Raw genomic sequence first — 72,089 nt, forward strand, 5'->3', positions numbered from 1 at the left:
GGATCTGTTCAGAAGTGAATAATCTGGACCCTTTTCAGTCAAGGTTCAGATCCAGAGATGGGATTAAATTGCATTGGTTGCTGTTGTTGATAATCTATCAGTTGGTTAAAAAAGACCTGGATATGCATAGTGGTCTTTTGCTGGTCTGTTTTAACCAGCCGATGGCTTTTGATACCATTATCAGAACTGTCTGCAATGACTGGAGAGTAATGGCATTGTTGTTCAGTGGATCTTCCCTTTTTTCAGCAAAACACTTCAATTCATATCGGCAAAGGGTGAGACATTGGTCCTGAAGCCCCTGAATGATTGATGCTACAAGGTTCAGTCTTATCTCCAATCCTGTATAATATGTGGTATCATGAGTGCATTTACTATACTCAACTTTACATTGATAGCCCATGCTATAGAGAAATGATGTCTACCTCTTATTCCAAGGAACTTGAAGACTGGTTGTGGATGGGAGAGAAAAGATTGGGATTAAACCAGGCAAATTGGAATTATGGTTTATTCATCTAGATTTTCTGTTGACACCAATGTTTCTTTGGACAGATTTCAATTATCTATGAAGGAGCACCTTTGCAAATCTGCATAAATGGATCATACTCAAGCATCAAGTGGAAACTATTGTTAGAGGGACCTTTCACCAGTTTCCTTCCTATACCCATTGTGACTGTAACCATTACCATCTGGTTAGACTACTGCGATGAATTCCACATCTCCACATGAAGCTCCCTTTAAATACTATTTAGAAACTATTTAGAAGACAGCAGCCCATGTGACATTCAATGTGAAATAAATTACTTTGCTTGCAATGAAAGAGATTAAAGAAAAATAAGAAAGTCTAAATTAGAGGCTAAAATAGTACACAGAGTGAAAGAACAAGAAAAGTATGCTAGTATGAGTTATAGATTATTTGAAAAATTTATACACAAGTTGTAAATATATTGATGAAATAAAACACAATACAATTTTATTAGTTTTGGAGACAATTCTGTGATGTGAAGCTGGCCTGACTGAGTCCATCTTGGAGGCTTCAGTGTTGCCAGATGTATTTGAAAAAGTTAATGAATCAATAATTAAAGAAGGGTGAGAAAAGCATCAATTTGGATTTTATTTTTCTCTGATTATGTAATGGCTTGGGTGTATGGTCATGATCACATACATATTTTTTCATTTTATCACCATATGTAAATTATGAAGATGGTTTAAATTATGCAATAATTTAGTTTGCTGAGACTGACAAAGTATGCAGTAAAATATTGTACTTTTAGAAGACAATACTGAAGTTCATTTCTCATGCATGGAGTGAGACATCAAGCAGATGGGGGGTGGGGAAAGCAAGTGGAATTTGGAGATTCATCATTGGATTAACTGAAACTCTGGTCATTCTTCTCAAGACAATTTAAGGGTTAAGACAATGGATCCAACTTTTGCGCCAGTTCCTTAACTCCAAACTCACACTGCTTTTCCATTTATTTACTTTTTAAGCACTAGCAACTAAAAAGATAGCAATGCATCTGGTGAAATGAAGAAGGGTGTTTTCCTTTTCTTGCTTCATTTTACTGCATATCCTACATAAGAATACACTGTTCAAAACCCGAGGAATCATAGAATGAAATTTTTCTGAAGATAGAAGGAGACAAGGAGGCTGAGCAGCCACTCTTCAGTTCTCTAAAGCATTTCAACTAAAGAGAGGGCTTTTAAGGAAAATGGCTGCTTAGCCTTCTCTTTGGTTGAAAAGAGAACATCATAGAAATGATGGTTGATATTTTCTGTTTCCATGAAACATGAAACTGTAAGGAATTACTATAATTTAATCAATTGTGGCAACAGTGGTATTTAAACATTAACAATAAATTTGAATATCTATCTTGGATGGCAAAGTATTTTAGTATATCAATTAATTGTTGATTTAAAAGGTAAATTTAGTATTGGTTCAATTATAGTTTCTACTCATTATCTCAGTAACAATGTAAAGTTTAGTTTATGTTTGAAATAATAGAAAGAAACAAAAATAGCAGAAACAGAAGCTTTGAATACCTATGTTAGGAATTATACGTATATCTAATCTTTATATCTTGCTCCTAGATAACTGCAGACCTGAAGTTTTTGCCTCCTATGGTTTCCCCATGTTACACATCTTTTGGGATGTGATTCATGGAATTAGTGATTATTTTATGGATAATCTGGTACCTGCCCATTTCATTAAGTCTGACCATATGGGTAAGTTCCAGGTCCTTTCTCTTAAATGTTGCCACCGTGTAGGACCTAGACAGCATGCTTTCTTGGTAGCTGCCTCCTTTCTTTGGAAGATCCCACCCCACCCCTAGAGATCCAGTAGGTTACTAGCCTCCTGGCCTTCTGAAACTGTAAACATCTGGTTATTCCCTTAAGCTTTGGAATAGTAGGACAGTGGACCTAGGCAAGCTCTACAGTTATTTGGAGCAGGGATGGATTCTACTTACCTTTACTACCGGTTCGTAATGGGGCCGCACATGCACACTTGCTTCATTTGCGCACGCGCACACTCTTATGTGCAAGCATTTTGACGATGTCAGGATCAGTGGGTGGAGCCTCCCGCCGGTTTTACTACTGGTTCTATAGAACTAGTGCAAACCGGGGGCAACCCACCACTGATTTGGAGGTGTAGGATGTAAACTAGTTTTCAGCAAAAATATTGTAAATCAGAGTCACATGACCATGGGACACTGCAAACGGTCATAAATGTGGACTGGTTGTGAAGTGCCTAAAATACAGTCATGTGACTGTGGGGGGGGGGCTGCCATCAGAATTTTTGAACCGGGTCATGAGTACCTCTTGGGGGATATGCTAAACAACTGATTGTAAATTGAAGATTACCTGTAATAACTACAAGATAAATGGCAGCTAATTCTTAGTAAAGGTAAAGGTTTCCCCGCTAGGGGTCAGTGCTCATCTTTGTTTCTTAGCTGAAGGAACCAGCATTGCCTGAAGACACTTCTGTGGTCATGTGGCCAGCATGATTATTCACTGAGATACATGGAATGATGTTACTTTCCCACCAAAGAGTACCTATTTATCTTATCACATTTACATGCTTTCAAACTGCTAGATAGACAGGAACTGGGGCAAGTAACAGGAGTTTGCCCATTGCATGGTGCTCAAGTCTCAAATCTATCAGCTTTCTAGCCAAGATGGTCATCATCTTAATCACTGGGTCATCACATTCCTAATTCTTAGTGATCATACATAAATTATTTTCCAATTTTTGGAATTTTGTAAAAATTTTATTTTCTGAAAATATAGAAATATCCAATTAGATAATGTGAGTTTTTTTTTAATGGAATATATCTTCTAGAAATCTCTTTTGCCAAATCAACAGTTTCAGCTGAATGAAATATTTTAACTCCTGTTTTTGGGGAAAGCTTTTAGGAACCCTGTATAAAAGGGGCAACATTATTTTCAAATTATGAAGCCTTAAGGATAATAATTTTAAAAGCAGGTGAAGGAACCCCTTGAGTTGCGTAAGATGTCATTCAACTTCTTTGCTATAGGCTGATGCCAAGATTTTGATAGCTTTTTTTGATATGAAGATTATACAAGGTATTAACTTTAATTGTTCTCCCAGCCCACCCTTAATTAATAAGTGATTTATGATCATTTAATGAGAAAGCCCATGTGGTATAGTGATTGACATCCTGCACTATGAGGAAGGAGATCCACATTCTAGCCCTCCCATAACCATCTGGTTGACCTTGTACCAGTACTCCCTCTCAACTGCAATCTGCAAAAAAAAAAAAAAAAAAAAAAAAAAACCAGTTGCGAAACAAAAGCATTGTTGAATCATCCAGTAATAGCTTTGTTCAGCACAGTACATGAATAAGCAGACCCTGAAACCATGCAGGATTTCATGTGGAATTTTATATATATATATATTTGTAGATTTTCACAAGTAGAGGTATGCAAGTTTTCTTCCTCGCACAAGCATGAAGCCGAAGACACCAGCCTGAAGATGACAAGTGGGACCTCGTCAACATGTGGGAGGGGGCATTCTGCTCCCTTTTGCCTTTCAGCTCCAATCCAGGAGTCCTCAACAGTCGCATTCACGACAAACCATTTTATACCAAATTTATATTTTGCTGATAAAGAAATAAAGGGAGACTAGTATAGATCTATTTCAAGCTATTTAGCTCTGTCAGCTAGCCATACCCTCACTCAAATTCGAACTTGGGCTTCCTGCATGTTAGGCAGTTGAATTAACCTCTGAGCCACTAGCTGATGAGAGCTAAATAGCCAGACACAGACTTCAATAGATAATTAGAACTGCAGAAAAAAACTATTGCTACCAACCTGCCTTCCATTGAGGACCTGTATACTGCACAAGTCAAAAAGAGGGCTGTGAAAATACCTACAGACCCCTCACATACTGGACATAAATTGTTTCAAGTTCTATCCTCAAAATGACACTATAGGGCACTGCACACCAGAACAACTAGAGACAAGGACAGTTTTTCCCCAAATGCCATCATTCTGCTAAACAACTAATTCCCACAACACTGTCAAATTATTTACTAAGACTGTATTACTATTATTCTTCTCATCCTTCCTAGTGCCTGTCTCTTCCCACTTATGACTATAACCATGTTGCTTGTATCTTTACAATTTATATTGTTTTATTTGTTTCCTAGTACGATTTTATTGCTTATTAGTAATTTATGACTATCACTAAGAGTTGTATCTTATGATTCTTGATGAATGTACTGTATTTTTCAGAGTATAAGATGCACCTTTTTCCCCCCTAAAAGGGGGTAAAAATTTAGGTGTGTCTTATACACTGAATGTAGCCCCGCCCATCCACTGATCCCCACCCTTTGGCCTCTGCCTCCCAGCAGTTTACCTCCTTGTAGCAAGCAGCAAGAAGAAACAGCTCATTTCAGCTTCAGCACAGCCTAATTAGCACAAGTTGATTGGATCTGCCTCCCGACTCTCAGCTGTTTTGCTCTCAGCTGTTTTGCGCAGGTCTCTGCTGCTTGCTGGAAGGAGGTAAATTGCTGGGAGCAGATTTTTTTTCTTGTGCTAATCAAGCTATGCTGAAAATGAAAATGAAAATGAAAGTAAAGCAGGCTATTTGCTGTTTGCTGCAACAAGACAAACTTGCTGGGAGGCAGAGGCAGATTTCTTTTTCTTATTTTCCTCACCAAAAAAGGTAGGTGCATCTTATAGTCCGGAATGTCTTATACTCTGAAAAATATGGTATTTTATTTTTCTTTATGTACACTGAGAGCATATGCACCAAAGACAAATTCCTTATGTGTCCAATCACATTTGGCCAATAAAGAATTCTATTTTATATAAAGAAATTATGTTGTGAAATTATATAAAAATATTGGTGATGTACTCAGGTTTATCAACAGTTTCAGGAGATGTAGTAAACTTCTATAGAAGTTTATACAAGCTTCATCTAATGAAAAAAATATAATCCTGTTTTATTAACAGAGAGATAATTATTTTTGAGAAGCAATTCATTTTTAAAAGCTAATAAATAACAATCAACTACAACATATTGAATTAAAAATTCTCTGAAGAACAGAATATCTGTTAATGGGAAATTATTCACATGCTGTGTAGTTATAATAAATGTATGAAATCACATTTTTCTTTTAGTTCAAAAAGCATGTAAGGAAAATGTCTGATCACTAGAGGCCACTGTCACACTTATTGGTTAACTACTTGGCTGTCGTGAAGGTACTTGGGCAAGAAATTAAGGGCCACGAGGATTAAAGATAAATTCATCCATTCTAAAGTATCACATTTTTCAACTCTTGAGTTTTCAAAATTCTAATCCCAGTTTGATCAACTTAATTTTGTAAGAATCTTCAATTTATTCACAAAATCTTTATATGCTTCATGTTTTTTAAAACTTCAGTTGATAATGTTTTATTCTCCACTATCCTGCAAAATTAGCTGCATTCTTTTAAGAGTTGAACATATTTGGCTTCTTTATCTAAAGCTTGATTTTTCTAATTCTGCCAAGTTTTTTATGAGCTCTGGCTACTTTTCTTGGACAAAATATTATTATTTTTTTTACATTTCTGTCCTATTCAAAAAGAAGTTGGAGAATTAACAACCATAAATTGCATTAAATATTGGCTTATTAAAGAGAAGCTCCCTGAAGATGGGCTTCAGCACAAGTATGAGAACTTAAAAGACAAAACCTCTGGTCCAGGTGTCTGACCCAGTTGGATCCTACAATCTTCTACAATCTTCTGTGATCTTGCAATTATCCTGGGACACTCATATGTGCCTTATTTGTAAATATCTCAGTTCCAGAGTCACAAATATGGGTCAGAAGAGAGAAATTTGATGCATCTTTCTTAGGGGCATTATTACTGTGTTATTAATTTTAAGAATAAATTTGTTTGTAGCTCTGTCTGTTTCTCTTTCTCTCTGTATGCGTGTTCATCTGCATGTATGTTTGTATGCAGACCATAAGAACACAAAGTATTCCCATTATCTGTTTTAATATCTCCCTAACTTAAACATTATCTTGAAGACTTATTTCCTCCAAAGTTGTTTTGGTAATAGAATCATAGACTCCCCCAATATCACATAGCTGTTTTAAATAGCTCAGAGATAAATTGGATGATTGCATTACCAAACTCTTTTGAACTTTTCATAAACAACCCCCATGACACTAAAGGTGATGGAATGTCCAAGCATCCATTTTTCTAATTACCAGTACATAAAGCAGTAATTTTATTTGGGAAAAAGTCATGAGGAAAATTGTGAAAATACCAATATTTTATTCCATTCACAACGTCCTTCCTTCAGAATCCAATACAAATCCTTGTGGTTTTATATGTTTTCAGTTGTTACTAGCTGTCCCATTGCCTTCAGTCCTATCTATAAAATAATGCCTGACTGCAGTTTTGTGTTTTGTGATTATTTTTTTTTATGTCTTCCAGAAGACTTTAATCAGGAAGGATGAAAATTTTAACTGAGTTAATGCATGGAAGGTGTAAAAATATTACTATTTAAAAATAGTAGAGAGAAGCAACTTAGAACTAAGGAGAAATTTCCTGACAAAACAATTAATCAATGGAACAGCTTGGCTCCACAAGTTGTGAATGCTCCAACGCTGGAAGTTTTTAAGAAGATGTTGGATAACCATTTGTCTGAAGTAGTGTAGCCTAAGCAGGGGGTTGGACTAGAAGACCTCCAAGGTCCCTTCCAACTCTATTCTGTTCTGTTCTGTTCTATTCTATTCTAAATATTATTATTATTTTATCTTTGGACAATGCTGGCTTCCTTGTCAAGAAATGAAGATAGGCACTGTGCTCTAAAGTCAGACACAACTGGACAGGGAAACTTTTATCTTTCATTATGATTGAAATGTCAATAGATATTTGGTTAAAGTCAAAGAATATTTCTTGTCATACTATCTGTATTGTACAAGTAGCTGTTTCGTGAACAGAATTCATAAAACAGGAATTAAACTATAATTTATTCATTACATTTCCCTTTATCCATTCTTCTTCTATCTGTCTTTCATAACAACAGATGCGTGTATACTACCCTCTCAAAGATAATTCTTCAGGCATTTGGTGAAGAAACTACAGTGAACATTCATGACACAGTAAATCTTTAGGGTACTATAAGATTTTTCATTATTTTTGCTGTATCAGAGAAATTGTTATTTTTTAATAGCCGTCAATTCGGTCTTATAAAGAGGTTTCTCTATATAATTTAATGTTAGATTAAAATCTAACACTTTGTACAAGTAAAATTAAGACTTGTTATTTTTACACTTCCCTCATAATAGTGAATTTTGTCTTTCAAAAAATATATTTATTAATTTATGAACACTTATATTGTATATGCTATGTGAATGGCGTGGTGGCCTAATGGTGAAGATGTTCGCTTCATAAAGTTGAGAATTCAGAGTTGGGTAGTAGCAGATGTTTCTCTTCTATGGAACAAAGAAAAAAATATCTGCTGCGAACTCCACATGGCATCAGGAAGGGCACCCATCCAAATCTACCCCAAATTAACGGATTACAGAGTCATAAAAAGGGAAGAGCTTTTTACGTTGTATATTCTATATAAGAGCGCTGTGGTGGCCTAGAAGTGGAGCTCTCTCCTCACAATCAAGAAGCTGTGAGTTTGATCCTAGTGACAGATATTTTTCTCTCTGGGCGCAAAGAGAAAATATCTGCTGTGAGCTCCACATAGTGTTAAGAAGGGCATCCGGCCAGTAAACACTCAGCTCCATCCAGTCTCCCTGACTCTACTCTAATGCAAGGAATTACACGGTTATTAAAAGGAGAAAAAAATCTATAGTTTTCATATATCAGTGTATGTGATAATCCAGGTTTTAACTTTAACTATTTCATTTTATGAAAATCTGCATCTAGGCTATATGATAACTAACCAGATTCAACTACTTTGAATAGCACTAGAAAATGATTGTTAATCTGTGCCTTTGCAATAGGTTCATTTCCGCTGCTTTAGATGGCAGAGCCTATATAACACACACCAGGATCTTGGAGTTTGCCAGTACTGTTTAATATAAAACATACATACATTGAAAATACTGTATTTTGAACAATTAAGAGGTATCCAAACTTTTCTTTAATGTGTCATGTTGAAAGAAATACAGTTAAATTTGGAGATAGGTTTCCCAGAAATGTACAGCCATCTTTGATATTCTTGCTACTACATAAAACCAGTTACAGTGATGTAAAAATAAACTTTGCTTTCAGAGGTGTTTTAAAATAATATTTTAGATAGAAGAAGATCTTCTACTTCTGGCCACTTGATAATCCCCTGTAAATCTAGGTATTGTTGAGCAAATAATCTGAATATTTCTTTACACTACATTCAAAAACAGTGTTAAAATTCAAATTAGTTAAAGTGGATGAATGTCCACTGTTGCATTTAAGAGCAATTTATTAATGTAGTAGGCCAACATTGCTTAATTTATACATGCTTGCAGACTTACTGGTCACAATCCACATAGTAATTTCTCAAAGGCTCCCAAATTAATGAGAATTCTATTTGAATATTTTTATCAGATATTTTTATGAACAGGAGCAGTCATTGTGTGAATAAGGGGAAATAAATTGCACTATGAAAACATTAGCTTTGTCACCTAGAAGGTATGGATGATAATGGAGAATTGGAGAATGAAGCAGGAACTTGTGGACATGGCCCCAAGTCCTTTCCCTGATGCTAAATGATATCGGTAAGATTACCTTATGTTTATTGCAAATTCAATTACATAGCAAAAGTTCTTGGTGATTTCCATTACAAGATGTGTGAGGCCCAACCATCTCCATTCCATGGGGACATAAAAGTATCAGTAGCCATTGGTGATATATTCAAGAAAAAGCCAGGATCATAAATGTATTTTGAGCCTGTAGATTATTTTCCTAATTGTACATAAATTATCTGGGAAGATTTTAACATAAAATCATAGAAAAGAAAAGAGGTATATATTAAAATAGCATTTTAACCAAAAATATTAACAAAAGCAACATTTCTATATTGCTTATCTGAATATCTAATATTTTGATACCTGCACTTATGATTTAAATTTTAAACAGATGGGAGTTTATGAAGACTTGATTGATTTTTTTTTTAAAGTATGCCTCATTACTTTGTCCTCCAAATATTTTTTTGTGTGGCTGTAGAGTAAAAATGTGATATATACTATTTCTAATTATGAAATACTTGACCAATATTTAGCCCCAAATCTCATGCACAGTGGAATGTTGAAAAAAATCTGTTGTGCTCACCTAAGGGAGAGATACTGCTAACTATATCATGTGTTGTTGATGAAGCAAAAATTTAAAAAACAAAGTAAATTCACTTATTTTTCTCTAGAAACTATCTCATGGGCCTTTTACAAATATAATAATCTCCACTCTGCAGTTAAGTCTCCAATATCAGGCTTTAATAGTTACCAGCAATTTTAAAAAGCAACAGGTATTTAAGTGGAAACACTTTTGTGCATTTATTTGTAGTTTCCAAGTTGTATTACAGATCGTTCATAGATGCATCGGAAAGCAGATGGCTGAATTTCCCAGAATTGCACAGGGTTACTAAACAGGCTTACTCCTGAATAAGCAGCTTTTTTGCTATTGTATCCAAGAGGACAGAAATCATTAGGGCCAATGGCAGCAATTTTGTTGTTGTGAAGGTAGACAACCTGAAAAACAAAACAAAACATAGAAATAAAACAGTTTTGTTGTAGTCAGTTGTAAAAAGGCAAAATTAATATATAAGAATATCTAAATGTTTGAGCCAAAATACTTTTCAACCTTATCTATTCTCATTGGAAACAAAGGACCCATAAACACATGTAATCAGTTTATTTCTATGAGATAACAAGGAAATTTCAGTGCCTTATCTTGTTGTTTGTCATTTTCATATATTTGTACATTCCAAATACTTACATTCCACAAACTACAGGTATATAAATTTCTGATGCTAGACTTTAGCAGCTACAAGATGTTAAAGCAGGAGTTCTAATCACAGATATTTGATATCCTTCTGCAGAACTCAGGAATCTGAAAATCTTCAAGTATTCGTTCATAATGTTTTTTGTGATTCTCCTGACAACTACAAGATTGAACTAACTGTGCTATTTTTATAACATAAAATAAAATATCATCAACATTAAATGCTGCAATAAATATTTCTTCTACTGGAGATTAGATGTCATGCCCTAAATAATCTCTTCCAAATTTATGATTCTATATGCTTTAACCATTATGATTTAATATGGTGGGAAAATGATGACCTTCTCATGGGTATGATGTATATTTTTCTGTACCACCTCCAATTACAAGAGAGCAAAAAACAAATATAATTTATGTTGCATTATAAAATTATATCTGTAGCAATGTAAAATTTATAGGGTTTCCCTAAATTCAAAAGAAGTTACTAAATTAGGAAATATTTATAGTCAGAGAGGCTGCAAAGTCTAAGCATCATGTTTTGTATTCAGGAAATTAATATTTTACATTATCTTTATAAATACATTATGTTAATATTATTGCATGTTTATTATAAACTCCGAGGTTAAGGTTCCTGTGTAAACTCTCATCTTTCAGTTTTGTTGTTGTATTTACCATCTTCAGACCATTGTTTTCTATCAACACATGCATGATTATGTTATTAAAATGCCAATTACTCAGGCTATCATTCTGAAGCCAAAATACAGCATTTTTCTGCACATATCTTCTTCAGGCCAAGATACCTCTCCAATATAGTGTATTTTATCTGTGAGTTTAACAATATTTCTAATTCTTCTCCTTAGGATATACTTTACCTGTATGTATTTGTGTTCTCCTAGTCCAGCAGGTACTTTGGCCAAATCATTGTTGTCTAAATGGAGTTCTCTCAAATGTGGCACATTGGTTAAAGATCCATTTTCCACACTAGCAATGCGATTGTAACTGAGGCCAAGCCTATAAGGAGAAAAACATTGTGCCAACTATGCTGAAGTAAAAGTTTTGTTCTGTATTTAACACCTTGATTTCTTGTGATTTCATTTGTATTCTATGCATTTTTAACTATGCTGCAAGCTGGCAGGTGCAATTCCACAGAAACCAGATGCCCTGTATAGAGTTTAAAGATTTATGAAGGCCCCAGCAAAAGGAAGATATTTTAAAAAACTAATGTTTTACCGCAGGGTAGAATATATGTGGGCTGCATGTGATCCCTTCAGATCCTCAGCTGTGTTTGACCCCAGAGTAGGCATAGACATAATATTTTGACTGTTGTTGGATGGAAATGTTGATAGATAAAGCAAGCTTTTTAAACCTTACAGAAACTTCCATAGCATCACTTAAGACTCCATATTTTGAGGCCGTTCTGTTTTTACATATTCAAGCATATAGTTGTTCTAATCATCTGAAATTTTACCCCTTAAATCTTTTCTAAGTCACACTAGTTTTTAAAGTATTCAGTTATTGAATTTTAACCTACCTTGATAAAGATATTAAAATAATGAAGGATAACTGTTCAAGATTAGAAAAACTAGTTAATGTGAAAAACTAGTTAATATAACTAGTTAAAACTAGTATTTTAAAATGTCTGTTTTCTATAGTAGCTTTAATATTGATATTCTATATTTCTAATTTTCTTTGCAAACATGTTAGGCATGATAAAAACTAAAAGATCTCATTGTTATAAAGTGAGATCTGCATTAATATATTTATATATCTATAAAAAAAAATCATACTTAGCCAAATTGGGAAGTTCACTTAAACTATCTGCATCAATTTTGCTGATTTTGTTGCCATCAAGATGAAGTTCTGTCAGAGATACAGGAAGACCTAAAATTTTTTTAAAAATGTGGTTATGTATATATATATCTACATACATGTTGCATACAACTGCACAATTCCTAGAACATTATTTTTTGAATTTATGTATTATGTGACACTGATGAAAAACATTTTTGCAGTTTAACAGCATTTTTTTTAGTTGGCACCGAGTCACTCTGTATCTCTTACATACAAATTACTCTTAAACTCATTTGCCAGTTCTTATGATAAAACAGTCATGCAACAAGAAAGACCTACTGAAATTCAATGACCTTTTCCATTTAAAACATCTTGAAAAATTATAGTGAGTAGTATGATTGATTTTTTGATTAACTCTTCACCATATCTTTACTCCAATTAACATGCACTCTTGTTCATATGTGAAAGGATTCTTCCATGCTTTCTATTGTTTAAGAAGAGTGAATTTTGGAAAGTATTGCATCAATCTTAGAATGTTTAATTTGCTAGAATGCTTAATTAGTTTGCTGTGTCAGGTCTTATATACCAAGTGAGGAATCAACATATAGAGCTACAGAAGTACAAATCATCTTGATAAACACTGAACACTGAATACTATCAATATAGATTGCAAGATTGATGTGCTGAAGGTGTTTTTTTGCTTCTGTCTAGCTCATAATTATTTGTATTGTTCCAACTCTACCACAGATATTCAGATTAGTTCCTTACATCTGAATCAGTGGTAGGTGCTACTGGTTTGCCCCGGATCGGACGAACTGGTAGTGGCAGCAGTGGGAGGCTCCGCCCACCCACCTGGATGTCTCTGCGCATGCGCAGAAGCTTTTGCACATGTGCAGAAGCATTGCATGTGTGTAGAGTGCCCACGCACCTACGAGCGAACCGGTAATGACCGAAATTGAAACCCACTACTGATCTGAATGTGTATGTGGGTTATATAGTATACTGATACAGTATACTGAACCGGTGCAGTCCTGCTTCTTGAGATTTGTTAGCAAGAATCGCTGTAGTAAAGAGACTGAAATTGGAATATCACTCCTCTCCCAATAAGATGAAAGACAGGGTATACATTTTGATTCTTACAGTAACCAATCCATTTAATAAATAATTCTGTAAGAAAGATTTGAAAACTAATTTAGCCATTTTCTTTTCCTTTGTTCCAGTTGGAATTGGACCTGCAACTTATGTATTCATAACAAATACACATAGACTAGAAATGCATATACTGAAAAGATTCTGAGAAGTTGTAAAGAAGCTATGTTCTTATTGCATACATCCCTCCTATGGAATTCCAGTCTGTCAGTTGAGGTACTCTATTTAATAGGCATTCTTTGCATCTATGTATTCCTTTATCTGATGCCATAGTGGTAAATGGCAACCATTTCTTGATAGGGAGACAGAAAAAATTTGTATAAAGATAATAAACTCAAAACATTAGCAAAATAAAAAGTTGAACCTACATGTCCTTTACATTAGTAGCCATTTCCCTTAAATTGAGAATTAAAAATATCCAAATACCAATTTAAGGTATTACTAAAATTAAAATGCATTTTATCCTAATTTCAGAACATTAAGATTTTCTCACATGATGTATTTCTTATATTTAGACATTACTTATTTTATATATATTTTAAAACAAAATATAAACAACAGGGTATTTGAATGCTGATGTTTCACATAACCTCTAAAAACAGTGATTTTACCTTTAGGAATAGAAGTTATATTTGTGTCTGAAATACGGATGTAGGAGAGCTTCTTCATTCCTAGAAAGGCTCCATTGTCAATCCCTGAGCTTTTTAATGGATTGGTGCCCAATTCTAAAATACATTAGCAAAAAATAAAAAATAAACGGTATACTAGTTATAGAATCACCATTACCAAGTTATATAATATATTAATTCTAACTTATCTAGTTAATTTTGCTATATATAAGGGAAACCAATGCAGTTAATTGTTGCATCTCTATAAAACTATTCTTGATTTTGAAGGAAGTGGATAAAAGGCAATAGGATTTGATCTGTAGCCAACTATTGGAAGTTCCTTTACCTGACAGTATTCTCTGTTTTTTAGATATGTGAAATGTTATTAATTAAAATAAATAGAAGCTTATTGGCAAGCCTAAAAAGTGAAATAGTTTTATATGATCTAATATATGGAGTATCTATCAATTAGCTACCAAGCCAGATCAGGATGCCGATTTTAATATTTAGGGCCCTAAGTAATTTGGAACCAGGAGAACAGACAGATGGCCCCTCCTACTACCAGCCAGGTAGGTTGCTGAGATTGCAAATTGCATTTTGTGGTCACTCCAAATGCTTAGAATATATCTAAGGCACTAATAGGTTTTTTTAAAAAAAAAATTTAATTTTTTTTTTTTATCATTAGGCCTCTGTTAAATGCAGTCCTTCATTCAGGCCTTCCTTCTATGAATGTTGTGCCAACCATTTTTGTGGTTTTTAATTCAACTCTCTTTTTAAATTGAATATGTTATTTTTCTACATTTGTAAACACTTCAATCTTTGTAATAATAGAAAGTGGTAAGCAAAAACATTAAACAAGGAAATAAATAATATTATTTTCTGCAACACTTCCTTTAATTTTTTTCTTATCTATCACCTTAAAAATTTAAATGTTACTAGCAAAATAAAATATCATTTCCTTGCAGTTGTGTTCATGTGCATTCCTCAGTTTCTTCAATTGGCAGATAACTTAATGTTGTGATTGGTTGATTCCTCTGCCTTCATTTCTTTTCCAACCATCATTAGCCAGTGACAAAAACTGTCCCAAATTGCTTTCCTTAACATGTGGTATAGAGAAGTTGAGTGAATGTGGGGAAGTGCTTTTGCTAACACTGTGATCTGTCACTAGGGCTCAAAGAAATAAAATTTGCATAAACATCTTAAAATATGTAATAGTTATGTTTGGGATAAATCTATTTGCAACATACAGCAAACCCATATCAATCTTTTGTATAGAAAAGATATTTTTCTTATTTATTTAAACACAGGTGTGTTGCTCTTTCAAAATATGACAAGTCATGTATTTGAAAAAAACGTTTAATGCTTTTAAAGCTTAATATATATGTGTTTATATATAAAGAACTTGTGTAATGCCTAAATGATAGTTTGCAGAGTGCTGCTTAGGAATTATATGAACATGTGTCTCTGCAGAAGGTGCCAGCTCAAGGCAAACTGGCTATGAAGAGTAGAAGCCAGTAATTGGGAAAGAAGGGTATGCCTGTAGCATCCAAACATGATCACTGGAAGCTGAGTAGAACTCTGCCCCTGAGCGCATGATAGCAAGCTTCATCAAGGAGCGTATATATGGTAAATGTTTCAGAAGAACAGGAAAAGTGTTGCTTCAAACCCAGAAAAGCTAGACAAAAGGAAGATTCTTCCAAGATAGGTTGAGATTGGGTAAAAGTTGTACACATGAACATCCTTTAAAAATGTTTAGTGGGTTATTCTTGACATTTATATCCCAATGCCCCCCAAAATGTCTCTTGGCAATAGATTTCAATGTATGTTGCAAATAACTATCAATTTAATGATCTCAGCATGAACCATACTACACATCTTGTATTTGAGAACAAAGTTTCCCATTTTTTTAATATTGAACTATTAATTGTGACATAATTACTAATTCTCTTTGGAAATTTACCTTAATATTCCAATGAAGAAGATCTAATTAAGTTTGGATTTCATCAAATTTCAACATTATTTTCCATTTTACCTACTAATAAGTTCCTCTTATAAACTTTTATTTATAAGTAGTGTTGCATACCTATGACAATCATATTATTCAGTCCACTGAAGGCAGATTTCTTTAATTTGACAATATCATTTTCATGTGCGCGCAGTTCCTGCAAACTTTTTGGCATGTTTTCTGGAAGTTCCTTCAAGTTGTTTTTGGAAAGATAAAGTCTCTCCAGTTTCTTGAGTGGAGAAAAAGCTCCAGGACTGATTTTGCTGATTTTGTTGTTAACAAGGATCAATGCCTGAATAGTAAAGTAGGACAGTTGTTAATGCCAGACAGGAAACATATTATCAGAAGCAAGATTATAAACATTCACCAGAATGCTTGTATGCTAATCTCCCAATGGCCTGTTTTGAATTTTATTTTTGAAGTACATGTTGGCAGTGCTACTTTTATGCAGTCAGTATTTATACGAGTTCAAAATGAAATGTGGTTTGGCTGAAATTTTAAAATGACTGCCAAATAGAGTGGGAGAAATACTTGGATTAAGATTGTGGCAGAAGGGAAGGAACTTTAACTCTGCCTTGACACTGCCTCTATCACGCTCACTTCAATTTTCAAAATTTCAATGAAAGACAGGTACAAAAATCTGCAGAGAAATCTTATTTAGCTTTTTAAATGGGATGAGAGCTCAACTTCAATTATAGCTCATTCAGTAAGAACCCTGGAAACTAAGGGCACGTCCAGATAACCAGTATTTTGAATCATTCTATATCCATTTTTAAAAAGGTAAAGGTTTTTCCCTGTCCAGTCGTGTTCGACTCTAAGGGGTGATGTTCATCTCCATTTCTTAGCGGAGTGAGCCAGTGTTGTATGATGATATTTCCATGGTCATGTATCCAGCATGACTGTACAATGAGGGACACAGAATGCTGCTACCTTCCCACCAGAGTGGTCATATTTATCTATTTGCATTTGCAAGCTTTCAAACTGCTAGGTGAACAGAAGCTGGGGCAAGTAACAGGAGGGCATCCTGTCCTGTGGCACTCGGTCTTGAACCTTTCCAGCTGACAAGCTCAGTGTCTTTAACCCCTAAACCATGGTGCCTTCTTTCCATTTTAAAACACATATAAAATTGAACCAGGTTCTTTGGACTCTCCCCCCCCCAAAAAATCCAGTGGTGATATCTTATTAGCCTAGAAGCTCATTGCTATTGGATTGGTGCTGGCTGTGGAAGCTTGAGGGTGTGAAAGTGTGCATCATTATATTTTCAGATACATTTCAGATATTTGGTTGTTTGGGCCTGTGGGAAACAGCAAAGAGTGATTTGAACAGGGATGTCTGAGCCAAAGGGGAAGAGACATACTTCTATGTACAGAGTGGTGGGTTTATTTCATTTCTTTCCCCTTGTACTGTGGGGGAAGAAAAACTGCTGAAAGTAGAATGCTCCCCCTGCGTAATATCTAATCTCTAGCCATTTTGTGAATGCTGGTATGCCAGGTAATAAAGGAACTTTGGGCATCTACCTCCTTCATCATCTTCTACTTTTAAAGAGCATTTATCCATCAATTTAACTAATAATTGAAGTAGGTCATAACAGCTCACAAAGTCAAGTCCCAGGTGACAATTTGAACCTTAGTTACTAATATCAAACCAAACCTTGTACATCTAAGTCAGTCTCTCTCTCTGCACAATAAATGCTAACATGATTAGGTTTCAGTTTGAGAACCAAATGTATATAAAATATTTCAGACTAATTACAATTTTTGAATGATGTAACAAAATGTTTTTCTAGATTCCATTAAGGCTAGAATGAAAGTGTATTTATAATTGAAATACAAATATATTACACAAGTATTCAGTTGAAAGAAATTCAGGATTCAAGTCCTAATAGCAGAAATGAATCTAGTTGTGCACTTCATCTTTTCCCTAGTGAACAGTGTAAACAATCTTCTTACACAATTAGGGTGTTTCCTTGGGCACAGCTTTTTTTTCACTTCCACCTCTCAATCGCTTAAAAAATGCTTGAAGTTGAAATTTGATCAACTTCATTTCTGCTAGTTTGAAAATATCGAGAAGAGCTAGAACACACCATGTCTGAATTGTTTTTTCCCTCTAGAAAAATTCCTGCTAGGAATATTTAAAATAGCGTCTCAAAGATTCTGGAGCAACACAAATCAGCTTGTTCTCTCAACACAAAAACGCACAATAAAATTACATAAATTGTGACTGCACAAACTTCCTTTTTTGAGGTTTAAACTATATAGTTGGTGAAAAACAAAAATAAACAAAAATCCACCCCCTTCACAACGTTACATTATGAAAGCGCCTTTCCTACTTTTTTATTTTGAAATGCCTCAGATAATGTAATATTGAAAGGATAACAATATTTGTGTTAACCAGATGTTTCACAATAGCTTGAACAATGTAGATTGCAATGAGGCTCTCTATGAGTATGAGGGGGGAAAGTAATGGCCTACTTGACTCAGATGAAAATGCATTATCTGCATCCTCTCCTTGTTTGGATAGATGATAGTTGATTCTAACAACCGTATTGCTTTTGTTTGTTCCTTTTAAAATCAAATGCTTTCTTCCCAAGTCCATTCACTTGGTTTTCTGAGCTAAGATATATAGGTAAGTATAGATGTAGGTTTTGTAGATATAGATATGTAGGTATTATCACTGTTTCTTTCTTTCAGAAAGGCTTCATCCCTCAAGATTTTTCTATAGCTATAAAATCATGTTTGTTCATCTTATTCATTTCTCAAGCAAGTTGCACTCATATTAAGTACAATCATAGGGTAATATTCTTTCAGAACATTTAATATATAAATTTACAGAATAATCCAGTAGGTGCCAAAGTTATTCTAAACCCTAGGTTTCAGCATCTTCCTTTTATAACGATCCCTTCCTGCAATATCGATGAAGTTAAATAACTGTCCTCCTCATACTTTGCTTATTTCAAATTTCTTTGCATCTTTTTTAATCTTCACAAGTCATCCACAAGTGAATTTGTTGCATAATTATCTTCCTTTGACCTTCATTCTTGTTTCAATCCTGGGGAAATCTGCCCTTCATAGCTAGGGCTGAAAGACAGGTCTCCAAACATGTAATGCTATTTCAGGTTTCAGATAAATTTGACAGAAGATTCACAGACCTCACTTGATTACTTTAGAATATATGCTCCAAACAAGAATGTAACATCAAGTCCATCAGTTGATTTCCCAGTACGGTCCAAAGAAGACAGATACTTACATATTTATACTTCAAACTCTCTTGAATGAATGTATGCTTGTCAAGTGGCTTGGAAGCCTTGGAAGTGGCTTGGAAGCAGTGGGGACATGTTTATCTCCTAGGCCTGAGAAACTACTGGTTTATTCTTACAATAGAACTGAATCCAGGAAAGTTTTGTTCATAAAGAAGTCATTTTGGCCTTTTACTCTTCCAAAAATAACCTTCTACAGACTTTGGCTGACATAAGTAAATACTTTAAAGGACTTTAAATAAATACTTGAAATGAATCCTTGACTTTTAAATTAAAAAAAACAACAACCAATTAACCAAGGAATATAACAAACTTCCAATAAACTATGAACATTGAGCTCAACAAGCATCCTGGCCTAGGGCCTGGAGGAAGATATCTCACAGCTTTCCTAATGTCCAAGAGGGTCCAGGCCATCTGGATCTCAGGGTGAGGAAAGGTTGGTTCATAGCGCAGATGCTACAACAGAAAAAGGACATCTTCTAGGTCCCACCACATGATAATGTTTGATAGAAGGGACCTGGACTGCACCCACATGTCAGATCTGGTGGTCTGGGCAGAAACGCTAGGGAAGAGGCATTTCACAAAGAGTCTTGCCCTGTGCTGTTTAGTGCTTTAACAGTGAAAATCAGAAGCTTGAATTACACCTTGGAAGTACACTGGGATCCAGTGCAGCTCCAGCAGAAATTAGTTAAATTGGTGCTTCTAAAACAATGTATACCACTATACTCAGGATCAGCTGAAGCTTCTGAATGTTCTTCAACAGCAACCCACATAGACCACACTGTAGAACTCTTAATTGGAAAATGACAAAGGCATGAGTGACTATCATTGATGCACAAAATGGATTTGTGCAAAAGGCCCCATAGCCAGGGCTGCTACCTACTATATGAGTCAGAAGCCTCCAAATCTCCAAATGAAAACATAGGAATTGTTGAAATGCTAGTATAAGAGTTTAAAATTTTAGTAGATTCCTGATATAGAAAATGCAATGATGGTCAAGGCAGTGGAAAATAGCTGTTCCTTTTCTAGTTCAAATTAAAAAAAAAAAACAGTGCTAAATTGCACTCAAATCACCAAACAATTGCACTTATTTCACATGCTATTAAGATAATGCTCAAGAGGTTCCATTCCAGATTTGCAAATATGTGGAATGAGAACTGCCAGATGTATAATTTGAAATCAGAAGAGACAGTCCGACATTACTAACGAGCAATGTTTAGTGAAAAGGTAAGAAACAGTAACAACTCCAGTTACCTTGGTATCTTTCTGATAGGTGGAACTTAACCAAACTTTAATATGTACTGTATCTTGCTGAAGGTGAAAAGAGAGAGTGCAAACATTGATATGCAACAACAGCAAATATTATGTTAACAGGAAATAACCCCTGCATTGCAAATAAACAGAGAAAAATAACAAGACTTTTTCTTCTTAGGCTTAGAATGATTTTGATAACTATATCCATAAAATAGAGAGATGCCATTTGGAAGAAAGACTATGACAGATTGAGATAAAACACTAAAGTGCAGAAATGTCATGACGATAAATGTACATATTGTTAAGACTATGATTTTTGAGTTATAATATATGGCTGTGAAACTGGACCATTCCAAAAATTGAAGGAAGAAAAAAAAATGCCTTTGAATTGTGCTGTTAAAGAAAATAATTGAAAATACCTTAGACTAGAAGAAGAACAAATAATTCCATTCAAGATAAAATAAAGTCAGACTGTTCACCGGAAACTTGAAAAATGAAACTAACACTTAAATATTTTAAATGCATAAGTCAAAAACCAGTTTGGAGAAGACCCTTTAAACATTTTTTTTTTAAAAAAAAGACAAAATAGCTAAATGTTATTACTAATAGTTCAAGCATGAGCTAAGAATTCTGACAATCATTGTAAAACATTCAGAAACAGAATTACAGAGTTTCTCCTTAAAGCTAGATTGATTCTCTCTTTGATTTGCTTCCTGTCCTGCCTTCAGGTGCTTTGGAGAATAGCTTGGCTCTGTCTTCTTTGTGGCAGCTACTGGAACACTGCTATCATGTCACTCCTAGTCCTTCTTTTCATTAAAGTAGACATATCCAATTCCTTCAGCTGTTCTTTGTATGTTTTAGCCTCCAATCCCCTAATCATCTTTTTTTCTCATCTCTGCACTCTTTCTCGCATCCTGAGATCTTTTTTTATATTGTGGTAATCAAAACTGGATGCTATATTCCAACTGTGGTCCTACCAGGCCGTTATAAAGTGGTACTAACACTTCACATGATCTTCGATTCTATCCCTCTGTTGCAGCCTACGATTGCATTGCAGCCTATGATTGCATTGGTTTTTATGACAGTTGCAGCACAACTGCTGGCTCATATTTAAGTGATTGTCCATTAAGACTCTAAGATCTGTATCGCAGTTACTCCTATTGAGCCAGGTGCCATCTATTCTATAACTATACATTTGGTTTCTCTTGCCTAAATGTAGTATCTGACTTTTCTCAGCATTGAATTTTATTTTGTAAGATGGAGCCAGTATTCAAGTCTGTCGAGATCCTTCTATATCTTGCACTTATCTTCTGGAGTGTTGGCTATTCCTGCCATCTTGGTGCAACCTGCAAATTTGATGAGTTCCCCTCATCTAAATTATTTATGAAATTATTGAAGAGTACTGAGCCTGAGTCCTGGGATATACCATTGCTTACCATGTTAATGCAGTCCCATTAAGGACTACATGTTGAGTATGGTTGATCAGGCAGTTAGGAATCCATTTGGTGGTGATGCTGTCTAATCCACATTTTTATATCTTATGAAATAGTTGGTTGTTGTCTACTTTATCAAATTCCTTACAGCATTTCTCTGGTCCACTAATTTTGTCACTTTGCCAAAGAATGCAATAAGATTTGTCTGGCATGATCTGTTTTTTACAAACCAATAGTTATGAATTTTCCCTCTAGGTAGAAAACAGATGGAAACAACTGAAAAATAAGAACAACCAATCATTCAATTCAAAATTCCATTATGGTCAATGACAGCAAGATTAAAAAAATATAAAAATAATGACCATCTACAGCAAAAGCTGTGTATGAGTTATATGAAACCTAAATGCTAAGTCTTAAAAAATTGAAGAAGAAAAATTAAATAATGTACCAGAAACAGACAAACATATAACATATAAGATACCAATATAATTTTAAAAAGTAACAAAAAAGTTACACAATATTATCCCTACATGATTAAGAGAACTTATGCCTTATTACAGAAATTCCTGCATCAGAATTTAGCAGAAGCAATTGATGATTGATGATCAGAGAGTTCTGATCTGCAAGCAGGAGCCAAATTTCCTTTCTCTCATGACAATTTTGCTTTTGTCAGGAGGTGATAAAGGCATGCCTACCCAAACTTAATGGAGAAAGAGCAGTGGAAAAATACAGGAGGGGGGTTTTCAGGTTCATTTGGACTATAAGGATATCATCATTCAGTGAGTTGGAAGTGACTGAATAAAAACAACATGTGAACAAAATCAGTAGCAGGATTTATTTATTTAACACATTTACATAGTCACCCATCTTCTAGCCACCTCTGGGTGGCTCCAGAATGAATCTACTACTCTTGTCTCTCATCTTCACTCCTACACTTTTTGTGACAACAATAACCACAAAGAGAATCAGATATACACATTGCAAGACTTACATAAAATAACCTATTTGCTTTCTCTTTTTAGTAAATCATAAATTTAGAAACTGTTACATAAGTCTCATGCTATAATTTCTGCTTACCTATTTCCTCATTATACACTTGAGTATTAAGAGAACAGCTTTGAAATATTTGGGGAACAATCCTTTTTCATGGACAAGTTCCCTTAGATATTATTCTAACCATTGTAGTCCAGCTGCAACACATTTTTATTCACTAAATGCATCATCTTATTTGCAAGACTGGGAAAAACAGATGGCTCCTCTCTTTATGCTTTGATTTTTAGCCATTTGAAATTCTTTCATCATTAGTTATACACAAGATATCTGTAAAAGTAGCACATGTTAAAGAAAGGAACATTAATGAAACTCAAAATGTTCTAAACAGCTCTGGGGAAAAGAGTGAGGAGGGAAAGTGTCCGCAAAAAAGTAAAGAAACTGCCATTTTGAACAGTTTGGGTTGTAGTGTATTCTGTCCCTGATGTATATCATTTCCTGTTCATCATCAGTAAAAACAGGAGGTATGTTTTACAGATGGGTCTGTTGTGCATATCTAGATATGCATATGGTTTTAATTCTAGGTTCTAAACAGCAATGGCGACATTTGGGAGAAGAAAAGGTCATGCATAGTTTAACAGCACTAGAAGGAGTCTCCCCCACCCTGTCATCCCCTCCTAAAACCATTTACCATTCATGTGAAGGTATAGGAATACTTTTCAGTCCAAGATAAGAATTACAAGAACATCCACTGGCTGAATAAAATCTAATCTGTTTTAATACCAGTCTCTGAACATTACTGAGCTTGGATTGTCTTTTTTTCCACAATACAAATAAAAGCTGCTAAGCAACATCTTTTTTAAGAATAAAAGGAAGGAAGGAAGGAAGGAAGGAAGGAAGGAAGGAAGGAAGGAGAAAGAAAGAAGGAAGGAAGGAAGGAAAGAAGAAAGAAAGAAAGAAAGAAAGAAAGAAAGAAAGAAAGAAAGAAAGAAAGAAAGAAAGAAAGAAAGAGAGAGAGGGAAGGGGAGAGGAGAGGAGAGGAGAGGAGAGGAGAGGAGAGGAGAGGAGAGGAGAGGAGAGGAGAGGAAGGAAAGAAAGAAGGCTTTTCCATAGACACTGATACCAATATGTTAATTAGACAAGTAATTCTACTCTTTCAATTACATCACTCTCAATTAAAAGTGAATTGAACTGCATTTGCTTGTAGCAAGTTCCACCTTCCAAGTTGCAATGGATATGCTTTAAAAAATTGTTTAATATCCTTGATTATGTAATGACAGTATCAATTACAAGCAAGGCAGAATCAATCTGGACCAGGTTTCAGAGAAATTATATATGGTTGACATATTGGTAGCTTAGTTCCATCCATATGTGATGTAAATGAAAAATTACTAAATTAGGTTTGTACTAGGCTTGATGTATATCATCAGAAACTGTTGAACTATTCTGATGTCCCACCACATTGCTTCTTTAATACATTCTATTTCTAGGATTAGAAACAGAATGTATGAAAGGATCAATTTCTAGGATCTAGGATTAGAATTTAGGACCTTCTGAAAAGAATGATCTGTTGTCCATCTGAATAAGCTGTATAGGGCATTCTGTGTTAATCATCATTAGAGGCAATCCAAAGAATTGTGAAGCTTGAAGAACTTTAAATAAGGGCTCTCTAAAGTTATTCTTTTGAACTAGTTGCCTAAATGATATAATATTAAGCAACATAATTTGAACCAATAGATTAATATCTAACAGAAGGGAAAGCCATAGATCAGCTCCAATGTAACATAAGAACAAATAATGTAAGAACAAACCTGTCAGAACAGGCCAAATCCAACATTCTGTTTTTTCACAGTAACTAACCAAGTGACCCTGGAAGATGGAGATAAAGACATACCCCTTATCCACTATTATTTCTTTGTAACTACCATGTTTTCCCAAAAATAAGACCCTGTCTTATATTTTTTTGGAACCCTGAAATAAGAGCTTGGCCTTATTGCCATGTGCTCAAAAGTCCGATTGGGCTTATTATCAGGGGATGTCTTATTTTTGGGAAAACAAGGTAATATTTGGAGGTATGGTAACATTAAGCCTTCAAGACTAATAGCTTGGAACCTAAATGAATCTAATTTTCTCTTAAAATCATGCATACTAATGGCTATTAAAATCTTCCTTGTAATGAATTCCATAGATTAATTGTAAATAAGAGTTTTCCTTTTTATTTATTTTCAATAAGATTTGCTGGAAGAAGTCTGATCTTAGTTTTGGAAGGAAAGGGAAGAAGTTCTCCCTATCCTTTTTCAGGGTTTCTTAAAGACATAGAGGACATAAATAGAAGTGTTTCCCTCTTGACCATTTATAATGTGTATGTACATTTGATGCTATGTTGTCTTGGAATCATGCATGAAAGCATGATTTCTTATGCAAAGCTTATGCAATAAAGTGATATAAAATCATCTATTAACAGTACTTCTGTGATGTGTGCATAGACTAAGGTGCATTGGCTTTACCCAGTCCATTATTACTGGCAAACACCGATTAAACACTTCCCCTTCTCCTCAGGGATTTTATGAGAAAGAGAAATCCTGTGCAGCATATTGATGGCGTGGCACTCTAAAGCTCCAGATAAACCTCAATTGATGGCTTTATGTAAATGTTAAATAGTTTAGACCTTTAAAAAGCTATGCAAGAGCCAAAGTATACTTGCCATGGAAACAAAAAAGCTCTTTTTTGGAGAATGGCCATCTTCTGGAAACTTTAGCAGCCCTGAATTCCTGGATACATATTCCAAGAAATTCCTTAGATTTAAGAATTATCTTATTATCAAACATCAAATATTAGACTTTCCATTGGCAATTCTAAATATATATCTCTCTTTCTCTCTCTCTCTCCCTCTGTGCCTCCCTCCCTCCCCATCTCTCTCCCTCCTTCTCTCTCTATCTCTTCCTCTCTCCCTCTCCCTCTCATACACACACTGTAATGGTCTGAAATGGTCCCCAAGATGGTCCAGGAGATTGGCCTGGAGTATTTCCTTTCCTGTTTCTCTTTTTTCATCTCCCATTTGATCACTACTTTTTGTTCTTTTCTGCTAACCCAAAACACTAGGCTTTCATTACATTGAACGAAAGTTATGCCATATGCCATATTTATATGGAAAATTGGGGTGAAGGTGTTTGTACATTATCCCTTTGTACATTATTCCTTTAACACCAATAACATAGTGTGTTTCACTATAACTTACATGAAGATCCTTCAGATTTTTGAAATCTCCATCCTTTATTTCAGTTATTTTATTGTTCTGTAAATCAAGTAGAGTAGTATCTGGGGGAAGATCTTTCGGAACTTCCTTCAAACCTATAAGGGGCGGGGATGAAAAATTATTACAACCAAAGAATAAAGATACCTGAAAGAAGTTAATTATATTTTAGACTTTCAACTTAATCAGAATTACTGCAAACAAATATATGCTAGACCTTATTATCTAAAAGCTATGAAAAAAATTCATATTCAATTTGTAATATAAATCATTGTGATCCTTTCTCTTTTTATCTATGAGGAATTTCTGAAAGCACATACAGTTTAAATGCTATTCATGCTGATGTGAAAGGATTAAGAAGCCGATTCTAATCATAGTTCCCAATTTCATTAATATTCTCAGATGTCCATCGCTTTTTCATTTTTCACTATTGCAAACTAGTGATTTATGCATGTATGTATGTAGAATAAATAAAAAGTTAGGTAAAGATTTAAGTGCATTCAATCATTTTGAAAATTCAATGTTCTAATTATGGTCAGTTAGAACTAGACTATAATTCTGTACAACAATCTGAGGCCAGACTTGGAAACTTTCTCAATATTATATTTGCAAGTTTCACCAGACAAATGTTTGAAGAAAGGCCTTGTCAAGGATCTGAAGAGAGTAAATTGTATACAATCAGTATGGGCAGATCAAGCAGTTGTTTAACTGGATATGTATCCTTCTACTAAAATAAACTGTGAAATTATTTCTGTAATGATCACAATTCCAAAATACATTTTAAAAATGACTAATACGCTCACATGACTGATCACAATATAAATGCTCACTTTATTGAATTAATAAAAGCTAAACATATTTCTTGATTAAACTATATGGATTTTATTATTTCTTTTTGAAACTGAGACTAAATTCAGGCATGTGTTTGTGTATATATATGTGAATATGTGCATACATGTTTATGTGTTGTGTGAAGAATGCAGTGGTGTATTAACCATTAAGCAGACTAAGCACGTCCTGAGGATACCAGGCACAAAGTGGGCACCACAAAGTTGAGAAAGAAAAAAAAAACCAATGAAGCTTTGTAAAAAAATGTTTCATAAAACTAAATTAAAACATCTTGTGCTTAGAGCATCAGTGAGCCTTAATCCACCACTGGAAGAATGTATTTCTATTTAGCTGTCTATGCTTTAATACTATCAGACAGATTGCTTAAAATGTGCAGCCATTTTCAAATACAGTTTACATGGAATTAAAATTGTTTCATACAATCTCGCTTTACCCACAGTCTAAATTGCACTGATGGGGGGGGGGGGGGAATGCTTAGAATATGGGATATGCTATTGTATATTCTTGTAGCATGTGTTCCTGGGTTCTGTGTTATTATTGCATGGCAAAAAAAAAATAGGATCACACACAACTATGGAATAAAAAGGGGGGGTTTTAGTATTGTTTTGTAATAGAATAATAAATTGTAAAAAGATAGTTGAAGTGACTTAACTTGTTGTTCATCAATTAACTTTATTTTAGCAGATTTATATCTCATTTTTTTTCATCAAAGAGTCAGTAATGGCATGAATGAATTTCCAGATGTCTCCCTTCTAGGCACGAAACACAGTTAAAGCGATTTATGTCAGAAGTTAACTATATCAAGTACATCCTCTATGCAGTGGTGGGATTCACCCAGTTTGCACCACTTTGGGAGAACCGGTTGTTAATTTTCTGAGCAGTTTGGCAAACTGGTTGTTGGAAGAAATCATTAGGTCAGAGAACCGGTTGTTAAATTATTTGAATCCCACCACTGCCTCTATGTAGCAATTTCTTTTGCACTATTCCATCTTTTCCTTTTTCCAGGATTCAAAATGTACAAAACATTTATGTACAGCTAACTTGTGATCAATCATGTAATCAAGCTGAAACGTGCTATGATCTTCAGCGGGAGCTTTGTTCTGGATGCCTTATATGATGTGGTATATTCTATCAAGGTATAAATTGCCCTGATGAGGGGGGAAAAGTGTTTAGAATATGGGATATGCTAATCCTTAATGGCATTTTTTAAAATTCTGGTGGTGCCAATCATTGTTGCATCTGAAATCTGTATTTTTGATGTCTATAACTGAAAAATAGGTAATCTTTCCACTACAGGTAGCCAAAACTACTGTAAAAGGGAACTATTGGAGCATTTACAGGACAAGGAGAGTAGAAGCAATTTTCAAAGTAGGGATAGGAAAGCAAACAGAAAAACAGCAAGAGGCGATTTTGCCAACTGGCAACAAAGTTTTGAACCTTTGTGCTCACTAGATGTAGAACCTTATGTTACTGGTATAGACTATCTCTCTTTAAAGGGTTTGGAGATAAATGAATTAAAAATGTAATGATTGCTGCTGTATTAAGAAAGTATGATACTTTATACTTAAAGTGTCTACTGTGGTTTATTTTTACTTCATTATATGAAATATATAATTTTTGCAAAAATTATTAAAATTAAATAAAAGTAAATCAAAACTATAACACTCCCAGATTCTTGTCTCTAAACTTACTTGTCCATTTTATCCAATACTTTTTCAGAGAAAGTAATTCACTATTGAAGTTTCCTATTGTTTAAACCACAGATTCCTAGCCTCTATTTCAAAGTCTACATTCTATAAATTTTGAGGCTGTAAAAATCAGCTGTGGACTTTTTCTTGGTTTTAATACCTAATGAGCATTTGATTTTTAAGGATTAAGATAAGACACCTTGCCACCTATGTCATCTCTTATCTTTCAGATTTCTTACAAACACAGGTTAAATACATTTGTATAATTCATCCTTTTTTGATTTTAATCAGCTGATAATACATGAAATAAATCCAGCCTTAAGAAACCATGTGGCAATGCTTGATTTTCTGTAACATTCCTCCATTTATTATTTACTGCCTACTGGCCATGTTGGGAGTCCTTTAGACTTGAGTTTAAATAGTTTTAAACTTAAACTTAAATACATCAGCTGGAGAAAATCACATAGAAAGATGAAAGAAGTAAGTTTTCCAGAGAGGTTTTAAATATGAATATTTAGCTTCCCCCCCCCCCCCGAAATACTGAAAACAAACAGAGCACTAGATTCACTCCAGATGGTATCCATCTGATGGTTCTCAAAGAATTCAGCTATGAAATTGTTTATCTTCTAATAAATATATGTATCATGTTGCTAAGAGGGCCTACATCAGAGAAGATTGGGAAGCCAACATGATGGAAAACAGAGAATAAAAATAAATTATACATTCTTGCCAAAGGAACCATACAAATGGTTAGATTCCTTAAGAATCTGTATTGGGAGGAATGCCTTTTAATAAACCAAAATGAGTGGTGAACTGCAAAATGGCTATTCTTCTAATTCAACTTAAATTCAAATAACCAATTAACTCTTACAAGTACTAATTAGGTCACATTCTTGAAAATAAGTCACTCAGAATTTAGGAATAGAAAGGTAACGGTAAAGCTTTCCCCTTTCCAGTTGTGTCTGACTCTAGAGCAGGTGCTCATTTCTGATTCTTAGTAGAGGGAGCCAGCATTATCTGAAGATACTTCTGTGGTCAAGGGGCCAGCATGATTATACATTGAGGTACACAGAACACTGTTACCTTCCCACCAAAGTGATAGCTTTTTGTCTACTTGCATTTGCATGCTTTTGGACTGCTAGGTGGGCAGGAGCTGAGGCAAGTAACAGGAACTCAGCCTATTGCACAGTGCTTAGGTCTTGAACCCAGGCTGTCAGTTTTCCAGCTGACAAACTCAGCATCTTTAAACTGCTAAACCATCTCGCCTTTAGAATCAATGAATCAACATGCCTTTGTCTGTTTGAATGGAATTATACTTGTGGATTCAATAAAGCATGATATTGTGGATGCAATAAAGAATTGGGAAATGTATGTGTGTGTGTTTCTCTCTGTGTATGTATGTTTGTATGTGCGTGTGTGTGAGTATGTGTGTGTGTTTCATTAAGACCAGTTATAAAATTCAATCTCCACCCAAACTGTTATACAGTTAAATCAGTACTATCACTGACTACCAAATATGGCCAAACATGCAATTAAAGAATATTTCTATGCAATTAACGTGCAATTAAAGAATATTTTTACTAACTAATTGGTTAGTTCAAGCACAATTTATGTTTGTACAGGAAGTGGTATTTTGATGTTTGGCAATGATATCATTTTCTACTCTTGTCCATTAGAAATGGGGAAATCTGCAGAGCAGCAATTAGCCTTGTTACAGCATAGCAACATTAATTCACTTGGAGTCTGGGGAGCTTCTACTGCTGATTGCAAAGCAATAATTTGCTGATGTGGGAAGAAGGGAAGGCAGATTTCCTAATTTTTTAGCCCAGTAATTTGGAATAAAGCAACATATACTTAGGTATATAAGCAATGCATATCATTTGTTAGAGTTATAAAATATGTTGATTAATTGGGATATAATCAGAATCTTTGACAGGAAATTTGAACAGACAATCTGTGGAGCTCTATCATATCCTTTGGAACTTATTTGTGGCAACACAATTACCTAGCAGGCAACCTAACAATTTCCTCTTTTACAATAAGGACAGTATTTATCTTTGGAATTCTATAAATATATGTAAATGGAACACTTCATTAAAATAAAACTATATTCAAAATTCCATAGCATCATTTGTAGTTACTTCAACCATTTCATTTAAAAAAAAATATTTTAAGAGAAAGTCAACCATGAATACAAGATAGATATACCCTTTAGAAGTTCATAAAAGCATCACAGAATTTTAAATTTAAATGTGTTTCTCTTATTTTTTGCATGCTAATCTGTTTGATAAGCAAAAGAAGTATCTTAACTGTCTCTACTCAGTATTTTCAAAACTGAAAAAAATATAATTCAGGAAATAATTTAGTGGAAATGAATATGGATAACAATTAATATACACCTATTTTTTCCAAACATTTATAAAACAAACCTTTAAAAGATTTTGGATGAATGGTCTGGTTCAGGTATTATCAAAACATTGTATATGCTTATATTATCAATAAATCCAAAAATTATATCCAGAAATGCATAATGTGCTCAAGAAATCAGTATATGCCACTATTTAAACTTTTATATAATTCTTATGATTACAGTAGGAAATTTAAGAAAACTTGAAATTCCTTTTAAGATATAGGGCCAAGAGTCTTCAGTTAACACTCAAATTTTATTTTTCTATAATGTTTCTATTATGTTTAATAATAAAACATAATTAATGTGCATTACATATTAGAAACAGTTTGTAATGGGAACAAAGAACTGAAAACGATGAGAAGAACTGAAGACAGAAAACAACTCAGGAGATAAAAGCTATTTCCATTATACTTGCAACTTACTATAGTTGAAAGAAATTAGGAAAACTTCAAAGCATAATGGTATTATAGCCTTTATATTCAATATTTTTCATTCGTGTTCTGATTATTTATTATTGATACACTGTACTGAATTGTTTTTCTTCTTCCTCATCCAGTCTTAAAAAACACATCTCCAACATGGGTAGAAAGAGGACAAAATAGATTATTAATGCTAAATGAATAAATTGCAGTTAAACCGATGAATTATATGAAGTTCCCATGATCATTTCTCCTTATTCAATTATATCACTTTTGTTCTTCATACGATTAGGAATAAAAGACAGGATAAAATGAATGGAAAGGACCTGGAAACCAAGGCCTTACTTTTCTACATGTTGATAACATTATTGAATATAACATCACATATTTCAATTTATTTAGAGGAAATTCAACACAGAAATTGAACACAATGTTATTGCCACAGAATAATTAAAACTCATTTAAATCAATCAAAACAAACATTTTATGAGGTAACATTTCATTCAACTTACCTAAATCAGAACACTGAACAACCCGGAGATGGCATTGACAACGAAATGGGCATACTGGCATAGGAGGATATCCTGCAGGTTCAGGCGTTCCAGATCCTGCTTCATCTTCAAGCATAAAATCAAACAAGCCTCTTTGATAAAATGGTTTGGCCAAGCAAAGTGGCAGGAATAGAAGAAAAAGGATAGCCAGTTTCATGATTTAGTTCATCTATTCAGCAGAGCAGGAATGAATCTAGAAGTCAAAGCAAAGGTGTACAAGATGGAAAGATAATTTGGGTATGCACATTTATCATTTAAGAAGCTTCTGGTGTCACAGTATTCTGGTGCCATTGTCCAGATTTCTGGTCAAACGTAACCAAAGGATCCAGATTTTGTCAGCACTGACAACAGATCATTGTGTTGTTACAACCCAAACTGTACCTATTTCATACATCTGTGTGATGCCATAATGCATATACTAAGGGGGCAGGGCTTGTATTACAGTAGCATGATGTATCTTGTGTTATTTGACACCTTCTGACCCTATGCAAACACCTCCAGTTATGGCATTTCTGGTCCTTCTGTTCTTGCATGACATTATTATTATATCTTATATTATATAGTTTTCAGGTAGAGTTTGGATTTTTAAAAATGTTTTAAAAGTCCTTTATTACATTATTTTAAAACATTTTTAGCATTGCGGGTTTTTTCCCCTTTTAAATGAATAGAATGAAAATAAAATGTGGGCATGTTTGTCTATCTGTCCACATGTCAATACAATGAGGGGTTGTATTTTCTCAATTTATACAAGGAACAGAGAACCATTGTAACCCAGAGTTACAAAAAGCAACATAGAGACAATTGTATATATCACTGATTTAGCTTACATTTTATTAATAACAGATGCCTTTACTGGAACAATAATGATAGATAAAAGTCATACAAACTTTCCATCTCTAATTCTTAGTCAACATAGAAACTGGACTGAAATTTTTTCCCCCTAACATTTTATATTTCGATGGTTATTCTGAAGTTCTGAAACTTATGAGTGGGGTTAGAGTGGGTTAGATTGGTTGATTGATTTTGACAATCAACAAAGTTATCAGGTAGTAACACCCTGTGAAAGGAAGTTGTAATTGCTTAAAATGAACTTTATATATCAAAGGGAGAAAACAAAAACTTCAGTTGTCATAATAGTGCAAATGAACTTTAAGATGATAAAATGGTAGGGAACTTAAATTACTAATTAGGCAACTTTTAATTGAAGATTCAGGTCTTCCAGGGTGAATGATGCAAGGAGAAATGGGAGGAGCTGAAAGGATTTCTATAAATAGAAATTTATATAAAACTCCTTTTGTATACTTAAATTGTATACAAGAGCAAAAGCAAACAAAAGCCAAATCACAGAAAAGATTGATATTATTGCTAGAGAATTAAAAAATGAAGCCACATTTCATTGTTCAATGAACAAATGAAATGAACACAAATGCTCACTGTTCTTAATACATTTTTAGAATAAAAATAGTATATGAATAAATAGTATATTTATTCAGACAAATATGTTGTCTTTTGTTGTTTCTTTGGATCTACCGGTAATTTAGATGGTATCACTGTGGCATGAATTTTGCCCTCTTATTGATCTTAATTAGGGTCAATAAGTATTTATCAGCATAAGTTTCATGAGGCAAATAGTTGACAATTATTTCCCACATGAACACTGACATTGTGAAAAGGAAAAATGTTCTTTATTTGTTTGCTCTTTATATATATTTGTGGCATGAGACCTTGCTATTTGCCAAAATGATATGAAAACTATATCTTATACCAGAAAACCATCATGCCATTTTATTAAAATAGTAATTTACTAGGTGATCTATTTAATTGCAGAGAAATTAGAGTGGAAGTAACAAAATTTTAGAATTATGCTGTTTTAGGACCTCTTTCCAGAGCACGATACCATAGTCTCTTGAGACTGAAGGATGCCAATGATATTTTCAGAGAAATCCTTGTACAAAATAGAGAATGAAAATAGAGAATGAAGTTTTTCCAGAGGTGGAAATTATTCAAGACTTAGGATAAAGAGGAGGCATTTTTGCTTCTCTCTGCAGCCTTCCATAAGGCTCCAGCAGAGAATGGAGAAAAGAAGAAGAAAAATACCATTATATAAGTGGATTCTTCTTTGTGAAACATTGGATTATCCTCATGATTCCTTCACATATGCATGCACTACCTTTTGTTCCCATAATCACCTTATGAGAGAAAAGCAGGAGAGAAAAATGCCCCAAAGTCACCTCTTAAGTTGCATTATGGGATATAAACTTGCACCCAGATCTCCTATTCAATCCTGACTCCTAACACTCTAGAGGTAACTACCCAGTGGTGGGATTCAGCCGGTTCGCACCACTTCGGGAGAACCGGTTGTTAACTTTCTGAGCAGTTTGGCAAACTGGTTGTTGGAAGAAATCATTAGGGCAGAGAACCGGTTGTTAATTACTTGAATCCCACCACTGTAACTACCTCAACCCAAAGCTATATAGATAGTTTAGACTAGAGTGCCCAGAAATTCTAGCCAATTGCCTTATTTTGCATTAACTGATTCATTAGTGTATAGTGAATAAATATATTTTTCTATTTCAAAAGAATATTAGGGAAGAACATGGGCATTAACACTAATATATATATACTAAAATTGCTGTTTTGGTCATCAAATTAGTCATGGCATGTAGACTAATTCATACGATTATGATTTTTAATTATCTAATAGTAATGAAATATCATGACACTATAAAAACAAAGGGACACTTTGGATTAGATAGTGTATACTTTAAAGAATTGCTTTCAATTAAAGCTTAACTAATTTTGATTCTTGATTTGGAGGTATAAAGGATATATGATTATTACATTTAAATCACAACCAACCAATGCTTATGAATTATTAAAATGCTGTTTTTAAAAGCATTTTAATACTATATAATTAAACAAGGTCATTCTGCCCTTAACAATGGGCCTTATCCTGCTGTATTCTTCAGTAACTTTAGGCTTTCTCATCAAGTGCTCCATGACTGTACAATGGGAGTGAGTCCCATGAGCCTAATGGGATATTCTTCTGCATAAATATTTACTTCAGAATAAACATGCATGGTTATGAAGAAACATACAAAACCTCTGAATTCCTCAAGCAACAAAAACTAGCTATGGGAAATATATTTTGAAACAATACATTACATTACACTGAGCACAGAGGTGATGGTGCATACTGCATTTTGTTGTGGTATTCTGTCCAGGATTTTAGATCTCTTCCTGCAAGATGAATCAGCTGTAGCCACAATCCTTGGAATAAATATTTAACTTAACTGACTGGTGGAAGACAATACTTTATCTTGCTTTTAGAGAAGAGAAAACTACAGTTCTGTTTTACTTCAGAATTATCCTTTGATAACCATCCTTTGATAAAGCTATAAATCGATTTCAGGTACCCAAAACTTATTAGGTATTACTAACTGGTGAGTTAAATATGGAATTCTGCAGGATGCAGTCAGAGTCTTGGAGAAACACATGAATATCAATTTTCAGACAGGGTGAGTATCTGCTTTTACAGTTCTTTGCTTTTTCCACTGTACAGCTCCGTTTGTTTGTCTTTAGTACTTTTCAGCTGAGAATTTCCCTGTCTAAAATATCTAATCACTACATACATACGAAATATACAACTTTAGAATGTTTAGAAGGATCTTTGATCCTATGAGGACTGGATTTCCTCTTTAATTTAAAATAATCGTTGGGGAGAAAAACATTCCAGTTTTTCAAGTGTAAACATGAAATCTCACAGTTCTTTCGTTTTACAATATCACCCACTCCAAACTCCACAATGCAAGAAAATCCATAGCTGCAAAATGCCTTAAGAAGCATTCTAAAAATAACAACAACCAAAAAATCTCCCTAAAATGTAAAATATGGTTAGGAAATATCAAATGTTCTCAAAAACGTTCTCAAATATTACAGATACAACATTTCCCCCCCCCACAACATTCCCCCCCCCACAACTAAGAACTTTTCTTACACTCCCAGAAAGATTTTGCTTTTTAAAAGTGAAAATACATTCAGAACAATTATTAATGAAAACCATACCTTTTCATCCAGGGATTTGCAACAGGCACTCTTGGAGCTGAGATGCAATTAACCGAAAAGAGCCAGGCAGAAGATCCTGCAGGTGTGGAAAGGAGGAGGGGTAGTTGAGTGAGGCGAGACTGTCACTTGGTAAGAACCCCTCCTGCTTCTTCTATTCCATAGCACAGTTAAAAAGCAAAGTTTTCCTCAATGAAAAGACTGCAGGCTGCTGACACCCACAGTACATCATATGGTAATGATATGTCTCCTGTATTGTAGCCAGAAACTTTATCAGCCCCCATTTTTTCCCTTTCCCTTTATTTCTTTTTCATGTGTTCAACTTCCTAAATACTTTTACAGATTAGCAAGAATAATGGATTTCATTTATTCCCCCTTTAGCATGCCCAACTATGAACTTAATTTGAAGATTTTCTAGCTTTGGAACATTTTTTTCCCCAGCTTTGAATTATATTTCAGAGGGGAAAACTTATTCAGAAATGTTTTTCTAAAAAAAAAAAAAACTGAAAGAAGTGGAAGACAAGTTAAATTTGACATCATGTGGAATTATGCTGGAGAGTAAATGCTAAATAATAGATTTTCTTCAAGTATATTTATATCTATGATTGCAAATAAGTAATCCAATAGTTGTTTATAAACTCACTCGCAATCTTATATCCCTTACTTAAGGTAAAATCTACAAATGTGTCATACTGATGATTTTAAATAACATAATAACTGCACAATAGATATTTGCGTGAACCAAATTCTAACATAGGCCCAGCAATATAAAATCACACTTTCATGTCTTTATTTTAATTTGAAATCATATGTATAGCACACTCTTTGGTGCATATATTGTAATATGACTCTCTGAACTGCAGAACCTGTACTTTGCATTGCAGTTGTCCCAGTAAGGACAACTATAATAATTGGCCTTTAAAGTTACCCATAATTCCTGTTTTAGAAAAAAAAAAGAGCCCAGTGTTGTTTGCTTCATAGCACATAGGAAAAGGACTGAGAGCCAACTATCAAATAAGTACATGGGACTTCTCTGGAATTTTGCCTTCCTTGTATAAAACGAGTCGATTTGTGGCTCTGTTTAGACTTGCACGGTTCTCCATCCCCGCAGGCTGCATCCAGGTGTGAATACTATCAGTTTAAGAGAAGGGGAGAGGGAGAGATGTGTTATTAGACCTAGAGGTTTCTAGGTCTAGAGGTAATAGTGTAGCTAGTTCATTTATCTGAACATGGTTAAAAGGAAACCAGAAACTTAAAAATATTAGCTTAAGAGATTCATTCAAATTTTACTAATAATGGTTCTGTCAGAAAAAGCTGCTTTATATATTTTTACGTGGCTCTGTTTCCATTCCCTCATCCTTCCAAAGCATTTTTTAACTATTTTAACATAATTAACTATTTTTGTGCTTAAAATATTAAAAAAAAACCAATATTTATATACAGTTCATAGGGGTCTGGAATGGATTGATCGTATTTACATACAATCGAATGGGAAAATTAGGTTCGGGTCACAACCAAATTGGGTTGCGACCATAGTTATGGAACAAATTATGGTCATGTCCAGAGGTTCTACTTTATAAAGAATTTGGCCATGTGGAGATAGAGATATATCCATGATCTGGCCTTGGAAAAGGAAGACAATTATCTGATCTGCTTAGTATTAAAGGCGGGGTTAAGTGTGTGCCCACCCATGTGTTCTGGGACCAAGCCCATCATCACTGTGGATCCCACTAATTCATAAGTTGCACTGGAATCTTTCCCCCAGGGATAGGCGTTGAAGTCACCCAAATGAAGAAAACTGGAAACTTCAACAACATATCCAAAGTATCTTCCAGGGGTTTGTGATGTTTCTCTACTCAGCAGATACAATTAAGTACAGCTTTTTAAGTCTGTCATGATTATGGCTGCAGCTCACTTCCAGCCTTGGGGTTATAATGGCCAAAAAACCTAAAACTTCGGTGGGCAAATTTCCAACAGTGCTCCCTTATTGCTCTGTTGCCAGGTTTCAGATATACAGACCAGGTTGGCGTATTTATCCATCACTTTTTTTTATATAGATATGGTACTATTCTATATAAAGCTTCATTTACCAGCAAAAGCTGGACACCAAGATATCCCAAAATTCAACCACCCAGGCCCAAGACTGCATAAAACTGAAATAATAAATAAAATTGTGTCACATTTATTTTAAGGCTAATTTTCTCCCACCTATCATTCCCCAATTCTGCTGTCTTTACTAGGTAAAAATGGATTCTAAATAAAGGAAGTAAAATATTTTCCTCCAGTAGTCTTTTCAAAACCATTTCAAATATGCTTTGCAAGTAATCAGTAATATCACAGTAAACTATGTACAAAATGTTTCCACTAAATATACTGGAGACAGCAGATTGGCTTTATATTGACTAAAATATTTCTTGGACCTCAAAGGGAAGGTTCAGTCTGTCTGGAAACATTTTATTCCTTCTTCTGTGAAATCATATCTGAAGAATTCTTACTCAAAAATGAAAACACAATGTGGACTCGTGTTTATAATTAAAGTAGAGAGGATAGTTAAATTGAACCTACTTGCAATTCAGGTCTATGTTTTAGTTCAGTAATGTCTTAGACTTCATCAAGGAAAAATACAGACAGAATACAGTTTTACAATAAAGCTTTGCACAGCATTGACTAGTATAACTTCAGGGCATAATCTTGACTGGCTTTACATTTTACAAGATACTTTTATGTATTTTGCCTTTAGAAATGGAAAAAAAAAATCTAACTTCTATTTTACTCAGTCCTACTATTGAACAAAGGATTTTTCCCATGTTATAATAAAGGCCTGACATATGAAAAGAACTGCATCATATAGAGTAAAATCATCTTGGTTTTAGATTAATAATGTTGAACCCAGGCAAGATGAAATTATGTTTGATCATCACAATTCTATATCACCATGATGGCGAACCTATGGCACATGTGCCACAGGTGGCACGCGGAGCCATATCGGTGGGCATGCAAGTGTTGCCCTAGCTCAGCTCCAGCACGCATGCGCACGCCAGCCAGCTAATTTTCAGGCCTTCCGGGCCCACCGGAAGTTGGGAAACAGGCTGTTTCTCACCTCCGGGGGGGAGGGGGAGGCCATTTTTGCCCTCCCTAGGCTCCTAGAAAGCCTCTGGAGCCTGGGGAGGGTGAAAAACGGGCCTTCTGGTCCCACTGGAAGTTGGGAAACAGGTTGTTTCCGGCCTTCAGAGGGCCTCTGGGGGGAGGGGGAGGCCATTTCCCCAGGCTCCAAGAAAGAAATTATGGGTGTGGGCACGCGTGTGTGTGACACCCCCCCGCGCTCCTCCTGCTTTTGGCACACAACGGCAAAAAGGTTAGCCATCACTGCTATATCACATGAAATGTTATATCCTGAAAGTGTGACACTGTCTCTGAGGAAGCAGATTGTGACTTAGAAGAGTTCTGGACTCACAACTTCTGCTTGATAGTCAGGTAAAGGCATTGACTAGTCATTCATTATAGCCATTTCTAGAGTGGAAACATTTGGCTACTGTAACTCAGATGGTTAGTTTTCTGCAATGTATTTTCATGGGATAGGCGCAGTGATTCAATGGCTTAAAAGATACCAGAGAAGTCTATACTCTGGCAGTTCGAGTCCTACCACCATGTGACGGAATGAGCTCCTGTCACATGCCCCAGTTCCTGCCAATCTAGTAGTTTGAAAGCATGTAAAGGAAAGTAGATAAATGGGTACCACTTTGGTGGGAAGGTAACAGCATTCCATATTTCACCATATTATTCGTGCTGCAGCATGATGTCATGCTGGCCACATGACTGAAGAAACATCTTTGGACAGCACTGGCTGAATGGCTTAAAGAAACAGATGAGCACGGCTCCCTAAAGTTGGCTACGACTAGCAGAATAAAATTCACAGGAACTCCTTTACCTATTTTCCATGGGACTGCCTTTGAAGACTATATATTTGGTCCAAAAGTCTGATTGATTATTGATTGCTATGTTCACATTACACATATCACATTACACATGTCACCTTTCACTGGTTATTAATAGGTTTATGAGTGCAGTTCAAAGTATAATTTTGATTTATAAAGTTATATATATCTGGGCCTCAAGATACTTGCAGTACTACTGATTCCAACCTTTGTTGACTAAGGAAGTCCTCCTGAGAGAAGGTGCTGATAGTGTTGTATTTTCATGAGGTGTGGGAGGCTAAGCTAGAAAGCATTGTTTTCTATCATTATTTGGAATCATCTCCATATTTACTGGTCTTCTTGGTAACCGACCTTCTGAAAGCTCATGAGGATGCTTTTGTTAATCAACATTATGGTTTGTTTGTTTTTAAAGATAAATTATAGATTTTGATTCTATGAATTGTTTCTTTATTTCTGGTATTATTATGGTTAATTGATTAATTTTATTTATATCTCTATCTAACTTACGTCTGGTTTGTTTTCTTAAATGTCTACAGTATAAGTGACTGAAAGTTTCTATGGCATCATCATCAGGATCATTATTGCAGAAAAAAATTAAGTGTGAGCTACACAGAATAAGCACCATTACTATGAGACATTAAGTATTTACTAAAAATCATTATCTGCTTAATTTTAAAATCTTTCCTCACATACTGTTTGATCATTTTTTTAAAGATTTGCTTGCAAGACTGTGATACATTGTTTTAAGATTGGCTTATGATATGGTAGGAAATGCATATAGTATAATAATCAGAATTATTATTCGCAATAAGAATAGCATTCCATGCTGATGGCAGAATTTACATATCCAAAAATTATGTAAATGAATACATAAATAGAAGTAGTCCTTGACTTATACCATAACTGAGCCCAAAATTTCTGTTGTTAAGTCAGAATGGGGGAGTTTCCCCCCATTTTATGAACTTTTGTGCCACAGTTGTTAAATGAATCACTGCAGTTGATAAGTTAATAACCAGGTTGTCAAAAGTATCTGGCTTCCCCCCTTGACTTTGCTTTGCAGAAGGTGACAAAAAATGGTCACATGACTGACACAATAATGGTCCTAAGTAAGAAACAGTTGCCAAGCATCTGAATTTTGATCACATGATCATGGGGATGCCACAAAGGTTGTAACTGTGAAAAATGGTCATAAGTCACTTTTTTCAGTCCTCTTGTAACTTTGAATGGTCACTAAATGAATTTTTGTAAGTCAAGGACTACCTGTATAGCGAGATCCATTTGACAAAAAAAAAGTTTCAAAATTCATGTTTAAAATAGATATTATGTTTAAAATGTAAAATAAATACATTTACCATTTGATATGAAATGCATAACTTTAAAAAAAGAGCCTTGGTGGTACAGGGGTTTAAAGCACCCTGTTATTAAGCTTATTAAGACCAGCTGCCTGCAATTACTGCAGGGTTCGAATCTCGCCAAGGCTCAAGGTTGACTCAGCCTTCCATCCTTTCTAAGGTAGGTGAAATGAGGACCCAGTTGTGGGGGCAATAAGCTGACTTTGTATAAATATACAAAAGGATGAAGGCTATTGCTGAGCACATTGTAAGCCGCCCTGAGTCTTCGGAGAAGGGCGGCATATAAATCAAAATTAAAAAAAAAAATGTATGAAATATAATTTAACAATTATGACTCATAAGAGTTTATGCATCTGATAATGTAATTATGTGAGAAAGAAGGTATGATCCCAGTGAGATTAAATATGTACTCTTCAGGCCCAAGTTCATTGTTTTTATTCACTATATCTAATCAAGTGGCCTTCATTTTCCAGGACAAGGACTGCAGGCAGGGGTGAAATCTAAAATTTGTTACTACCAGTTCTGTGGGTGTAGTTTGGTGGGGGGAGGGGTTTAATATGACTGGGTGGCCATGGCCAACTTTTTCTCTTTTTACTTTTAAAAGCATTTTTTCAACAACCTTTAGAGGTTGCAGAAAAAAATGCTTTTAAAAGCCTCTGACGATCAGGCAACTCAGCTGGGATCATCAGAGGCTTTTAAAGGCATTTTTTTTCCTGCAGTCTCTTTGGCCGAATGCTTTTAAAAGCCTCTGACAATCCCAGCTGAGCTGCGCGATCATCGGAGGCTTTTTTTTTTACTTTTAAAAGCATTTTTTCAGCTGAAGAGTTTGTAGAAAAAATGCTTTTAAAAGTTAAAAAGAAACAGCCTCTGATGATCGCACAGCTCAGCTGGGCATGGGTGGGCGCAGGGATTTTTGCTCCAAACCACCCGCAACCATTGCTACCAGATCAGGTAATCCAGTCCAAACCAGGAGCATTTCATCCCTGACTGCAGGGTATATTGACTCTTTAGTATTTAAGAATACAATGCCACCCCTTGACCTGGCATATTTCAGATATGTTACAATCATAACACTCAAAAATTGCATCCAGAGTAGCTAGGAATAATCGCTGCTACATATTTGAATATGCTACATATTTGAATATGCTACAACCATCTGGAAATAATTTTATAAAGAGATGGGAAAAGCACAAACAACATTTTCTGAACAATTCTTCCAATTTCTTTTCTATGGATCATTGATAATTTTTTAAAAAGAACCCAAATAATATTTTATTTTGTTACACATCATGCATAGTTTGAAGGAACTAGAAGAGAAATGATCATAGGCAGAAAAAGCTAAATAGACATCAACTATCTTGAACTTACCCAACATGAAGTTCAACATGAATGAAGAGAAGGACTAGGAGAGACATGATAACAATGTTCCAATATCTCAGGCATTGCCACAAAGAAGAGGGAGTCAAACTATTCTTCAAAGCACCTGAGGGCAGAACAATAAGCAATGGGTGGAAACTAATCAAGGAGAGAAGTAATTTAGAACTAAGGAGAAATTTCCTGACAGTTAAAGCAATTAATAAGTGGAACAACTTGCCTGCAGAAGTTGTGAATGCTCCAACACTGGAAATTTTTAAGAAGATGTTGTCTTCTTAAGATGTTGTCAGACCATTTGTCTGAAGTGGTGTAGGGTTTCCTGCCTGGGCAGAGGGTTGGACTAGAAGACCTCCAAGGTCCCTTCCAACTCTGTTATTCTATTCTATTCTATTCTATTCTATTCTATTCTATTCTATTCTATTCTATTCTATTCTATTCTAGTCTAGTCTATTCTATTCTATTCTATTCTATTCTATTCTATTCTATTCTATTCTATTCTATTCTATTCTATTCTAACATGATAACAAGTAAGATCAATATTGAGTTCTAACCATCAATATCCCTGACAATTTCCCCACTAACTAACTGAAAGCCTCACTATATCATAACAAATGTGAAATTTTGCCTCATGTTTTCAAGCTGTAACTGTACTGATATTTGAAGTAACAGAATGGATGTAGCCTTCCAACACTTGTCCTGAAGGAAGAACAAGAAGCAATGGATGGAAACTAATCAAGGAGAGAAGAAACCTAGAACTAAGGAGAAGTTTCCTGATAGAACTATTAATCAGTGAAACAACTTGCTTCCAGAGGTTGTGAATGCTCTAACACTGGAAGTTTTTAAAAAAGAGATTGGACAATCATTTAACTGAAATGGGATAGAGCTTCCTGCCTGAGCATGGGGTTGTACTAGAAGGTCCTTTCCAACTCTGTTATTCTTGACCTATAAATGTTTTATAAAAATTATTTCTAACCTGGAATATTTCTCTAGACAAATGTAATCCCATCATCAAAATTATGTAAATTTTAAATTACATTTGACCTGTACATATACTGTATAGGAGAAGCTCATTTATTTTACTGATACTCCTTCATAGATCTTTGATCGTTTTTGATCTTTGATCAACTTTTGAGTTGAATTCTTCCATATTTGGAATACTGTCGTGTTTTTCAACCTTAGTAGCTTGAACATGGGTGGACTTCAACTACCAGAATTCCCCCACCAGCCTAGTTAGCTGTGGGAATTCTGGGAGTTGAAGGTCATCCATCTTCAAGCTCCCAGGGTTGAGAAAAACTGGAATACTGTATCTTGATCTCGTATTCCTTACATTGAGTAGATGTGTGTTATTCTGCTAGCTGGCAGGGGAATTCTGGGAGTTGAAGTCCATCAATCTTCAAACTGCTGAGGTTGAGAAACACTGGAATACTGTATCTTGATCTCTCATTCCTTACGTTGAATAGATGTATATTGTCTATTATAATGGCCAGAGTACTAAATCAATAAACAAAACAAAAGCAGCAAAATCAGCTTGAAATTCCCAAATAATGTAATCATTAATAAATGGATGTCTTCTGGTTAATTATTTTTTTAATCTACTGTACATATTCATGACTGATATCTAAAGATACTTGATTTGGATGATCAGTAACTATACTAAAAATAAATCTTTGATCATCATCAAATCTGACTATTTTGGTAGTCTATATGTTCCGTTGATAACATGGAAATCATTCCACATCATTATTTATTGTATCTAAATAAATTTACTTTTTAATGCTCCCCTCCCTCCCAATTCTTTACACTAGTGTAAATGAATAAATGCCCCAGCAGAAAATTCTGGAGTGTAAACCAAAGTGATATTTACACTGACTAATATCAAAGCATGCTAATCAAAACACAGTCAAACATTTTGTTCTTAATAATTTACTGTAGTAAATAAATAAATTGCACAAATTGGATGAGAGAATTGTATAATTTATTTCTAATTCATTTTTGCTTTTTTCATTTCATTTCATCAATCCATTTGTTTTTTTCTGAGTAAATACAAAACAAATTATTAATGAAGTTATGGTTGGCTGTTCTTTTGCTTTGCTTGTACCTTTTTGACTTAGTACTTTTCTGATATATTTCCTGTTGAACTTGCTTATTGCAATTATACCATAATTTCATGTTGTAGTAGGCATACTGTATCATTAGTTATATAGTTCTATTAATATGGATGTTTCACTACCAAGGATAATAAAACTCTAATGAAAAAAACCTATGTTCTAACACATTTAGTAAACTAGTCAAATAGGCATCAAAATGAATGTTAGCATTTTCATTTTAAAGAAACAATGGAATTCCCATGAAATGCATTGGTAGGTTTTTTTCATGGACTGCGGGGAAAAAACAGAAATATGGTATGGTGCTCATAGCCATGCAAATTATTACTCTCAAACTGTTTATTTTGTATAGAGGGCCTGGGCTGTTCAGAGATTCAAAGTTCATGAAATGCATACTCTGACTTGTCTCTGGAAATTATCCAGTGCTTGAACTATTATCACATAACATATGCCATCTTAATTTTACAGTTAATTGGTAACTAGACTGTTATCAAAAGCATTTATCTCCAAACTATTCAAATTATAGCAAAACAACAAAATATTTTAGTTCTTATCCAGCTGCACAAGTTTTTTTTATATAAAACAGACACCAAAATTCAATGTAATCCTGCTCACTATATACCATTCTTTAAAGTGTTAGTATGTTCATTCTTTCCCTTACACTTTTAAAGTATTTCCTTAGTTAGATGAAGAAAGGCAGAAGTTTTGACTGGCAACCATCTCAGTCACAGTCATTAAGTAAAATAGATATATATTATGAAAAGTAAATGATTAAATTTACTGGAGTTTATCAAGTCTTCCTTCTGGTAAAGGAAAAATCTCCATTGTTTCAACTCTTATGCATCGCGTCCTTATAGTATTTTATTTGCTAAGACAAGGCTGGTATTATGGCTGCTGATAGTCTTGTTCCTTGGGCTGCTTTGATAAATGTGAAAACTGGGGTGTTATTCTTTCTTTATTCATTTTCCATTTGAAATTATTCATATATATGTACAATATAGAAATAGGGAATGCATTACAGAAATTAAACAAGATAATTTTAGTTAATAGACACTACTAGTATATAATCATGAGATATTTATTTTCAGTGCATTAGAGCACTTCTGCGATTGTGTTAGTATTTTCATTACTATTATTTTCCTTGATTACAACATGATTGGGAATCTAATTTCATCCATCCAGAATACAAGCAATACTATATTTTAATGTGTAAACTTTCTGTACTTTACCAGATTATACAATTGTTATATTAGAAATACATATTTGCATTTTTTTTTCTATGATAGCTTTGCCCAAATTTTTGTCCCAAAGATTTTATTTATTGTATTTCTTAATTAGAGTTATTTCCTACCTTTCCTCCCATAGTTTAATGGGATATTGTGGGCATTCCTTCCTCCAAGGCTTGCTCATCTCTCTCTTGGAATACCGAGTTTATGTGGGAAAGACAAAAGTACAGTCCACGTGCAGTACAGTTCAGTTGGTGATGTTCTCAATAGGGATTGCTCCAAAAGAGGAGCAGGAATCTCAGAACAATTTATGCACCAGGACCTTCATGAAAATATTAAACCAAGAATTCAGGAAGCACCAAATATTCATGCAACTTGAAGAAATGCAAACAATCTAACTCTGTGCAACTGAAATGTGCAAAGAGTTGGAGTATTACCTCTTTGAAGAAAATCTAAAGCATCATTGATGTGTTAAGAAAAAAACAGCAATAGCTCAGAGCCAAGCTAGATGTATCATTTAACTGAGTGAATTCATAAGGTACATCTTTGCTATTTCTTTTGTGAATTGAGCAGGAACAGCAGGAACAGCCTTGCATTCTCAAGGGAAAAACAAAGTTACCCAGCAAAATTTTGTCCTCTTGTGATACAATCATCAGGATAATTACTGATGGCAATGAAAACTTTAAAAGTGGATCTGACAAATTAAGAGAAGAAATATACTGGCCATTAATTGTAAGAATTAAATATCATATCCCGGCAGTGGTGAAATCCAAAATTTTTTACTACCGGTTCTGTGGCCGTGGCTTGGTGGGCGTGGTGTGGCTTGGTGGACATGGCCTGGTGGGCGTGGCAGGGGAAGGATACTGCAAAATCCCCATTCCCTCCCCACTCCTGGGGAAGAATATTGCAAAATCTCCATTCCTGCCCCACTCTGGGGCCAGCCAGAGGTGATATTTACCGGTTGTCCAAACTACTCAAAATTTCCACTACCAGTTCTCTGAACTGCTCAAATTTTCCACTACCGGTTCTCCAGAACGTGTCAGAACTTGCTGGATTTCACCCCTGTATCCTGGTCATAGGAATCATGGTGCTAAGTTGATGGTGGCAGCAGTTAGGGTAGATATTTTCTTGATCACTTGATCATCACTTTTGATCATTACACTCATAGTGTAATGAATACACTGTTGCTATACTGATGATAATAATAACAGCCATTGTAATCTGTAAAAGATGTTAATGGAAGAACTACGAATATCTCTTGGGGAAAACTATGGAACATTGTATAGGAATGTGACATGTGGAAATAATTAGTTTCTTAGGTGACAGATGGGTGGAACTGAAATGAGAACCAGCAGAAAAAGTAATTAGATTATTTGTACCCAAATATGACTGAGTGAGTATTTACTTAGAAAAATGACTGGTTGTTTTCTATTTGAAACTTAAGAATCAGTCAATTCATGAATATTTATATGGAAAAAGAATGATTTGTTTGATTGTTTATGATGAAACACAAGGACAATAAGAATTTCTGAATGGACACCATTATTTCATTATTACAAAGAGTGCTGTTAGGAAAAATGGACCTGGAAGTAAAGGAAAATAGAACAACATGGAGTGAAAGTGAAGAGATTGAGAAACTGGAAATAGGGAAAAGGATGCTTAGTGGAATGATGAAGTAAAAGGGTGGGAAGCAATTAGGGCTATGAACACATGTTTTCCTATGATTATAAACTGAAACTACCCACTCAGAAAGGACAAGAACAATAGAATGCCCCTGACTTCTGACCTTTCTAGATGGTCCAATAAGACACCATGGCCAATGGTACAGAATACTGTGAGAAGTCTGATAAGACAAGAGGGATGTACTACTTATTCAGGTTGCAACAAAGATCACTGACAAGGAACAACCAGTTCTATTTTCATCTCAAAACTGATGTCTGTTTTTTTTCTAGAATGTTAATAATTTGAAGTCACTTCCTTCTGCTTTTCTTCTCAGGTACTCGCACATGGAGCATATGCTTTTTGAGTCTTCTCCTGGTAAGATGAGGCTAGCTGGTGACCAACTTTGCCTATTCCTAGAGTGCATTTTCTGCAAACAAATCTTCCTTCTGTTACAGTAATAAAGGCCACATCACTAATCAAGACAGGTCAAATTTCTATTGTCAGGAAGGTTCACATTCACAGAACATTTCAATCAAGAATGGCAAGGATCCATCCAATAGGTGCAGAGTTCCTCCATTGAGGCCTCTATTCAGTTTTAGATGTTAAATAAGCTCAAAAATATCAGTTAACTATGCAAGATCTTACTTTGTTAACTCCAGCGAATTGTGTCCATGTGGAGTGCAACCAAAGTAGACATAAGCAATTCTACTTATCAAGAAACCTGCACATCCTACAGGTATTTTACCCCATTGATTTCCCCCTGAAAGAGTATAGAGAAGACTACAGAATAATGATTGCTATAAAAAAACAAAGCACAAAATTATATTTTACAATCTAATGTGTACAGAAGAAAAAAGTAGCAAATAATGTGCAAAAAGGAGGCAAAGAAGGGTTATAATTTTAAAAAAGTAAAGAAAATACAAAACAATTTTGATGAAATGATATTTTTTGAAATTAGGCAAGCAGTCTCCAATACCTGTTGTGGACATGACTGGACATGTACAACAATGTTGTGTTATTGTCTGAGAACCTGATGATTTGAAGTAAATGTTATATTGTATGATGAAGAGAAGAGTACAGATTTCAAAATCAGTGTATCCAAGAGCAAAATAAGCTTATTTACCGGAGAAATGGAATGAATACTTGCAAGTTGGATACAAATGGTGAAAAACTAAAAGATCTGTGGAATTAAAATTAAGCACAGATTCAAAAATATGGCTTGTTTTCCTTTTATTCTCTGTAACGCCATAGTCAGATATGATCCATTTAAAATTCAATCATGCCTGGAAAAGTCTCCACAATTTTATTGGTAGTTTTTTTCAGAAGTGTTTTGCCATTGCCGCTTTCCTAGAGATGAAAGAAAGTGACTGGCTCAAGGAAACCTAGCTGGCTTCATGCCAAAGCTGAATCTAAAATTCAGGGTCTCCCTGTTTCTAACCTGATGTTTTAATCACTGGCTCTCAAAAGCCGGGTTCATCCGGTTATAAAATATTTGCAACAATATTGGTTGATAGACTTAAAAAAAACTTATAGGATTTTTTTGTGAGAATCATTGTGGATTTTTACCGAGAAGACAATTGAGAGACCATGTGAAAATTATATTGGATGCGATAGAGCATTTACAACAACATATCAAGAATGAAGCAGCATTTATTGTTTTGGATACAGAGAACGCTTTTCATCATTTGAACTGGTCTTTTATGTTTAAAGTCTTGGAGGATATGGACTTTGGGGTGAATTTTATACATGGGTTTAAATTGATATACACATCTCAAAAGTCACACATTATAGTTAATATGATTTAATTAAGCTTAATTATGATTTAACTAAGAGGGGACAAGACAAGAGTATCCTTTGTCCCCTTTGCTTTTTATTTTAGTTTCAGAAGAATTGAACAAAGACATTAGGATGAGTAAATAAGGGGTCTGAAAAATTAAAAAAGACACTTATAAACTGAGGGCTTTCGCTGGTGATTAAGTTTTGTTTTTACCAGAACCAAGTAACGGCACTAAATATTTAATGAAGAAACTGAAGAGCTTTGGTGCAGTAGCCAGTTTTAAAATAAACCAAAACCAAAGATGTTGGTTAAGAATATGACTAGAGAAGATCAAGAGGCTGATGAAAAAGACTGGTTTCAAAATTGAGAAGAAGGTTAAATATCTGGGAGTTACAGTCACTAATATGAACTGTATGTCATTTCAGAATAATTATGTTAAAACATGGAATGATATTTAAAAGGACTTGTTGAAGTGGAATAAATTATAATTGTCATTATAATTGTTCATTAACATGAACGTTTTCCCCCACCAGAATTTAACACCTGATAGGTTGTCTAAGATGTTTAATAATGTTTAAAATATATATTGGAAATGTAATCAATCCAAAGGCACTGCTTATCACCTTTGGTGGACATCAGTGGTGGGTTGCCCCCGGTTCGCACCGTTTCTATAGAACCCGTAGTAAAACTGGCAGGAGGCTCTGCCCACTGACCCCGACGTCATCAGTAGATTCTGCGCATGCACAGAAGAGCGGCCCCATTGCGAACCGATAGTAAAGGTAAGTAGAACCCACCCCTGGTGGACATGTAAGAATGGTAAGAATTATTGGGCTCAGATACGTATTTTAATTCAAAAAATTCTTAAAATTAGTGTACAGTTGAAACCAGAGTTTTTTCTTCTAGGTTTGATGATAAGCAGTTGGGAAAAAAAGAACAATGGGACTTTGTATTTATCTATGATAACAGTGGGACTTTTGCATGCAAGAGATGGAAAGATCCACAGATTCTCATAATGGACTGGATTGTGAAACTAACTACTTTGATTAAAGAAAAACTTTAGTTTTGTTTCTGTGTAGAAACCACTTTTGGACTTTTGCTTGAGACTGAAAATTTTTTTATATTAATTGTGGGATTTGATGATTAGAATTGTTTATAATTATCTGTGTATTATTGAATTTCAGATCACAAAGTTAATGTATTTTATATTTGTATTGAAGAAAATCAAAGGTTACTTTCTTTTTTGCTCCTTTTTCCCCTTTCTCCCTTGCACTTTACCCACCCAATTTTTTGCTATCTTTTTTTAATGTTTTTATATTTTATTCTTTGTAGAAATTTAGAAAATTTAGAAAATACAACTTTTTTAAAAAGCAGGGCTTTCCCACCATTTAAAAATATTTAAAAACTGTTCAACTATTTAGTACAGAGGTCCTATTTATGCCTACACAGTAGAAAATATAGCCATGTAAGTATTTATAGGTTTACAGTCTCAGTTCTGTGACAGTTAAAATTATATCCTGATATATTATTCTACTGAATTTGCATTCATTTATATTTTTTCTTAATTTTTAAAAAATGTCTTCTGGAATATTTCAAATAGAACATACTGTACGTGAAACTGTAAAATCCACAAATGGCAAATTCATTTTGGGTTTTTTGGGTTTTTGTTTTGAAAAGAAAAATTAGAAAAGGTTGGACCTCTAAGAACACCTGTTTTGGAAAGGGTGTGCTAGTTTTAAGTTGCATTTTTAATTGATGTTTCTTGTATATTTTAAGAATAATCTGATAATAACCTGGATATATCTTTTGTTTCAGTACCTGCACAAACAAAGTATATTGATCCAACACACACACACACACACACACACACACACACACTCACACAAATTATTCCCCCCTCCCCCATCTGTGACTTTCCACATGTACATATATTATGTAATTCAATGGACTAAGAATCACCATGATTCATCAATTTTCTCTAAAGGTTTAATAAAATAGAAATTTTAATTTTAATTACATTAATACAAAATTACTTTAATTGAGTATAAGGAAGAATTTGACATTTTTACTTAGCTACTATTTTCACTTGATCCTGTCTCAATTTATTTACTTTTTTCTCCTAAGGTTTGAAGCTGTGAGTATTTTATGTTTCCTCATTACTGCCTTGATCATGTTTGATGATCATGTTTCAGGAGCCTTTTCTGGCTCCTGATTCACCTGTGGGTCATAGCATTGGTTATTTTGATGTCCAGGAAATGTCTCCTCAGCAGAGATTTGGCCCACCTCAGACTAACTTCAATGGAAAGAATATAAAGGGTTCTAACTCTATAGGAGATGTGGGCTGTGCACCCTCTCAGTGATTGTCGTTCTCTTTTAAAGCAATTTATTTCCCTCAGGAAGAAATACCCATAGCTCTGGGTTTTAGAAGATCTTACACATGTTTTGTTTTATCTGGAATAGTACTGACAGTACTGGTATAACTAATAACTTTGCAATCATTAATATAGTGTTGGTTGGCATTAACTGTTGTCTTTTATTAAATTGGAAATGAACAATCCACCAATTATACTCAAAAAACAAATAATAGACCTTTTTCAGCTCTGCAGAATTTTTTAAAATAATTTCTGATGACCAGAATTGTACACAATGTTCTAAATATACCCTGTTTTCCCCAAAATAAGACATCCCCTGATAATAAGTCCAATAGGGCTTTTGAGCGCATGGCAATAAGGCCAACCGCTTATTTCAGGGTTCAAAAATAATATAATACAGGGTCTTATTTTCAGGGAAACATGGTAGTTCCACCATGTACTTGTATAGAGTTCATACAGCAGTATTCAGACAGCGTTGTTTTCAGTTGCTTTTCTAATCATTCCCAACTGTTTGCCAAACATATATCAATATTTTCATCTAGTTATTCATTATAATTCCTAATAATCACCAGTTGAAACATCATCAGTATATATTTGTTTGGGTATTTTTGACTCACTATGTAGTTTTTTTGTTTACCTATTTGTCTTGAGTTTTATTTTTCATTTTAATGTCTTACTGATTCATGATAGGATTTAATCTCTGAGAAAGTCAGAGTAATGGAAAAAACATACAAGTCAAGAATGTTCCAATAATATAAAGGAGGAAAGTATATTGTAGATAGTCTTCAGGGAAAGAAAAAATATATGAGTGAATGCAAGAAGTATGTTTTTCATTGCAGAGACACTGTTTTAAAAAAAAATCATAAACCTGAGACAAATACTGACTTAGGTGGTTGGCAAGACACAAAAATGTTTTCAGAATATCATAAATGTGCATCAGAGGCTCTGCATGGAGAGAATCACAGTAAATGTATTCGATGAATTTTGCTGAGTTTATTTTGATTGCATGCAAGACAGAATGATTGATGGTTTCTAAAGAAGCAATCCGTTTTGCTGACAATTGCAGCGTTTGTTAAACTTTTGGCACTCCTAGATAGTACTTTCTGCAATTCAACTACTGTTTTGAGTATTATTAGAAACCATTACTTTGCAAGGTCAGTATTTTGTAGCGTACAATACAACATACACAAGGGTACTACAGATTTACAAAGAAATCTAAACCATAACATTCCACTGATAATGTCCAAAATGTGACAGTCCATTAGTCTAGAGCTGTAACTCTAGTCTATAGGGGAGCAACCTTTTATGAATGGCTTAATTCAGCATTGCATGTCTGACAATGTAGACCAGCCAGTTCTTAGTATGATTGGCTCTCTCTTTCTTGCAAAAACCATTGTCTTATTTCCATATTAAGACATTTGTAGAATAAATATAGATTTGTGTCTTGCTGACAAACCACCGAATTAAACATCTGTGAAACATAACGCAGCATAACATGTATTTATTTATTTACTTATTTATTGAAAACAAATGTTTTAAAACCAACTTTTAGAAACAAACTGGGCAATTTACAATTAACAAACCATTATATATAACCAACCAACTAAACAAAAAGCAGAAAAACCTGGTGCCATAACCACACTTCTCTGCTGCAACCCACATTTTCAGTTCATTCTTCCAGTGCCTGAGGAAAGAGCCAAGTTTTAAATTCTCTTTAAGAGGATAAAAGGATGGAGGCCTGTTGGATCTGAGACTTGAGCGTGTTCCGTTGTGCAGGGGCTGCAATGGAAAAGGCACGCTTACAAAGACCCACAAGGTAGCCATATTTGAAAAAAGGAATCTGGAACATGCCTATCCTATCCTCTCTGGTGGGATGGGCAGATACCCTCAGAGAGAGGGTGTCCTGCATATAACCTCAGCCTGTGCTATGTAGGACTTTAAAGGTGATAACTAGCATCTTGAATTGCAACCATTAGAAAACTGTGAGCCAATGCAACTTGTGCAACAGGTATGTAATATAGGTAAACCTAGGGGCAATCAACATTGTGTGTTATCATAAAGCATTTTATGACATAATACAAAATCTCATAAAACATTTCTTCTGGTGATGTGCTACACAATTCCACATGGGCTATTTTCAAGGCAGACACATATCTGAATATTTATCTGAATTTTTAAGAATTATTAGAAGCTTTACCATTGTCAAAGGCATTGAGAAATCTGGTAAGAAAATATTTCTGAAGCAATGATCCAGTGAGAAACTGGTTGTGTTAATTAAAGCTGTCATCTTGCTGGCTCTTACATTTTTGAGACACAATAAAAACAGCATACAGAGAAAAAACAAACACCTTTGTGGTGTCCAAAATTCCAGCGCATGGATTATAATATACTCTTTTGTGGAACTATAGACAGTAATAATTATGTTGTTAAGAGTAGCCTTTTACTACAGAATTGTTTGAATTTATATATATATAAATTTATATAGATAAGTTAAAAAGAAGAAACAACCATGATCACACATTGCTCCTAGAAGCACAAGGCCGAAGACACCAGCCTGAAGATAACGAATGAGACTTTGTTGAAATGTCGCCAAGGTACTTCCAATTTTAAGCGGAAGAAAACCCGAATAACCAAAGACCTACATACAAATACCCACGAAAACCTCAGAAAACAAATATATATAATTACTTATTATTACTTATTATTACTTATTATTATTTCTTACTATTTTCTTACTGAAAAGCCTCTCTGGCGATCAGGCTACTCAGCTGGGATCGTCAGAGGCTTTTCAAAGCATTTTTTTCTGCAACCTCTTGGCCTGGGTGGTAAAAAAAAATGCTTTGAAAAGTCTCTGACGATCCCAGCTGAGTTGCCTGATAGGCAGAGAGGCTTTTCAAAGCATTTTTTAAAAAGCCTCTCTGATGACCCCAGCTGAGTTGCCTGATCGCCAGAGGCTTTTCAAAGCATTAGAAAAAATGCTTTGAAAAGTTTTTTTTAAAAAAAAAAAGTTAGCCAGGCCCACCCAGTCACATTACCTCACCACCACCACCAAGCCATGCCCACAGAACCGGTAGTAACACATTTTACATTTCACCCCTGCTCCTGATACTTACTCCCTACCCCTTTTTTGTTTTCTGCATAGGTCAACCTTGCTACCATCTTCCACTTGCCTGGGTTATTTATGGGTACATAAAGAATGCCATGAATACCCTTGCTCAAAACAAACAAACATCTGTAGTAATGAAATGTTTCGAGAGATTGGTTTGCCAACACCTTAGGACATGCCTCCCACCGGACGTTGATAAATATCAGTTTGCCTACAGGGGGAATAGGTAGACAGATGACACCATAGATACTGCTTTACATTCTGTAGCGAGCCATCTGGAGAAACCCGGGAACTATGTCAGAATACTTTTCATAGTATTTTCAACATCATTCTGCCAAGCATCCTTATCGAAAAGCTGACTGACTTGGATTTTCCCTCTTCCATCTGTGACTGGATCAAAGACTTTCTGAGGGACCAGCCACAAACAGTGAGGGTTGGGTCTGTCATATCCACCTCCCTGAAGCTTGGCACTGGCTCCCCACAGGGCTGTGTGCTCAGTCCCTACCTGTATTCACTGTACACACATGATTGTGTATTGTCTGACCCATTCACTGTGATCATTAAGTTCGCAGATGACACCACCATACTGGGTGTCATTACAGGTGGAGACGAAACAGCATACAGGGTGGAGGCTCAAAAACTATCCACATGGTGCTTAAAAAACAACCTGCACCTGAACATCAGCAAGCCCAAGGAGATGATGTTGGACTTCCGAAGGAAGAAAGAGGAACCTGCCCCACTTTACATCGAGGGGAGCTGTATAGAGAGAGTCTCCTCCTTTAAATTCCTGGGAGTCCATGTCAGCGAAGATCTCACCTGGAAAAACAACATGATCCAGGTGGCCAGGAAGGCCCAACAGAGACTCCATTTCCTTAGGTCTTACGTAAAAACAGGGTGGAACAACAACCGAGTGGCTGTGGCTTCCAGCGTCCCGATATAGCCAGCTGACGCCATCGCTGGCTATTGGGGGCGAATCACTCGCCCCCACGGAGAGGGCTCGTAACTTGGGCGTCCTCCTGGACGCACGGCTGTCTTTAGAAGATCATTTGACGGCCGTGGCCAGGGGGGCTTTTTATCAGGTTCGCCTGATACGCCAGTTGCGCCCCTTTCTAGATCGGGACTACCTACGCACAGTCACTCAGGCACTCGTCACTTCCCGCCTGGACTACTGCAACGCTGTCTACATGGGGCTCCCCCTGGGGTGCACCCGGAGGCTCCAGCTGGTCCAGAACGCGGCCGCGCAGGGGATTATGGGGGCGACGAGGTGCTCCCATGTGACACCTCTCCTGCGTGAGCTGCACTGGCTCCCGGTGGTCTTCCAGGTGCGCTTCAAGGTGTTGGTGACCACCTTTAAAGCGCTCTATGGCTTAGGGCCGGGGTACTTACGAGACCACCTTCTGCCACCAATAGCCTCCCACTGGCCAGTACGCTCGCACAGAGTGGGCCTCCTCAGGGTGCCGTCCACCAGACAATGTCAGCTGGCAACCCCCAGGGGGAGAGCCTTCTCTGTGGCGGCGCCCACCCTCTGGAACAACCTATTCCCAGAGATACATACAATAACAGACCTCCGGATTTTTCGTCAGGCCCTGAAAACCTATTTATTTTAACTAGCTGGGCTGGCTTGAGTTAAATTTTAAATTGATTTTAAATTGGGTTGTTTTAATTTACGGCCAAAATATTTAATTATTTTAAACTGTTTTTAAATTTTGTATGTTCTGTTTTTTTACTTTGGCTGTTCACCGCCCTGAGTCCTGTTTGGAGAAGGGCGGTATAGAAATGGAAACAAATAAAAAATAAATAAAATAAACTGATGACCTCCTTTTACCAGTCCACAATAGAAAGAACTCTCACTTATTGCATCACGGTATGGCATGCCAGCCTGACAGCCACGGATAGAAAAACATTACAGAGGGTGGTGAGCACAGCACAAAACATTGTGGGCTTTCCCCTGATACCACTATATGAGATCGCTAGGGCTTGCTGCCTTAGAAGAATGAGGAAAATCCTCAGGGATGACTCACACCCTGGTCAGCACTTCTTTACCCTCCTACCATCCGGAAGGAGATATAGAAGCATAGCCACCCTCACAAACAGGCTGAAGAACAGTTTTTAATTTGTGGACTGTCAGACTCCTGAATGCAAAATAACATCATAACTACATAGTACGATGGACTTGCAGGGCCGACGCAACGTGTAACATGTTCACATTGGTGTAATAGGACTGGGTGTTTGTTAATATGATTTATTGGGTTAGGGACTTTCTGTTTCTACTGTGAGTTGTATTGTGTTGGGGGGGGTGCACTGAGGGAGCTCCACCAATCTCATTGTACATATGTTGTGCAGTGACAATAAAGGTTATTACTAATATTATTATTATTATTTACTTTATTCATTAAACATGAAACTCAGTCAACTGAACATTCAAAAATGCATCACAAATACCATTTACTGGTGCTAATGGTTGATACGGGTTGCTGCCAGCGTCCTAGGTATCAACCAAGTACCTTCTTAAGATGTACAATATTCCAAGTTGTTGTTGTTGTTGTTGTTGTTGTTGTTGTTGTTGTTGTTGTTGTTATTATTATTATTATTATTATTATTATTATTATTATTATTATTAAGCATGGTTTTAAGGAGATATTGCATTGGACAACTTACCAAGGGATAATTCCAAGATATATTTAGATTAGGTAGATATTTTTCAGATAGTCTAGAATTGGTCTAGAATTGACCAATACATCTCTGTTTTATATTCTGTGATGTCTTTATCTTCTATGTATATTTGTTTATGGCAAGATGAATAAAATGGTCTTAGATGAGTAACAGCAGCAGCTGTTTTCTACATCAATGAACTTTATGTAACCTATTTCATAACAATCTGAAGAGCTTATTTTCATTTGCAGTAGATGGGAAAATTACAAGCAAAATGCAAGAATGTGCAATACAAGCATTTAAGAACAGCCCCATTCTTTTGTATAGCTGAATTTGTAATAGGATCTCAACCAGATGTTTTCCAATACTCAAAGGCAACTGTAGGAAGAGAGAAAAAGAAGAGGCGAAGAAGGATCTGTAGTTAAGAGATTTGCTGTTCTGCAAGAGACTTTTTAAAAATAATTTTATCAACAGTACTGTGGAATATAAGATTATTGCAGCAAACTGACAGGTCTGATGAAGTCATTTCCGTTCAAACAGTCACTCCGCTAGGTGTGTCTAATATTATCTGAGCATCTCCAGGGCTGGTCTAATTATCATCTGGCAGTTTTGCTGCCCTACTCACAATAGAAAATGTAATTTGATTTTTTAAAAAAACAGGGAAGATCTATTGGAGCTTCTTATAATTATGATTGGCTGTAAGCTGTTTTGTTTTGTTTTATTTTGTTTTTTAGGCTTGGACCCATAAGGGAAGCTATAATAGATAGATCTGAGCAACAGATGCTTAGTTCAGTGACTGTGCAGACTACTGTAACACTACTGAAAATTTTGAGATCCAGAGGTTGACAATGTGGACACATGTCATTTTTTGGATGAAGTCTGTAGGATACCAAAAACACTATTATTTAATGAGTAATTGAAGTTGTATGAGAGTTTTGAATTTTGTGATATTTTGGTATTCTTACTCAAAATCTTGTAAAATGATGAGAAAATAGCAAAAAAAATGTGAATTTGAGTGACTTTGTAATATTTTGACTATTAATGCCTGTACCAGAGATCTCCCATGCAAACTACCTATATGGACCAGATTGACAATACTTTTCATCATGCATTCAGTGACAAATTAGTCCTTAGATGGACTGACTGAAATTAGTCCTTAGATGGACTTGCAAACAAAAAGAAGTTGGTAGAAATTTTAAAGCTCCAGAATTAATTATTTCCAACTGCATTTTACAAAATGAACTCAAATATTGTGTGCACTGCATTTAATATAATGTATGTACTTTAGCATCATAATACAATTTCATTCTTAAAAGCCTTTGAGGCTGGTTTTTCTTCCCTTGGCTGTTTCCCATGCTTGCAAAACATAACCTCAGCTTTTGTTTAGTTAAGGGCCGTAGCCAGTATGTATTTGGCAAGGAGGCAAAAGCCAGCTGTATGGACTGATTTTAATTATGTTCTTTTTCCATAAAGCTATGAAACCAAATTTATGTTTTCTCCTATTTCACAAACACATTCTGATTCAGCAAGAAATGAATGAATCTCAAGCTATCAGTTTATCTTAAAAGAATTTTATCAGTTTATCTAAAAGAAAGACAGGAGAAGAATCAGCAGAATTAACCATAACTCAGAGTTGGTTTTGCTAGTAATAGTTCAAAAGGGAAGTATGCCAGTTAGTAGGATTGCTTTAACTAGGGAAAAAAACCTTATATTCACTGAAAGAAGCTTTTTAAAATAATAAATTAGGTACCTTACAAAAGGGTTTAAACAGTGGTGGATTTCCAAAAATTTTACTACCAGTTCTGTGGTTGTAGCTTGGTGGGCGTGGCATGCCTTGGTGGGTGTGGCTTGGTGGGCGTGGCAGGGGAAGGATACTCCATTCCCACCCCGTTCCACCCCCATTCCAGGGGAAGGTTACTGCAAAATCCCCATTTCCTCCCAATCAGCTGGGACTTAGGAGGCAGAGAATAGATGGGGGCGGGGCCAGTCAGAATTTTTACTACCAGTTCTCCGAACTACTCAAAATTTCCGCTACAGGTTCTCCAGAACTGGTCAGAACCTGCTGAAACCCACCTCTGGCTTTAATACTTAATTAGTTATGTTTCCTTTTTTAAAACAATATTTATTAGCAATCTTCCTTCCTTTTTAAACCTATACATTAGGAATATATTAGAGTATCAGTTACAAATTTAAGATACAGCCCTATAGACAGGTAAGTGGGAAAACATTCTATTGCATTCAGTGAATCAAATTTTTGAGAAGTGTTTCAAGTTACATTTAAAAACTTTATTATAAAGCCTCTGTGTCATGCATTTGCAGAAAAAAATGCAAAAATTAAATACTGAGGACAGTATGTCAGTTTAATTCAGGGGTTTGAAAATGACTATCCTTAGGATATAATTTTCATCTGTGTTTATGAAATGCCCTGCTCCAGGATCTCACATGACAATTTTTTTATTAAGTTTTATGCACGAAATAAGACTTTTCTGCTTACCCACAGATTTTAACAATAAATTTACTGAACTGTTATATCTTCCACAATGTTTAATGCAACTTCCATGATTTTCTGTGTTTTCTTCTGTAATCAACTCTTGTTTTGATTATGTTTATATTTCAAATTAATTGTGCTTAGATTTTTGGCATGTGTATATAGCTAAAACATTTTGTGCAACCTTAGAATTGCAGCCATTCTAAGAATGGTCAGACTGCCTACACTCTTGACAAGATATATTAGGGGTCCCCAACCTCGGTCCGTGGATGGGTACCGGTATACAGTACATTAGGAAACAGACCACACAAGCAGCAAGTAAGTGTGAGAAGCCCCATTTGCTCATGTACAGTATTAGGTTATATGTGTGACACCATCCCCTCCCGCTGCCGCCACCACTGCCACCACTGCAAGTCCACAGGGCCACAAAGATTGGGGACTATGAAATAGATGAGATTCCAGATATTCTCCTCTGTCCGGTATTTTTCACTATATTCCTAAACCAAGAAAGTCCAGTTGCCTTTTGGAAAAAGCACTTTTGGGACTAACTATCTTCCATGTGCCAACTGTAATTCTGTCTTTGCAGCTTCAGATGTTCTTCTCCTGCAACTACAGCAAATGTTTAGTTTAGTTTAGTTTACTTGATTTGTATACCGCCCTACTCCCGAAGGACTCAGGGCGGTGAACAGCCAACAATAAAATACATAGATACAAAAAATTTAAAAACCAGATAAAATCAAATTAAATCATTTTGGCCCAGACAAATTAAAACACCCCAATAATTTAAAAACAGATTAAAATTTACATATTTAAAAAAGGGAAGAGATTAGGCCAAGCCCACCTGATGGAATAAAAAGGTCTTCACAGCGCGGCAGAAGGTGCGCAGATCCGGGATCCTCCGTATCTCCGGGGGGAGCTCATTCCAGATGGTAGGTGCCCCCACAGAGAAGGCTCTCCCCCTAGGGGCCGCCAGTCGACACTGTTTGGCTGACGGCACCCGGAGGAGTCCCTCTCTATGAGAGCGTACTGGCCGGTGGGAGGCTATTGGTGGTAGTAGGCAGTCCCGTAGATAACCAGGTCTTAAGCCATGGAGCGCTTTAAAGGTGGTAACCAAAACCTTGAAGCGCACCCGGAAGACCACCGGGAGCCAGTGCAGCTCGCGCAGGAGAGGTGTTACATGGGAGCGCCATGTCGCTCCCGTTACCACCCGCGCGGCCGCACTCTGCACCAGTTGGAGCCTCCGGGTGCTCCTCAAGGGGAGCCCCATGTAGAGAGCATTACAATAGTCCAGGCAGGAGGTGACGAGGGCATGAATGACCATGCGTAACGAGTCCCGATCCAGAAAGGGACGCAACTGGCGAATCAGGCGAACCTGATGAAAAATCCTCCCGGTCACGGCCGTCAAGTGCTCTTCTAAAGACAGCCGTGAATCCAGGAGGACGCCCAAGTTGCGAGCCCTCTCCGTGGGGGCCAATTATTCGCCCCCAATAGTCAGTGATGGCGTCAGCTGACTATATCGGGACGTCAGAAACCACAGCCACTCGGTCTTGGATGGGTTGAGCCTGAGCCTGTTCCTCCCGATCCAGATCTGTACGGCCTCCAGGCACCGGGACATCACTTCAAGGGCATCGTTGGGGTGATCCGGGGTGGAGATGTACAGCTGGGTGTCGTCAGCGTACTGATGGTACTCCACCCCGAAACCACAGATGATCTCGCCCAGTGGCTTCACATAAATGTTGAACAGGAGAGGCGAGAGGACCGACCCTTGCGGCACCCCACATATGAGGGGCCTCGGGGTCGACCTCTGTCCCCCTGTCAACACAGACTGCGACCGGTCAGAGAGAAAGGAGGAAAACCACCGCAACACAGTGCCTCCCACCCCTAACTCTTCCAACCAGTGCATCATGATACCATGGTCGATGGTATCAAAAGCCGCTGAGAGATCTAACAGGACCAGGACAGAGGAGCACCCCCTGTCCTGAGCCCTCCAGAGATCATCAACCAACGCGACCAATGCCGTTTCCGTGCTGTACCTGGGCCTGAAGCCCGACTGGAACGGATCCAGATACGTCGTTTCATCCAGGTGCTGGGGGAACTGTTGCACAACCACACTCTCAACAACCTTCGCCACGAAACGAAGGTTGGAGACCGGACGATAATTTACCAACATTGCCGGGTCCAGGGAAGGCTTCTTGAGGAGAGGCCTCACCACCACCTCTTTCAAGGTGGCAGGAAAGACACCCTCACCCAACGAAGCATTTATAATCCCCTGGAACCAGCCTCGTGTCACCTCCTGAGAAGCCAGCACTATCCAGGAGGGACACGGGTCCAATAAACAAGTGGTCGCATTCAGTCTACCCAGAATCCTGTCCACGTCCTCAGGGGTCACAGGATCAAACTCATCCCAGATAACATTCTCAAGACCTGCCCCAGTCCCTCCCCCTGAGACTACCCAGTCGGAGTCCAGATCTTCCCGAATCTGAGTGATTTTGTCATACAGATATTGAACAAAATCCTCAGCTCTACCCTCCAAGGGGTCCTCCCGCGGTTCCTGGTGGAGCAGGGAGTGGGTCACCCTAAACAGGGCGGCCAGGGCGATTATCTGATGACGCAATAAGAGCAGCAAAATAGCTACATTTCGCTGCTTTTATCGCCACTAGGTAATTCCTAATATGAGATCTTACCAGTGTCCGGTCAGATTCAGAAAGACTGGCCCTCCAACTGCTCTCTAGGCATCTTTTCCGGCGCTTCAACTCCCTCAGCTCCTCAGTAAACCGAGGAGCTAAATGAGATCGGCGCCGGGTCAGAGGCCGCAAAGGCACGACCCGGTCCAGAGCTCCAGCGGCCGCCCTATCCCAGGCGGCCACTAGGTCTCCAGTCGAGGCGTGTGCCAGAGCCTCAGGGAATGGCCCAAGCTCCATCTGGAACCTGTCAGGTTCCATCAGGCGCCTGGGGCGGAACCATCTTACCGGCTCCGCCTCCCTGCGGTGGGGTGTAGCAGTTCGAAGGTCGAGATGAAGGAGAGAGTGATCAGACCATGACAAGGGCTCGGTGACTATATCCCCTATCTCAAGATCAAGATGTGATTCAAGTGGACCAGGGGTGTGTTCTACTTACCTTTATTACCGGCTCGCAATGGGAACGCACGTGCGGGCTCACTTGGTGCACACGCACACGTGCTTCTGTGCATGCACAGATCATTCATGATGATGTCATGAACCGGGCCTCCCACCGGTTTTACTACTGGTTCTATAGAACAGGACAGAACCTGGAGCAACCCACCACTGAATTGGATCCAAGTTGTGGATCTTGTATTTACCAGTGGAATTTGCCATGTAGAAACTTGGGTCCATATAGCCGTGTACAAACTTGGGTCCATAATATACAGTATTAATGTACTTGCTCTACATTAACTCTGATTTATTCACTTTGAGCTATAATACAACTAGTACGATATAGATAATCCTGAGAAGACAGATTATTATTAGTCATATTTCTATGCCGCCCACTCTCCGAGGACTCTGGGCGGCTTACATCAAAGACAGTATACTAAATAACATATGGCCCCCAACAATCTGGGTCCTCATTTTACCCACCTCGGAAGGATGGAAGCCGGTGAGATTAAATCCGCTGATCTGCTGAACTAGCAATCAGCTGAAGTAGCTGCAGTATTGCACTCTAACCACTGCGCCACCTCAGCTCAATTTTCAGTTTTGAAGATTAAATTATATGAATTATATGAACATTCGGCAGAATGTTATGCTTTTTAGTTTAATAGGAACTTTGATTTGACAGTACATGAGCAGTAGATGTCCTTTCAGCTGATCACAGAGTTTAATATCTTATACTGCAAGGTTATAATCTTATCAAATTCAATGTAAAACCAAAGCTGGAAACCTATGTCAATTTTTGATATTAATATCAATTAATTATTGTGATATCTGAATATAATGTGAGAGAGAGTCTGTTATAATGGAATAGAGAACCAAAAATTATTATAAAATGTAATCTGAAATCATTTCTGTGTCCTAAGCCAACAAAATATTTGACTGAGGCTCAAGCACTGCTGAGCTCTGACAGTTAAATAACCATGCATTTTTAAATCATTAGAGGATTATTGGCAGAAAAATGTAGACTGATCTATCAAGACAGCTATCTGACAGAAACATGCTTTAAATTTCCTGTTAACAAAGTGCTAGAAACCATGAAATATCAAGACTGATGACTTACAGAGAAAAAGATATGAGTACATGGTTTCTAAACGCCTTCTTTTTACATGTAACTTTTGCAAACTAAATCATTATTTTTCACAATATTCCAATGAAATATGAGATTATATAGAACTATAGACTAGAAACAAAATGGAAAATAAAAATTATAATTTGAAAATCATTAGTTTTGAAACAGATGTAAACAGGGTCCATTTTAGTTTTTAGACATTGAATATCAAATTTATTAGTTTATGTATTTATTTATCAAATTTCTATACTGCTCATATCACCTAAGTGATTCTGCACAGTTTACAGTACAAATATAAAAAGTGGCCTAGAAGCATAAATAAAAACAAAGATAAAACAAAGTTAAGAACTATATTAAAATTAAAATATTATAGATTTTAAAAGGTGGAAGGAGGGCCCTTATGTCACCAACTACCTCCCTGGGTCACATATCATTCTGCAACCCCCATGCCAATTCACACTCATAACACTGTTCTGGAAATCCTATGGAAGTAAGATATTCCAAAGGGCAGGGGTAACGTCAGAGAAGACTCTGTTCCTGAAGAATTAAATTAAAATTCTTTAATTGATGGTATCCATTGAACATTCTTCCAATATTAATTCTATTACTACTACAACCATTACTACCAATAGTGCTAAATATTCTAATAATAATAATAGCACTTAGACTTGTACATTGCTTCAGAGTGCTTTTCAGCATTCTCTAAGTCAGTGTTTCGCAACCTTGGCAACTTTAAGATGTGTGGACTTCAACTCCCAGAATTCTCCAGCCAGCCTGCTGGCTGGGGAATTGTGGGAGTTGAAGTCCTCACACGTTCAAACTCTCAAGGTTGAGAAACACTGCTCTAAGTGGTTTAGAAAGTCAGCACGTTGCCCCCAACAATCTGGGTCCTCATTTTACCAACCTCGGAAGGATAGAAGGCTGAGTCAACCTTGAGTCAGTCAAGAACAAACTGCTGGCAGTTAGCAGAATTAGCCTGCAATGCTTCACCCTAACCACTGCACCACCACAGTTTTTGTATTATAATAATAGCAGCATAGGGGAGAGATTCGTGATGTTCACAGGTTTTATATATTTTGCAGCAGGCTTTTCCCAATCTGACACCCTCCAGATGCATTGGGAACGTAATTCTTCAGAATGTCCAGCTAGCAAGTCTTTTGAGAATTGTAGAGTCCAAATCTATCCAGAAGGAGACAGGTTGGGGAAGACAATTAAAGATTTAAGCATTAATCACTTTTCCAGACAAGCACAGGAGATAATTGAACTAATTTTTAATAATGATTTAATACAACTTCTAAACTGGCATGATTTCTGGACTAGCAGATGTTTGTCCTTTCTTCAACCTATGTACATTGATCCTTCCTTCAATCTTTATGCATTTCTGCAGGATCCAAAGTGTGACATTTTGCCTATTTTATTCAATCATACATGATTTTTGCCAATTCAAGCGCTGTTTTAATGATTAAGAAATTCCTCCACATGTGGAAATATACAGCTGTGTGCTATGGTAGTGTGGAAAGAAAGATTTGTGTGAAGGAAGTTGAATTTGAAGGTTTTCTTAAAAAGATATTTAAAGATGAGGGGCCTGAGCTTTTAAAATGACTCAAAAGCTATGGTCACGGACCACTACACTTTTTTCAAGCAGCCATTAATAATAATTTCATTTTTTGTCCACACACATGTACAGATTTATTCATATTGTTATCCAGGTGAATGTAAAGACACATTTGTACAGTCAGGTTGATGATTTATTTGTTATTTAATCCTACACTATTTAAAAAACATTCTGTGGGATCAGAAATACAAGAAAAAGCAGAAAATAAAATTCTATCAATAGAATTCTACTAAACAAAATCAGGGATCATGGAGATTACTTTTTTTAACCATGAAAATCTCTGGGAGGAAATCAAGATTAAAAATAAAATATTGTCAATTGTCCTCTTTTTATAACTATGAAATCTACTAAAATCTTGTGAACTTAGTACAAAGAGGAACTGGTAATTCAGCTACATAGAAACAAAGTTAGCAACATTCCTATCTTGCAACCTAAACCTTTTTTTAAAAAAAAGGAAAGGAAAGGAGAGGAGAGGAAAGTAAGCTTTGTAGTTATATAAATGATAGAATCAAGATCACGTAAAACATTAGTACCACTTTATAATGCCTTGGTAAGATCACACTTGGAAGGTTGCATCACGTTTTGGTCACCGAAAGATGTTTTTTTATATTGTTTTAAAAAACTAGAAAGAGTGCAGAGAAGAGCAATAAAAATGGACGTTAAAACATATGTAGAACGGTTGCAGGAATTGAGTATGTCTAGTTTAATGAAAAGAAGGACTAGGAGTGACATGATAGCGATGATCCAAAATCTAAGGGGCTGTCACAAAGAAGAGAAGGTCAACCTATTCTTCAAAACACCTGAAGGCAGGACAAGAAGCAATGGATGGAAACCAGGGCTGAAATGCTCCCGGTTCGGACCAGATCACCTGATCTTGTAGCGATGGCAGCGGGTGGTTCAGAGAACCAGTAGCAAAAATCCCTGCCCACCCCCCAATTCCCAGCTGAGCTGCGCAATCATCAGAGGCTTTTATTTTTAAAGCATTTTTTCTACAACCTCTTCGGCCGAAAAAATGCTTTTAAAAGTAAAAAAAAAAAGCCTCTGATGATCGCGCTGCTCAGCTGGGATCGTCAGAGGCTTTTAAAAGCATTTTTTTACAACCTTTTTGGCTGAAGAGGTTGTAGAAAAAATGGTTTTAAAAGAAAAAAAGCCTCTGCTGATCAGGCAACTCAGCTGGGATCATCAGAGACTTTTAAAAGCATTTTTTTACAACCTCTTTGGCCGAAGAGGTTGTAGAAAAAATGGTTTTAAAAGTTAAAAAAAGTTGGCCATGCCCACCCAATCACATTACCCTTCCCCACCAAGCCACGCCCACAGAACCGGTAGTAACATATTTTACATTTCACTACTGCTGGAAACTAATCAAGGAGAAAAGCAATGTAGAACTAGGGAGAAATTTCCTGACAGAACAATTAATCATAACTTGCCTCCAGACGTTGTGGGTGCTCCAATCCTGGAGCCTTTTAGGAAGAGATTGGACAATCATTTATCTGAAATGTTGTAAGGTTTCCTGCCTGAATGGAAAGTAGGTGGACTAGAAGATCTCCAAGATCTGTTCCAACTCTATTATCCTGTTATTCTGTTAATAGTCCATCATTGAATCAATCTCAAAGAATTGACCAAGCACCAAATAATATTGCCTAGCATTTTCTATGTGACTGGTTACCAGACAGGAAATGGCGTGCAAGAGACTGTTGCCAATTGGAGCTGCATCTGGGGTACTGCTACTAGTCTGGAAGGCAACATAGGACAGAAAGCAACAATTTTGAAACAGTCTTCAAATATTAATCCAGAATTTGTATGAGATATTTTAAGATAAAAAAGAAAAAAAGGCTGCACTTTTGAAAATATGTGTCCTGCCCATTCCCTTTCTTTCTTTCTTTCTTTCTTTCTTTCTTTCTTTCTTTCTTTCTTTCTTTCTTTCTTTCTTTCTTTCTTTTTTCTTTCTTTCTTTCTTGAGGGAGGGGGGAAAGATTGTATTAACAGCTAGACAGTAAAAAAGTTGCACCATTTTGATTACCTTTAATCATGAAACAGCATTTTGTCAGAATATACTATTGGTCTTTCATTTCTTTCCTTGATTTACAAGTGTGTATTTTGCTTTTGTCTAAAGGAGAAATCTGAGCTTGTGTCTGAAACTGTGGGGCACCCTTGTGCAGGAAAGGGGAAAGGCATAGCAGTTACTTAAGGATTCAGCTTACCAATACTATATTTCTGTCTTTTAGGAAACAACCACATTAAATCTGCAGCAACTTCTCAGACTGGAAAAATAGATATCTTATTATTTATTAAGAGACATTGAGATCAGTTTTGCTATACCTTTAAAATAGTAATACTAAGCAAGAGATTCTCCAGTATTGAGCCACATGTGACTTCAACCTCAGGAGTTCATAGGAGTTATGATAAGTATGGATCCAGTTGATCATAGGACCAGCATGTGATAAAGGTTACACATGTGATCTGGTATTTTACTCTAGTTTTTTTCAAAATAATTATTAGATCCAAGAAGATTCCAGGTATTTGTGGTGATGTTATAGCTGATACTGCTCTATTCGTAGAACAAAGGCATGGGCTGGAGAGTGTTAGAACTATTATTTATTAAGTAACAACCAACTCGTAACAACAGAAATACAGAACCGAGGAATATTGGCTGACAGCGGCTTAAATAGCCGGCTGTCAGAACGGAGCGACCAATCGGAGGTTGCGCAGCTTCCCGCTCAGTAACTCCGGAAGCTTCAACCAATCAGGAACGGGTAGCAACAAGCAAACCCATACGTCAACTTGCTGAATACGTAACACCCCTTCCCACCAGTACAGCGCATGCGTAATCTTTTAAATACGTAGGCCGGCGTCGGCTCCGCCCTGATCTCCGCAGTTCTGGGCCGGCCTTCGGCGAAGGCGGAGCCGGAACGCTGTCTTCGTGGGAACCATTGGGTTGCAATTGCAGAGTGGGCGGCACGACGGCCGGCGCGGGAGACCCGAATTGAGCAGGTGAGTGGACCGACGAGAACGCATCGGGTTGTAGTCCGCTAGCAGGTGAATTAGGTGAAGGAGTATTGTTGGTTATGCGCGGTGGCCTCTCGTCACCCGTTGACGTTGCCTGCTCACAGGGAAGGTCTGTTGTTAAGGGTACCCTCCTCCGCAGTTGGTTCACGTGCCGCCTCCAGATGCGACCATCTTCGAGCTGGACCCTATAAGAGTAGGGTCCGGTTAATTGGCATATGTGGCCCGGCACCCATTTATTGTCAGTCCCGAAGTTTTGTGCATAGACAGGGTCGCCAATCGTGAACGCCCAGCAATGGGGCGTAAAGCCTTTTGTGATCTCAGGAGTGTAGGCAGGGTGTAATCTGTCAAGAACTGTCCGGAGTCGTCGGCCCATAAGCATTTCAGCCGGGCTCGTTTTGGAATCTGGGCACGGTGTTGTGTGCTGGGCTAATAAGTATTGGGCGATTTTCTGATGCCAATTAGTGGTGCCCAGGCGGCTAAGCGCCTCTTTAGCCGATCTCACGGCCCTTTCCGCCCGTCCATTCGCGGCTGGATGGAAAGGGGCCGTCGTCGTATGGCGAATGCCCAGCTTAGCCACAAACCGTTGGAATTGTGCTGACGTAAACTGAGGTCCATTATCGCTAACTATGGTATCGGGTAGACCATGCGTCGCGAACAATCCTTCCAGCACCCGGATGACAGCTTCAGTCGTCGTAGAATGCATAAGAGCTAATTCTACCCATTTAGAGTAGGCATCTACGACGACCAGAAATGTATGACCTTGGAAGGGGCCAGCGAAATCCATATGGATTCGGGCCCATGGCGCCCGGGGAACCTCCCACTCCCTGGAGGGGGCTGCCGGGGAAACCGGCCTGGACGCTTGGCATCGGGGGCACGTAGCCACCCACTGCTCAATATCACCGTCCATGCCGGGCCACCATACATAGCTGCGGCCCAGCCCCTTCATGCGGACGATTCCCGGATGAGCGTTGTGTAGGTGGGCCAGAACGGGGCGCCGCAAACCCTCAGGGACAACGACCCTATTCCCCCAAAGGAGACAACCCCGTAGGGTGGACAGCTCATTTTGCCGTCGGAAAAAGGGGATGAGATCTGCAGGTGCGGGACCCTTAGGCCATCCCCTGCGGACCCAATCCAAAACCTTGGAAATGGCCGGGTCCGCCAAGGACCCAGCGCTGATGTCTGAAGCGGTCAGGGGAAAATCGAAGTCCTCAACGAGGAGGACTGATGAGGCGGGAGCCGGGTCAGAGGCCGGGGCGGGCACCGGGCACCGGCTCAAAGCATCGGCATGTGCGATGGCTGAGCCAGGCCGGTAAATCAGGTGATAGGAATACCCGGCCAGAAACTCCGCCCAGCGGGACATGCGGGGCGAAATCATGACCGGGGTTTGCCGATCACCGGCCAGCAACCCCAGAAGGGGCTTGTGGTCGGTGACCAGGGTAAAGGAACGGCCATAAAGATAATGATGGAATCGTTTGACTCCGGCGACAGCCGCCAGAGCCTCACGATCTAATTGGCTATAGTTCCTTTCCGGAGCGGAAAGGGTACGGGAATAGAAGGCGATTGGCGCCTCGCGGCCTGTAGGAAAGACGTGACTCAAAACGGCGCCAATGCCATAGGGCGAGGCGTCGCAAGTCAAGGACAAGGGTAAGCTCTCGTCGTATTGGACGAGAACTGCGTCAGACGTCAGCGTGTCTTTGACAGCTTGGAATGACGTAGCAGCAGCGCGACTCCACCCCCAGGGCGACTTAGCGTCTAGGAGACGGTGGAGGGGCTCGGCAAGTGATGCCTTATGAGGCAAAAAAACGGAGTAAAAATTGAGGAGCCCTAAGAATGCCTGTAGCTCCGCCTTGCAGGTGGGCGTGGGGGCATTTTTAATAGCCGCGACCTTGGAGGGGGTAGGGTGGATTCCCCGAGCGTCGATGAGGAACCCCAAGAATTCCACTTGGGGAACTCCTATAGCGCACTTTGATCTCTTAAGGCGGAGGCCGGCGCTGCGCAGACGGCCAAAAACGGTCCGAAGCTTATTTAAGAGGTCAGCTTGGTCTCCAGCGGAGACCAAGACATCATCAAAATAGGGTACCACCCCGGGAATTCCCTGAAGCAATCGTTCCATGATGCTTTGGAATATTCCCGGGGCGACACTCACTCCGAACTGAAGCCGGGTGCATTTAAACGCACCCCTATGAGTGACAATGGTTTGGGCCATGGCCGTCGGCTCATCAACTGGTAATTGTTGATAAGCCTGGGCCAGGTCCAATTTGGCAAATACCTTGCCGTGACCCAGAGAGTGCAGCAGGTGCTGCACCACCGGCACCGGGTACGGGTTGGTCTGCAACGCCCTGTTTATGGAACATTTATAGTCGGCGCAAATTCTAATTGAGCCGTCCTGCTTTAACGGAATTACTATAGGGGTCTCCCAAGCTGAATGATCCACGGGGACTAGTATGCCCTGAGCCACTAATTTGTCAAGCTCTGCGTCCACGCGCGGGCGCAAAGCTAGAGGCACTCTCCTCGGTTTGAGGCGGACTGGCATCACCTGAGGGTCCAAATTAAATGATATCGGCCTACCCGTGTATTTGCCCAACTGGTCTGAGAACACATCAGGGAATTCCCGGGCCAGAATAGATGGAACATCTGGGACTACCCTATGAACACCAGAGATGGACAAATTTAAAGCGGCAAACCAATCTAGTCCTAAGAGAGTAGGGCGGGCATCTCTAACCACAATTAGTGGCAATTTACCAGAAAACGATTGGAAAGACACCATGAAATTATCATATCCCAGAGTGGGAATAGCCTTTCCTTGGTAGTCCTTTAAGAGGACAGGGCACGGCTTGAGCCGGCGGCGGGACAACCCCGGCAATAGCTTAGAGAGGGTTGCCCACGCTATTAGTGACTTGGAGGACCCGGTGTCCACCTCCATTTTACAAGCCGACCCCTCCAAACCCACAGTCAGGAAGAGCTTATTGGCAGAGGCTGAAGAAGTGGCGTTGCTCACAGCGAAGTCAGGCAGGTCCTCGTAG

The 72,089-nt window shown here is 36.9% G+C and overlaps 1 protein-coding gene across 1 annotated transcript; it reads right to left on the minus strand.

Moving 5' to 3' along the window:
• Positions 1-8,537: 8,537 nt before the first annotated feature.
• On the minus strand, positions 8,538-36,298 carry DCN (decorin). The gene is made up of 8 exons (XM_070948071.1): positions 36,164-36,298; positions 32,060-32,291; positions 26,167-26,279; positions 16,074-16,287; positions 13,994-14,107; positions 12,230-12,323; positions 11,315-11,453; positions 8,538-10,189 (listed from the first exon to the last, which is right to left on the minus strand). The coding sequence occupies exons 2-8, from the start codon at positions 32,253-32,255 to the stop codon at positions 9,995-9,997; spliced, it is 1,065 nt and encodes a 354-aa protein (XP_070804172.1). The 5' UTR covers positions 32,256-32,291; positions 36,164-36,298; the 3' UTR covers positions 8,538-9,994.
• Between the last annotated feature and the right edge of the window lie 35,791 nt (positions 36,299-72,089).

This window comes from Pituophis catenifer, unplaced genomic scaffold (assembly GCF_029215685.1).
Source record: "Pituophis catenifer annectens isolate HBS135680 unplaced genomic scaffold, rPitCat1.0.hap2 SCAF_7, whole genome shotgun sequence".
NCBI classification, from domain to species: Eukaryota; Metazoa; Chordata; class Lepidosauria; order Squamata; family Colubridae; genus Pituophis; species Pituophis catenifer.

Bases quoted from the DNA above. Each gene is read 5' to 3' on its own strand.
- DCN (XM_070948071.1), bottom strand. From the start codon at position 32,255: ATGAAACTGGCTATCCTTTTTCTTCTATTCCTGCCACTTTGCTTGGCC. The intron at 26,280-32,059 runs GTAAGTTGAATG...CGCCCCTTATAG, and splicing joins TGTTCAGTGTTCTGATTTAG to GTTTGAAGGAAGTTCCGAAA. The intron at 16,288-26,166 runs GTAAGTTATAGT...TTTACTATTCAG, and splicing joins AAAATCTGAAGGATCTTCAT to GCATTGATCCTTGTTAACAA.